The sequence below is a fragment of the Conger conger genome, chromosome 5 (genome assembly GCF_963514075.1).
Source record: "Conger conger chromosome 5, fConCon1.1, whole genome shotgun sequence".
In the NCBI taxonomy this organism is placed as follows: Eukaryota; Metazoa; Chordata; class Actinopteri; order Anguilliformes; family Congridae; genus Conger; species Conger conger.
In genome coordinates this window covers 29503265-29575353 of record NC_083764.1, presented here as the reverse complement: position 1 = coordinate 29575353, position 72089 = coordinate 29503265, and the positions used below count along the sequence as shown (strand labels likewise).

The 72089-nt window shown below is 41.7% G+C and overlaps 2 protein-coding genes across 4 annotated transcripts; both read left to right on the top strand.

The window, feature by feature from the left end:
- The first annotated feature begins 23348 nt into the window (after positions 1-23348).
- On the top strand, positions 23349-40630 carry LOC133129519 (galactocerebrosidase-like). 2 transcript variants are annotated; one of them, XM_061243675.1, is made up of 17 exons: positions 23349-23591; positions 23698-23766; positions 24110-24173; positions 30698-30811; positions 30943-31082; positions 31229-31267; positions 33840-33970; positions 34400-34555; positions 34953-35077; positions 36238-36365; positions 37640-37729; positions 37847-37936; positions 38223-38367; positions 38814-38994; positions 39156-39319; positions 39421-39497; positions 39860-40630. In XM_061243675.1, the coding sequence occupies exons 1-17, from the start codon at positions 23451-23453 to the stop codon at positions 40001-40003; spliced, it is 1998 nt and encodes a 665-aa protein (XP_061099659.1). In that variant the 5' UTR covers positions 23349-23450; the 3' UTR covers positions 40004-40630. The 2 variants fall into 2 exon arrangements, with proteins under 2 accessions (XP_061099659.1, XP_061099660.1); XM_061243676.1 differs by lacking the exon at positions 33840-33970 and adding an exon at positions 33193-33320.
- A 2443-nt stretch (positions 40631-43073) lies between these two features.
- LOC133129032 (adenylate kinase 7-like) lies at positions 43074-57308 on the top strand. 2 transcript variants are annotated; one of them, XM_061242837.1, is made up of 18 exons: positions 43074-43163; positions 43269-43409; positions 43500-43608; positions 43782-43876; positions 43990-44100; positions 44236-44319; positions 44409-44497; positions 44650-44740; positions 44832-44909; positions 48737-48886; positions 49142-49270; positions 49862-49964; positions 50295-50423; positions 53476-53541; positions 53740-53937; positions 54246-54463; positions 54615-54773; positions 56244-57308. In XM_061242837.1, exons 1-18 carry the CDS (start codon positions 43074-43076, stop codon positions 56280-56282), a joined length of 2079 nt encoding a protein of 692 aa, XP_061098821.1. In that variant the 3' UTR covers positions 56283-57308. The 2 variants fall into 2 exon arrangements, with proteins under 2 accessions (XP_061098821.1, XP_061098822.1); XM_061242838.1 differs by lacking the exon at positions 48737-48886.
- Positions 57309-72089: the final 14781 nt, after the last annotated feature.

The following is a 72089-nucleotide window of genomic DNA, read 5'->3' as shown; positions in this document are numbered from 1 at the left end:
TCAATTCACGTACATATATATGTAGCTAACCAAACACATTACAATGGTTGGATGGTAAATATTGAAACACAGATTCACAAAAACAGTTAAGACTAAACTAAACACTGGCTATGCCTGAATGTTTGTTTTCTTACTGAGTCCATACGCATTGCTGGATCCAAAAGACATGCTGTCCTTGTAGAAGCGGCGATGGTGCTGTGAATGGTGTCCGGGAGAGATGCGCAGGCTGGGGTGTTCCCGTCTTAGCAGCGCGTTGTCGTCTGATCCGCTGGTCCTTTTCCAGGTGTAAAAGTTCGTTGCTGTTTCGTTGTTGAGCTTTATTGGGGTAAACTGATGTAGCGTTCCGCGTACAACAATTTCCACTCACTATAGGCCACGTAGTTACCGCGAGGTAACTGGGTGTGTCCGTAGGCCTGGTAGTGCGCTGTGCAGCATTCAGCCTCTGTCCGAGTCTCGGAGCAGATGAGCTGAAGCGACTGGCCAAAAAGGGTGCGTCGAAGAGAAGAAGCAGAAGAACAGAAGAAGCAGAAGAGAGAAGAGAGATCCCAAGAACGTGTCTTGCTCTTATACGGGACCGTTTATTGCTCCCGCCATTACGGGATTGGCTGAACCAAGTTAGACGTCATTCGTGGTGGACGTCGCAGAATTTTCCTGTGGGAATGTGGAAGTTGTAGTCCCTACATCCCCCCTGTGGTCTCAGGATGCGGCTGAAGCCAGTGTTCCTCGAGAGCACAAAAGTCAGTTCACAGTCCACAGGTCAAGTACATTGGGTCAGTAACACAGTTCACAATTGACTGACAAACATCCAGGCATTTATCAACAATTAACTAAACTGGTCTAAAACACATGATACAAACAATGTGAAACACTAAGGTCGAACAGTGAATACATTGTCACAAAACATGAGAAACCTTGGTGAAAGGGTTAGTCGTTTTGTTAGTTCAGGTGTTTTGTTAGTTATTGGATGGTGTCCAGAAGGTGGAGCACCAACAGGAATGACCCAGCCATGAAAATGTTCAGATGATGTAGGGGTCTAGGATGGAGAGGCTGTAGCCTTTTTGGAAGTCTTGTTCAGACTGACCTTGTTCTAGTCCCTACAGTCAGGTTGCTGACGAGGGTTGTCATCTGAAATATGTGGGGACATTTTCAAATCAGGGCAGCTTTCTGTATCCAAGCTTAACCTTATGGCTGTGTCATCAGGAAGGAAATGGAGAGGTGGTCTCATTTCTAAATGATGTGGTAAGCTCACAAGTGGTCTTGTCTTGCTTGGGGAAGAGGTGGAGTAAGGCACACTGGGGTGTGGCAATATACTTGTAAAGATTACACTGTAGTTTCTACATGCAATACTTTACGATGGTTCAGTAGGTGTAGAAAGAAGCAATGAACGTTTACGAGTTATAACAGGTGTCGGATTTAACTCTACAGTACCTACTTACGATCTGCGTTTGCTGCTGCTACATGCAAATCTAAGTGGCTGCTATAAACTACCAGTTTATTTTGCCACCCCCCTTTGGTAGGAAAGGTGTGCAAAAGAAAGTGGTCAAAGCTTCAGCTGGGAGTCTGCCTGTGAGGAGACCACGGCTATAGATCAGTCTTATTCAACGTCTTTTGATGGAGGTTGAACAAGACCAGATAGCTCTTTGGAGTGGTTACTCAAGGCATACACACTACTGAACAAAGGTTAGAGGCTTTAGTTGTCCTCAGAGGAACTGAAGAAGCTCTCTTCAGACAAGGTATCTTCCCTATCAGAGTCATGCTGGTGACTCTGAGGCTTGGGCCTACCGGGTCGGTCTTCTCTCCAATTCCGGCTGGAATCAGAGTGTGAGAAGCGACCACGGTGGCTCTTAACCGGGAACTTACTCACATGCCGTTGTTTTGAGCCATTAGACTTTAATGGGGCAACTTGGGAAGTGCCGGCGGGCTTGGTTGGAACAACGTGCTTAGCTGTTTCCAATACCTCGTTCCTGGGCACAATCCTTAAAGTGTCCCAGACCATTTGGGCTTCATTTCTTAATTCAAGGGCTGAGTGTTGGCCCCTTGAAAACAGTGAAACATGAGTTCGGACGCAGGGGTGCAGGTTGTGCACAAAAAGGGATTTGAAGGCTTGATCTTCATCTAAGCCTGGTCCGTTTCTGCCCTGGAAAAATGCATGTTTAAGTCGTTGGTAAAAGTCTTTTGGTCGTTCTGTACGGCTATGTTTAACCTCCACAGATTTGATCATGGCTGTGGCCTGATCAAACCGTGGCAGGTACTCAGCTACCAACGCTTCACAAACCTTGGGATAGCTGGAACGAACCTGTGGTGGAAGTTGTTCCATAAATGTATGGATCTCTCTGGTAGAGGTTTTCCATACAAGTCGTACCTTTTCTCGATCGGTTGCCCTGGGCAGATCCGAGAGACAGTAGTCAACTTCTCTCAAGTAACTCTGAATGTTAAATTTGGAGTCCTTGGGGTCAAATGTGTGGACATACTTCGCCATGGCCTCTAGCTCCTCAAAGCGAAGACCATGTGAAGTTGCACTAGTCTGCCTGTTTGGAGAAGGAGAGACTGAAATCACATTTGAATGTGAATGCGTTTCATGCGGAGCTCGACGTCCTCGGTTTGGTTTAGGGGGCGGAGCTACAAAACAGTCATTCTCGCAATGGTTGGCAGAAGATGAATTGTCGCTGTCAGTGTACTGTACAGAGCTGTCACCTATCCTCTCAGTTATAAAGGGAAAGCTAGCGGGATTAGCGTTGCTTTTTGTGTGCCCAATTAATAACGTTAGATCTCCTCTACCGTGTCCACGGGAGGGTTCCCTGACCTCCTCACGAGAGGGGTGGGCATGGAAGGTGCAATCCTGTACTTGCCTGACTGTTTCTCCCTTGCGGAGATGGACCACCGTTGGGATGGAGTCCCCCCTTTCCCTCTCCAGGGAAGAGGTGGGCAAACCATTGCATGGGTGGTCAACAGCACTGCAATCTGAGGTAGACTGACGAGTCTCCATCAGAGCAAGCTGTGGAACCGGGATCTGACAAACCCGAATCAATTTGTGACCCCCCTTCCCCTGCCTTGTGGTGTAAGGAGGAAGCAGGAGAAGCTGGAGTTGGGCAAGCCTGAGAAAGCAGGCTTACAGAAGAGAGTGGATGCAGTAGCTTGTGGCATCTACTCTTCAACTGAAATAATTCCTCTCTGTAGGAACAAAGATCTGATTCGGCTGAATGCAGATCACGCAAGTATTGTACTGCTTTCTTGCCAACAGTTTGAAACTCAAGTAAAACACTGGTGTGTTGTCCTTTGAGGTATGCCATCTCTGATTCTAAGTTTTTGTTGCTCTGAAGAGCAAGACTAATCTGTCTGGCAAAATTCAAGACCAGACAACTTAGAATTGGGTCTTTTGACTGGGTGGGGGAGTGACCTTTCTCGTTGATTAAGGAGAACATTTCTTTCCTACAATCAGTGAGGTTCATCTGATTCAGGAAAGCTATGTAGCCAGGTGCTAAACCTTGGGCTAAAAAGGAAAGGTACTCATCAATAGATATGGGTTCCATATCTCAAGCCAAATAAAGCTAAAAGCTAAAATCAGTAACTTAAGAGGGTACTCTTGAAGTTAACAATTTGACAAGGGCCTTGAGCTCCTAACAGTTGGCAATGAATTGTTTCCCAATATCACAATCCAACATACAAGTTGTGATGAAGGATAAAGAATTTAAAACGCTCTTTGAATATTCTCTATAACTATAGTACAAGGTAGCTATAGCATCACACAGGGACTCGAGTTGCACTAGCGGTACTGCAATGCAACAACAGCAAAATGAACAAACATATGGCGGATATTCAGACCGTAAAATAGGAACTGTGATGCTGATCACATTAATCCTAAATACCAGAATGTGATTGGTTGAAATTACAATTAAATTTGGATTTAAATGTAAAATTCAATTAATTATTAAAATTACTTTGACCAAGTAATTATAATTAATAATACAGTGCGGCTAATAATACTATTATTGATAATACGTATTATACCGGAAGGTAAATGCCAATCAACAAACTACCGTGTAAGATTACGAATGTAATGCCACAATGTTACACGAGGGGGCAGTATATTGAGAAAGCGGCTCATGCAGGCTTTCAAAAATGGTACAAGGGTGACATCTAGCGGTATTTTCAAAAAATTGCACTGGTGGCAATTTAGCTGAGAAAGAATGCCGAGAATTCGTTCTGGAGGCACGTGACATGAGCCAAAGCTCGTCTTTCTCACGCAGAGCTCCAAATTAGGATGGGGAATTCGTTATGAAGTCACAAGACATGAAATTTGAGCCAAAGCTAGTCTTCCTCACACGGGGCACCAGAATATGTAGGGGTCCTCGCACGGGACTCCAAATTATGTAGGGTCCTCGCACGGGCCGCCAAATAACGCAGGGATTTTACTCTCTACGAAACCGGGGCGCCAGTTAAACGTTGTGTAGCAGTATAACTGCAAAAAGTAATCAGTCTCATAAAATTACTATTATCAGGAATATCTAACCACAAATTTAGTATTTTAATTAATAATTAAAATAACCAATACTAATGATTAAACATACCGATAACCTGAAGGTTGGAAGTTCTTCGAAAGACTGCTTTAACTCGGCTCTCATGTCTATGCGATTCCAAAACGGACACCGGGGTTTAATAAAATATATTTATTAAACAAACATACAAACACATAACAGATAGACTAACGGGAAGTTAGTAAGGAAATTTAGTTTGGTATGTGTGTGTGCGTGTGTGTGGCGCGCGCAAGCGCGCGTGTCGCTAGAGTTCTGGGTGTGGTAATGAGTTAGAGTTAGCTGTGAGAAGGGACTACTTGCGTAGTTTTACTCTATATATGCGCAAAAGACGGCGAATCAATTCACGTACATATATATGTAGCTAACCAAACACATTACAATGGTTGGATGGTAAATATTGAAACACAGATTCACAAAAACAGTTAAGACTAAACTAAACACTGGCTATGCCTGAATGTTTGTTTTCTTACTGAGTCCATACGCATTGCTGGATCCAAAAGACATGCTGTCCTTGTAGAAGCGGCGATGGTGCTGTGAATGGTGTCCGGGAGAGATGCGCAGGCTGGGGTGTTCCCGTCTTAGCAGCGCGTTGTCGTCTGATCCGCTGGTCCTTTTCCAGGTGTAAAAGTTCGTTGCTGTTTCGTTGTTGAGCTTTATTGGGGTAAACTGATGTAGCGTTCCGCGTACAACAATTTCCACTCACTATAGGCCACGTAGTTACCGCGAGGTAACTGGGTGTGTCCGTAGGCCTGGTAGTGCGCTGTGCAGCATTCAGCCTCTGTCCGAGTCTCGGAGCAGATGAGCTGAAGCGACTGGCCAAAAAGGGTGCGTCGAAGAGAAGAAGCAGAAGAACAGAAGAAGCAGAAGAGAGAAGAGAGATCCCAAGAACGTGTCTTGCTCTTATACGGGACCGTTTATTGCTCCCGCCATTACGGGATTGGCTGAACCAAGTTAGACGTCATTCGTGGTGGACGTCGCAGAATTTTCCTGTGGGAATGTGGAAGTTGTAGTCCCTACACAAGTTACATATACCCCTCTTAGCTCTTTCTAAATTACCTTTCCACCACGATGTTTAAAAATCAAGGTACACCCTTCCTATATCCATCCTCTTTGGCCTTAGCCTTATCCTATAGCTCCCCCTTCTTGACGTTTAAAAAGAAACTATTCCTATAATATTATATTTATCTAAATATGATAATTTCTCTACATTTTTCTACTTTATATAGTATCCTAATAAGAAATAAAAGATATATAAAAGTAAACTTATAATATGTTACTTTTCCTACTTCTACAAGTAATATAGATTATAATTACCACTCCAGCTTGGTTATAATTGTTCTGCGTGGATCTTTCTTCACCAGCTCGTAGATATCTTCTGAAGCCAAATTCTGGGATCCTGCTCTAAGGTCTAAAAACTTATCCCTTATATATCTTTTTTGCATACAAAAGTGTACCTTTTTTGATAAGAAATGCCCCCATTATGTCAAGCGGGAAGACATTTATCTTTTATATAACCTGTTTTTTAATGACCATATTAATTATTTCTGTTTTTCCAATTGTCATTTTCTCATACCTCCAAAGAACTGTCCCCAATATTTTATTTCATGGGCCCCTCTGGTTTGGGAATTTCCCCCAACTTAATATATGAGTGGAAAAACACTAGCCCTTATGTTGTTTTTAATGAACCTATTCATCACTGGTGTCTGTGTCAGTTTCATAATCTCTCCTTGACTTCCTCCAAACTTTGATTTCATGCAAGCCAGACGTTAAAGCCTGCCACCATCCCAACACCCTCTTCAGGTGCCCCTTTTTGTGGCGCCTTAAGGGGTCTACAAAGGTCATCCAGCTAATAGCTGAGTGTAATTCATCATTCAACTCCTCTATAGTCAGTCCTTTAAATCTATTCGATAAATTATTTGTGTTATCCTCAGAGAGGCCCGTGAAGCCTCTTAATTTTCTTTCGGTATTGACATCCCTTCCGTTTTCCTTATTTTTGTTTTTCTTTAGCCAGGCATTGTGCCCCTCCCCTGTAGGGTTGGGGTATTCTCAGTCAGAACTTTAACCTTGCTCCTTAAAACCCTAAATCTAAGTCCCCCGACTTCAGACTCCTCTACTGACAAGTATGGCTGCTCATTCTCTGAACCACATATTTTTCTTCTTACGGGCGTTCTTACTACCACCTCGATGGCGTTTGCGAGGGGTTAACAATGCATTCCTTTCTAACCCATCCCCCGTCAATCTCTCATCAGGGGGGCCTAGGGCCGGGTCCTCGACACTACGGTGAGCACAGGGGTTACAAGGAACGAAAACACTAAGAACTTAAACAAAAAACATACAGAAAAACACAGAACCTGACAGTGTTACTTATTTTCATTTACTTAAATACTTTCTGTTCCAATACTTTTTCTCACCTGACAATTGGGTGGTCTGATACCAAAAAATGCGATGTTCTAGGTAGGTTAACGGATCTAGATGTAAATACCAGGAAAAAGCTGATATTCTGACCTTTTTATCTCAACCCCAAATCTATTCAGTGTATTGCAAAGGAATTGGCCTTGCTGTTCAAATAGTTTTGGAGGGGATTGTATATTTACCTATAATGGTACATTTTTTCTAATTTTGTTAAGGAAGTAATGTTGTGTCTAGGAAACGACAGAGTCCAAATCTTCAATTTGTCGAAAAACATCTTCGCGAGGGAAAAGATGACACCAGGCAGTAAGATCTTCAGGAAAATCAGACTTTATTAGCACACGTGCATAAAGCCGGATCAGCTCCCCAGAACTGAACCCCGACTGTCATTTTTACACCCATTTTATACACAGTTACTCCACCTACAACTCCTCCTCAAACCTCATTCTGGCAAATCACCCACACTTTTCTTATCGTAACTCCTCCCAACGCTCCTCCCACAATATCATTGTGGCAAATTGCCAACGGTCCTTATGCTCTGCCAACTCTGTACAAAGTTCAGGGCATTCTGCCAACTACGTGTCCTCACTTCACCCCGCACCTGCTCTTGGCAAACTACCAGACCTCATAAAGTTCTGGATGCCCTCCCTTTAACACGTCATCCATACACGTCATTCTGTATCTTTCACTTTTATAAGACGAACTAAGCAGCAGTAATCATTGAAAATATACAGACAAACTAAACATTTCATTAATATTCACTTCTAATATACTTTTCTAATATACAGACATACTAAACATTTGATTCATTATTCTCTTCTAAGGGAGTAAATGTACGTAGCATTCTTTACTCTCATTTCAACAGTTTTCACTGTGGTTTCTTGCGTTTTCATAAGCTCAGCTATAATTAATGTTCTTGGTCAAATAGATACACTTCTGGCATAAAACATCGAGAGTCCCGGAGAAATCAGCTGTACAGTCATATCTTGCTCTGCCCGTGTCCTTGACTGTTTGGTCTACACAGGGTACATATCATACTTTAATACAGATATATTGATAAACTTTTATTGTCGAGAGTTTTGGAGGAACCAGCCTGCTCACTAAGGTGGAGTCTGATTTTGACTTGTGATTGTTTATCATGCTTTTAGGAGGCTGATCTTTTTTTCTGTGAATTTTCCCCTACAGTAACTGAAGACATAAGGAGTGAGAAGATGAGGAATATTTCAGGTTTCTGCTGCTGTCCAAGAGCAGTGGAACAATTCTGAGACAAATAATGCAAATATCCCACAGACAAGCATTTTCACCTGTGTCCTTGTTCTCCTCAGGTACCTCTCTCCATCAGTGAGACTCATTCTCCATCAGTGAGACTCATTCTAGCCCATCTCTCCTCTCACTGACCCTTGAGCCCTCAGACCCTGTGTCCCCATCATCACCAAAGTTCAAGACTTCAGATGGACAGACAGGAGCCCCCACCACCTCAAAAGAGGAATACGGGCAACCTTGATTTTGGCACTGATTTTGGCTTTACTCTGTCACTGTTTTTCTCTCCCACCTTTCCACTTAACCATGGCTGTGTCAGTCTGTTCTGAACCTTTCCCCCTAGTTATATAATTGTAGATCGCTTCTTCCCTTTTACTTCTCCCTGTCTCTTTTGTGAAGTATCACAATGTGCTCTATGGGCCTCATTTATCAAATGTGAGAAATCGGAAATGCATTTGCACAAATAATGTATCAAAGTTTTTGGATGACAGTTTTTTCATAGGAGCCTAAAGAACTTCACGAGTGGTCTCAGCTGTTTTGTATTGTGTGCGGAAATGAAAGCACATGGTTGTAAAACGTGCTTTGTGCGTTTATTATTCCATTAATTTATATTTTTTATATTTTTGATTTTGAGTGGCACATTTATTCTAATAAGCCAATTGAATATTATAATTATTCATATCATATAAAAATGCTACAGGATTCAACATGAAAATGGGGAACGTTTCAGTCCGCTAATCCTGATTAATTAATGCTGATTAAGTGGGGTTTAATATAAATTCCATAAAACGCATGAAAGGTTTGCTATGAATAGGGCGTAGCCTGCTTAGACCATCGTTTATATGTCTGGCCTCTCTTTACATTACTTTAGGCTATTAGAAGATTTGGGGCATGGTTTAGCCTACTTCGGAAAAAGCGCATATTCAAATATCATCTTGGTATAGAAGTGGCGTGGCATGGCATGTGGGCGTTTAATTTCCGAGGTTGAAATTAAAGAAGATTAAAGAATGGCTTACTTACAGAAAATGGTCAGGTGCTTTCCGTCCTTAGCATCTTCCGGACTGGCACAGGACAGTGAAAATATATCGCTCCTTGATAATCCCAGACAGTAACGTCTCTCCTATAATTGTATAACTTTGCCTCCAGTTTTATGTCAAACCAAGTTTGTTTTACCTGTTCCACATTTCACACAGTTATTATTCCAGTCATATATGGCGCATACGTAGATTATGTAGCCTATATAAACAAAAGTAGGTAAATTACTAATGTCTCGATGTTGGTTTGGATGAAAAGAACGAGGCCTGCACACTGATATGCTCCTTAAACACCTTTATTGTAGACAACTTTTTGATCCCAGTGGATCTTCGTCAGTTTTGACACATTGCTTTATGTTGCTTTATAGTGTTTGGATAGTTAACTTTGGTCACTTTTGCTCTGTTGTTTGTTTCTTTGTTCAAAAAAATTAAAAATTGGCCCTCGTCCTTATCTTTGTTGTACAGGTAGCAGTTGAAATTGTACTTCCCTCTAGGGTCTTTCAGCGAACTTATCCCTGGTTATGGGTATGCACTTTGTTGTACGTCGCTCTGGATAAGAGCGTCTGCCAAATGCCAATAATGTAATGTGATGTAATGTTTCTCTACGAGGACATTCAGCTTAATTTTCTCGTTTATCTTTATCAGAATAAAGAACGGACAATAGCAGCAAGTTCAAGTTTAAGTTTAAGTTTATTATAAGAAAACATCATGGCATAGATGATGTTAAGTCCTAAATACGTTTTCATATATATTTTAATGTTCGCAAAGACAAGTTACAAAGTAGCTGTAGCACGTGCAGTCATAATGAAAAAAAAAAAAAAAAAAAAAAAAATCAGATCATGTGACACATGCTAAACAGTATTTAAAAACAACTTTTCTCTGGCATCTATTTAACCTCCTAAGACCCGCACTCTTTTTTGGTATGCATTTTTAATTTCTCTTTGCTATTTGGGCTTATTGGGACCTGATAAGTATAAAAACTAAGCATCATCTTTTGACATGATGTAGTTTTTGAGAAAAATGATGTCCACATATGTGGACTCTTGGTCTTAAGAATTAAGTATTATGGTTGTACAGCCCAAAATGTGGAGTCCACGCATGTGTACGCCAGGTCTTAGGAGGTTAAGTGGCCTGGAATTGATTTCTGTGATCCTTATAAGGTATTTTATGGGCGTCAGTTTATGGTAATTATACTTTTTGTTTACGATTGATTGGTATTTATCAACATACACATGTGGATACGAAAAAAGGCTATGTTTACTCCTGTTTCTTAAATCTCACCCAAATGTTTTGTATGTTTCCGATCACACATAAATTTGCACACGGATTTCCGAAAATATTGATAAATGAGGCCCAATGTGTGCCAATGATTCAATAACGTATAACTTAACTTAATGCTCAAAGCCTCTCCCCATTCCCCCTCTATTACAGTGATATAATCCAATGTGGATAGCCTTTTTTCCCCCTCTCCTTTGTAGTGAGACAGTCAAATGTGGATCACCACTTCCTTTTCTCTCTCCATGTTCTCTGTAGTGGCACAGTCGTACATGTATGACCATTTCCCTTTATTACCCTCATTGTTATTTGTGGTGATACAGTCCCGTGTGGATAATGCATCCAATTTCTCCCCCTGTTCACCGTAGTGGTACAGTCCTGTGGCAATTCGGAGGAGACATGGGCCATGTTTCATCAAGAGTGTTTCCAGTACAGTTACTGCACAAACTACCTGTCAGGCTTCTGCTGCCACTCTGGCTACTATGGAAATGGGTGGCAATGTCTGCCTGAAGTTGAGTTTTGGTGATGCTGTTCTAGATCATCAGCATGTCAGAATAGGTAAGTAACTATAATCAGTTTGGCTGGAAGAAACACATGGCGGCCTACACTACAGGGCGGCCTGTAGCGTAGTGGTTAAGGTAAATGACACATGGCACAGCCGTTGGGCCCTTGAACAAGGCCCTTAACCCTGCATTGCTCCAGGGGAGGATTGTCTCCTGCTTAGTCTAATCAACTGTATGTCGCTCTGGATAAGAGAGTCTGCCAAATGCCAATAATGTAATGTAATGCAACACATGGCAGGACTTTTATTGTCTGGCTCCTGGACCTTCCACTTCAGGATGTTGATAACTGATAATATGGAAGGTTGTTGTTTAGTTTTACTAGCTGCTTTGTTAAATTAAGGTTGCAATCGATGCCGTGTATCAGACTGGATGTGAGTGTGCTAGAGTGGCTGTGAGTTTTAGCCTATTTTGGGGTGTGTGAGATTTAGCCTATCAGAGTGGATGTGTGTGTTAGTCTATCATTGTGAGTGTGAGTGTTAGTCAATCAGAGTCGATGTGTCTTTGAGCCAAACTGGATGTGATTGTCTGAGTGGATATGAGCATCACTGTATCAGAGTTGGTGCGCAGTTATGCAGTCCAAGTTTGTTGAAACATCAACGAGATGGCCCCAGATCTAGAAGTCCCAGACACCATGAGCTCTTTGTCCATTGTCCTTGATTGTATTGTGGCCTTTATGGCACCCAGTGCTTCTTTCTCCTGTAATTGGGGTGCTGTAAAGTTGGAAGTGGAGGAGCAGTTGTTTGGAGGGTTCTGGTTCTTGTGTCCCAGGTGTGTAGCCCTATACACCACGTGTCCCCCTGTGTGAGTGGAAAAGTGTGGGGTGTAGTGGCACTGGAGAACAGCCTGGTGGAGCTGGCCGATGTGAATATACATGGTGGCAGGTGATGAGTCCCGAGAATGCCGGACTGGCGCTGATTCCCCACGCCCCCATTGGAGGCACTGAAATGGCTCCACCATCGCTGGAAAAGCTTTTCGATATTGCTCATAGTTTTACACTCCAGATTGATTTGAAGAGCAAAAAGAGTGGTGGGATGGATGGCTTGTCCTTAATTGAACCCTGGGTTTTTCACTGTATTATTCATTTGCCCTGGTATCGAATCTTGACCTTGCTGCCTGTGTCAGCTGTGGCTGGCTGCCATTCAGAGTGGTGCCCAATAATGTAACAAGGAGGAAGGGTTGCAATTGACAGTGGTCACTTTGGTCATGTTCTACTAGCTCTGATATTAGTGGATTAGGTTCTGCCTGCATGTGACCTCTCTCTCAGGTGTTGAAGTAAATGCCACACAGAGATAATGTTCAGCCCAGGAAACCAGCATGTGTCCATCGTTCAGGAAGCCAGGGGCCTGGACTACCAAAATTGTGTGGATGCCCGTATCTATGGAGATCACTGTCCATACTGGTGAGGCATCTATGATTATCCTTGCCCTGACGTTGATCTTAACCTAATATAAAATTTGTGACCCATAGAGTATTGATCCTGTTTGCATGTCCTGGTACGGCTATCATGGGTGTTACATCCATAATGCATTCTGAGTGAAGCATTCAGAAGGGGGCGGCAAGCGACTGGTAGCTTGAGAGCAACGTGTTGGAGACCCATGGTGGAAGGACAACGACTTTTCATTGGCAACAGTATTAAACCAACCAACAATATAAAATATTAAGAAGAGCTCTTTTATTTCATTGAGTTAAATCGAAACAATGTCTTCTAGTGCTCATGGACTGATAGCCCTACTGGTAGGCAATATTACCCCGGCTTGTATTTGGGGGCCGGCCTTTATTTGTCCGAATCGGCCACGCCCCCGGCTATTATCCGAGGCCCAGCTTCAAATAGAATCCCGGACACAATTTGAGGATTTACTGTATATAAATATTGATGCAGTGGGTTGAATTGTTATTTGGTTTCTTCTCAAGTAGAAGATATTAGCTTGTTTTAAGTAACTGTTTGCTTGAAAAGTGAAATGTTCTTATTCCATTGGCAAATAATAAAATGACTTGATTTTAAATGTCAATATGAATACTAAAACAATTGCTTAGATATACTGATTTTTCAGTTTTTGCAAATGCCCTTTTTAACATTTCACAGGTGAGCATCGTCTGATGAAACAGATCCCAGTAAAAACAATGATAGCTATACTTGAGTTTAACTTTCGTATTTATTTGCAAAGAAATTAGACATTAAAGTCAAAGGCTGTCTGTCTGCTGGGAGAGAGACAGAGAGTAAGCACTTAATTCAGAAAGTGGTCTAATAGTAATAAGGATCACTGAAACGTTATTTGTAATTACGTGATTGTCTTTATGTTAACACACATTGTCAATTAAAAATTAATTAAGAAAATTACCCTTACACAGTGTTTTCACTAAACCCTTTTACCTTCTGCCCTTCCTCTCTGCCACCTTTCCCTCTCGCTCAGATGTTGATGAGTGTACCAAAGGCCTCAGTATCTGTGGTTCTCTCTCTCAGTGTGTGAAAGTCCCAGGCTGTCATCACTGCCTGTGTCACAGTAGCTACGAGACAGACTTAGATGGGTGGACCTGCATAGGTGGGCTTCACCTGTGGAGATGGAAGGGGTGCATGATATGGCCCCATTGTCAAGCTATCCCCACACATGGCTGGGCCTTGGATCCCCTACAATAGCACTATCTCCATCTGTTACCCATCTTTTTCCCTGTCTGAATAAAGCAATATACAAAATACAAAACATGCCAGAGATATTTGCATCAAACAGAACAGACAGAGTCACTAAAAATATAATAAAGAATAATAAAGTGTGGAAACAGTGACTTGTGTACACATATGAACATGCAGACCAACGGGCAGATAGACAAGAAGATGAACAGACAAACAGACAGGTGGACAAGTGGGTGGTTGTTGATTGGAGCCTTGAATGGATAGTATGGAAAAAGGGAGAGAAGAGGAGAAAAAGTAGTAATAATAAAAGTAACGATGGGGAAAAAATGAAATAAAATAAAAAGAACCTGGTGAATATGAATAACACTTTCTTAAATACAAAAGAAAAAGAAAAGAAATATATATTTAAAAAAAAGAAAAAAAAAGCTAAACGGAATAAAAGGAACACTAAAAGGAAAATATGCATGATTATGGATGGGTTGGATTAGGCATTGCATGGATAGTGTTTCTAGAGTATGTGAGTATATGTTGGTTAGGGTGGGGTTGGGGGGTTAGTCCACAGGCAAATTGAATGATTTTATGAAAGGACCCCAAATGTTTGCCACGTGTGAGCTTTGGCGCTGGTGTTCCATGGATATGTGTTCTTTGAGTAGATTAAACCATTGTGTTATGTTTAGTTTGTGTCTTGTTTTCCAGTTTAAGAGGATGGTTTTCTTGGTGATAGCTAGGGCAATGAGTATAGGTTTGGTATTTTGATTTGGTGGGTTGATTGTTGAGAGGTCTCCTGGTAGACAGAGGGATGGACAGAGTGGAATGCTACAGCTCATAATGAGAGATATTTGGTCTGTGGCTTGTTTCCAGAAATGGTGAGTTGGCGGACAGAGCCAGGTTGAGTGGAAGTAATTATCTGGGGTATTCAAAGAGCAGTGAGTGCAAGTGTCTGAGTCAACAAATCCCATTTTAAACATCTTTTGGTCGGTGATATGAGTTCTGTGAATTACCTTGTATTGTATTAGTTGCAGGTTAGTATTAGTGGTCATCGTGAAGGTGTTCCTACAGATTTGAGTCCAGAAGTCTGAATTGTAGCTGAGTCTTTTTCCAAGGCTTGGCTGGGAGGGATATTGTTAGGTCTGTGGTTGATATTAGTTTGTATAATTTGGAGATAATTTTTTTGGTGTTGATTATTTTATTAATTTCATCCCTTAGCGGAGGTGGTTGTAAGTAGTTGTTCATTATTTTAATTTTATATTTTAAAACAGATTTTAATTGAAAGTACTGGAGGTATTGCTCTTTCCCAATATTATACCAAATCCTGGAAGGTGATGAAGGTGCCATCCTGAAAGATGTGTTGAAGATGTGTGATACCTTTTTGTTTCCGTGAGGTGAAGGAGAGTGGTGTTTTGTTAATCAATAAGTCAGGATTGTGCCATATTGGACTGTATTTGCATGGGATCATTGTGAATTTAAAGATTTTGTTAATTTTCCACCAGGCATTCAGAGTTGTTGAAATGACAGTGTATTTGAAGCAGTTGTGGTGTTTTACAGCGGCACTGAGGAATGGTAGATTGGAGATGGAAATTTCTTTACATTCTGATTGTTCTATTTCTATCCATGGGTTGTCCTGTTGGTTGGGATGAATCCAGTTTGTGATGTAGTTTAGCTGGTTTGTATTGATAAAAGTTTGAGTTTTGAGTTTCTGTAAGGTAGAAAGTTTGATCCGGGGCATTTTATTTTTCTAATAGAATTTAGTTGTGATGGTGTTTAATGAACTAAACCATTTTGTGGTGGGCTGGGTTGGAATCATTCTGAAGAGGTAGTTAATTTTTGGTAGTATGGTCATTTTTACAGTTGTTATTCTGCCAATTAGAGATAGTGGTAAGTTTGTCCAACGGTTTAAATCATCTTCAATTGTATTTATTAACGGAATGAAATTAAGGAGGAACAACTCTGACAGCTTGGTGGAAATATTTATACCCAGATATTTGATATTGCTAGTGGAGGTGAGGGGTGAGTTCTGAGATGTAGCATTCCAGTCTGCACTATTTATGGGTAAAATGGTTGATTTTGTCCAATTTATAGCGTAGTCAGATATTTGAGAGAATTAATTAATGAGACTGATGACCTCATACAGGGAGTTTGCTGGGTCTTGTAGGTAGAGAAATATGTTGTCTGCGTAAAGGCTGATTCTGTGGTGTGTAGAGGGGGTATGGATTCCCTTTATTTTATCGTTTTGACGTATTGCAGCAGCTAGTGGTTCAATAAACAAGGCGAATAAAGCTGGTGAGAGTGGGCATCCTTGCCTGGTCCCTCTGTACAGTGTGAAACTCTGTGATGTTAGTCCATTAGTAGAAACTGTGGCCATTGGTGAATTATATAATATTTTTATCCAGTAAATTTCCCAGGTTCTTTCCAATCCCAATGCTGGCCCGGGTTCCAGGGAGATGGTTCCAGTGTCTGCCCCCTAGCAGTAGGCACCATACTGCAGTGAGGCTTCATGATCGATACCATTTAAATATCATGTTGGACACAGGCATAATGTAATAAAACAAATGTAATTATTTGAAGGGATGACTTTCACTGGTTTTCTCCTTTTTTATGGCCGGCCAAAGATGATGGAGGAATACACCAACATATGCTAAAAGGCAATTCAATGGAGAATAGTATCTGCAAGCTGTAGTATTTTTTTTCTGTTGCAGAATTTACTGGACATGCATTTACATCAGTGGAGGCTCCTCCATAGAGGTGGAGGAGGCCTGGCCTCCCCAATAATTTGAGAGAAGAGAGAGATTTAAAAAAAACAATAAATATATTTATTTTATTTATTTATTTTAACAAAAAACATATTTTTTATTTTTTATATTCATATTATTTTAGTTTTGTTCATAAATCTAAATTTTCCCATGGCTAAAACCCAAGGCCAGGCCTCCCCTAGGAAATTCGCTTTTCATAGAAGTCAATGTAATGCATTTTTTTTCATGCCAATATGTGATTGGCCAGATCACTGAAAATGGGTGGGCAACGGAGGCCTGGCCTCACCATGCATTGTGTCCAGGGCTGAAAGATTGACATTTTGTTCGTCCAATCACATGCTACTGGTTCATTTGGAATCAACTGTCCTTTCCTTTCCTATTCAACACAGAAGCCATTTTGAGAATTCGCTAGTCACTTCAGTCAAACAAACACTCGCCATAGTAGCTACGTGCTTGTGCTTTTCAGGAAATTTAGAGAACACCCCTGACTATCATCCCTGGAGTTTATAGCTCATTTGGCCAAACACTTTTGCTTAAAACTACCTCGGAAGTCGGCGAGATTCTAGCGCAATTTGAGATCTTGGGCTGGAGATATGCAGATTCCAGATACTAGGGAGTGAGAATGACATTCAATAGGTCATGTTAGACACCATTTGGGATTTATTGAACAGTTTTATTTTTAATGTAGTCCATTTCGTTTTATTACAAGTCAATTTAATAATCTTCCATATCAAATTACCGAATTGTTGCTCTGTGAGGAAATTCACTCTAAATACGAATAGAGTGCTGCCCTCTAGTGGATAACGTTAACGTTAGATAAAGCCAACTGGAACCATATTTTTACATATTTTATATTAAATATATTGAATAAAACTACATATGATAAAGAAAGTGTTATCTTATCTTTTTTATATGCTAAACTTGATTAAATTGGTGATTACATGTTGAAGCTGTAGAAGAATGAAAAATGTAAGCTAAACAAAATTGTTTTTAACTACATAATTAAAATTCCTGCCTTTTACACATGTTCACTTGGCATTTATATTACATCCAAATGTCATTTCTCAGCTTAATTATCAGGCAGGCTCATAGACTTACAGCAATGTCATTTCTTCAGGAAGGCACAAGGCTAAGCTCTGCACAATGAATTTCATCAGCCAGAACTTTCTGACTGTAGCTTACACTCCAAATAGTATGCCTTTGGCCAGCACAAAGACAGATAAGAGAACAGGGAACATTCCATCGCGAGTGAAGTGAGCAAGCGGAAAAAAATGGCCTCCTCAATTCTGGAAGTCACCAGCCTCCACTGATTTACATGAATATTAAAGTGTGCAGATTAAGCAAAACAATGATGTTGAGAGGTAGCTAGGAAGCCAGCTACCCAGATTGCTATCTTGTTTATTTGAATGGTTGTCTAAAACAAAATAGCTAAGCTATGACGGATAAATCCCATTAACTCCAGTTCCAAAGAGAATAGTACCTCTGCATAATGTTCACATGGTCTGAAAATCCCCTGCACACTTTCATGCAGTCCGAGCAGCATGGAGGCACCGTGCTAGGGAGACCTCTGTGGAGGGTGATCCGTAATGCAGGGGACCTTTGTGCCCAAGTGTGATGAGGATGATGGCTATAGACCCCTGCAGTGCTATGGACACAGCTGGTGTGTGGACAGCAGAGGACGGGAGCAAGCTGGGACCAGGACATTTTCACATACCCATTACCAGCCAGGTAAATCACCTGAAATCCTGCCTACAAATTGGATCCAGAAGGTAGAAACACATCACTGTCCCAAACGTAGACATTCCACTGGAAGACCAATGGAAGTCACATATAGAGTGCAGTCCTTATGTATTTGGACTGTTGGTACAATTTTTGTTCCTTTGGCTCTGTAAGTCCAGCACATTCAATTTGAAATGAAACAATAAATGTGAGGTTAAAGTGCAGACTTTCTCCTTTAATTTGAGTTACATCCATATCGGGTGATGCAGGAATCACATCCAAATTGTCCAAATACATATGGACAGCACTGTACATATCCCTTTGTCCTTTTTCAACCATACCTTTCACATTTTGTATGAACTCGGACTGAGGGATATTGATGTTGATTTGTATAAAGCAAGTGCAGCCAAGACTGGCTGTATTTGAGATAATTGTCCAGTGAGAGAGATCGGGGTGATAATCAGTCATTCCAAAGCCCTAACTTATGAAATTCTATAATAAAAGAGCAGGGACAACCACGTTACAACCACATGCATCACATATATTTACAAGCATTCTTACAGCATAAAGCCAATGCGGTTAGTCAGCTTTAAGATCATACACACCAAGTATTTTAGAGGAGAGGTAGATGCCTTCCTCGACCTGTCGGCCGCCTTCGATACAGTCAACCATGAGATTCTGCTCTCATCGCTGTCTGGGATGGGTGTCACAGGATCTGCACTCGCTTGGTTCCTCCCACCACTCTGGTCGCTCCTACCAGGTGACTTGGAGGGGCTCAGTCTCTGACCCTCACCCCCTACAAACTGGAGTCCTGCAGGGCTCAGTTCTTGGTCCTCTCCTCTTCTCGCTATACACCATGTCTCTTGGTTCTGTTATCTCTTCCCATAGCTTTTCTTACCACTCTTACGCCGATGACACCCAACTCTTTATTTCCTTCCCCCCCGATACCTAGGTCACCACACAGATCTCTGCCTGCTTGGCTGATATCTCTGCGTGGATGACTTCCCACCACCTGAAGCTTAACCTTGCCAAAACTGAGCTTCTCTACATCCCTGCTAAGTCCTCTTTGACAATCGACCTCTCACGGACTGTTGAGGACTTTGTAGTTTCCTCCTCCCATACGGCAAAGAATCTTGAGGTGACTCTTGATAACTGCCTCACCCTGGCTCCACAAATATCCTCCACTGCCAGAACCTGCAGGTTCTTCCTCTACAATATACGCCGTATCCGTCATCTCCTAACGGAGAAAGCCACCCAGCTCCTTGTCCAGGTGCTCATCATTTCCCGCCTGGATTACTGCAACTCCCTCCTAGCCGGTCTCGCAGCTTGTGCCATCAAGCCCCTCCAGCTGGTCCAGAATGCTGCAGCCCGCCTGATCACCAGTCAGCCCAGGTTGGCTCATGTCACCCCTCATTGGCCTCCACTGGCTTCCTATTGCCGCACGCATCCGATTTAAGGCCCTAGTGTTGGCATTTCAGGCTGCTAAGGGGACTGCCCCACCTTACATACAATCCTTAATCACTCCCTACTCCCCAGCTAGACCACTCCGGTCTGCCAGCTCTGGTCGCATTATGGTTCCCTCTCTACGAGCACCTGGTGGTCGAACTGCACGCTCACTCCTGTTTTCCGTTCTGGTTCCTCAGTGGTGGAATGACTTGCCTACCACTGTCAGGACAGCAGAATCCCTCCCCCTATTTCGATGCAGACTAAAAACACACCTTTGCGCTGAATCAGGAGGCCTATATTAGAAGGCTATGTTAAGTTAGCAAATGTTGCTAGGCTATCAGTATAGTCACATTTCTAAATTAATTTGCTGGCTGCTGCCAATTTAATATAAACTTGAGATCACAAAAGCTGAAATATTTGTGATGACAAACATTTGTTTTATATTGAATAACATAGTTATTTTACCACTGAGCTAGCAAAGCAGTTTGGTATCAATTCCTATTCTACAGAAGATTAGAAGATGGGCGGCCTGTAGCGTAGTGGTTAAGGTAAATGACTAGGACCCGCAAGGTCGGTGGTTCTAATCCTGGTGCAGCCACAATAAGATCTGCACAGCTGTTGGGCCCTTGAGCTCCTGCTTAGTCTAATCAACTGTATGTCGCTCTGGATAAGAGTGTCTGCCAAAATGCCAATAATGTAATGTAAATTATACTCAAGCATGACTGAATGTTGGCCTATCAAGCCAATTAGTAACATTAATGTTGCTTGGCTATCATTATGATCTTAGTATTGATAAACTCCATTGACCTCCATTTATTCTGTGAGTGCCTGTTGTCTGTCTAATAAAGTACCAGCTGCGGATGTTTCAGAACCTAATTGTGACTTCTCGCTCCACCTCTTCATATCTGCACACACCCTCTAGCCCAACCCATGCTACGCCCTGAGACGGTATGCAAATGCTGGAGATCCACCCTATTTGGCCATTGTGTCAGTTCCCAGGTGCATCCATGCATCCAAAAGCACAGTATTTGTTTAATTTGTTTTTTCCACTGCATATTTGGCTTCACCCTTGAGCGACTTTAGAATTAATCACAGGCATAGTGGTTATCTGTGACTGTCAGGCATTTCTTTCACAATATAGCTGCAACCAAGTCCCAATGTTGCTATACCCTAGGGATTTTGAAACCGGGGCACCAATTAATGTAGTGCATCAGTATAACTGCAAAAAGTAATCACTCAAAATTGTTACCGTTATCAGAAATATCTAACCACAAATTTAGTATTTTAATTAATGAAAATAACCAATATCAATGATTAAAACATACCGATAACCTGAAGTTTGGAAGTTCTTTGGAACTGCTTTAACTCGGCTCTCATGTCTATGTGACGCCAAGACAGACAGCAGGTTTAGTAAAATACATTTATTAACCAGACGTACAACTACAGAACATATGAACCAACAGAAAGTTAGAAGGGGAGTGATAACACCCTACTAAGTTCTTCTATTACTGATGGATTTATTTTCTTTAATTCATCTTTAATCCACCGTCAAACTGTTTAAAGCAGTAGGATAACACAATAGACAATCCAATCACATAATCAAAAGAGCAAATAAATCAAAGAAATAAAGCATCATAAATACACAAACATACCTCACTGGCTGCATACCAAATGAGTCCAGGATAAATAAGGACCTTTTTGTCTGTGTGAAACCTGACCCACATGACATCACTTCCAATTAAGCAATCAGCACATAATGAGTAAGACATAGAACACGATTCATATGCCGCAAATGTAAAAAAACAAATGTGTATCAAAGGAGAAAATAAACAAAAAAAAACCCATGGAATTTAAACAGCTAAAGGTGTGCATGTGTGGTGTGGGTGTGTGTGTGTGGTGTGTGTGTGTGGTGTGTGTGTGTGGTGTGTGCGTGTGTGTGGGTGGGTGTGCGCACGCGCGCCTGTCTCTTGGACAAAGGAAAGGTGGGAGTAGCTAGCTTGGGTAAGCTAGAGTTCTTGGTGTGTTAATGAGTATTAGTGTTAGCTGTGAGAAGAGCGACTACTTGTGTAGTTTACTCTATATGCGCGAAAGACGACGAATCAATTCACGAACATATACGGCTAACAGAATACATTCCAATAATACAAAGCAAATATAGAAACACAGATTCACAATAAAATTTAAGACTAAGCCAACACTGGCTATGCCTGCAAATGCTTGTTTAGTCTTACTGAGTCCATAAGCATTGCTGGATCCAAAAAACGTGCTGTCCTTGTAGAAGCGGCGATGATAATGTGAACCGTTGTCCAAGGCAGATGCGCAGAGCTGGGATGTTCTCGTGGGCTGCGCGTTGTCGTCTGGTCCGTTCGGTTGCTGAAAAGATCGCTGGTCCTTTTTCCGGGTGGAAAAGTTCGTTGCTGTGGTTTGCAGGAGTGAACTGATGTAGCGTTCCGCGTACGCCAGTTTACATTCACTATAGGGCACTAAATTACCGCGAGGTAACTAGGTGTGTCCGTAGGCCTGGTAGTGCGCTGTGTAGAATTCAGCCTCTGTCCGAGTATCGGAGCAGATGAGGTGAAGAAACGAGCGTCGAAAAAGCAAGTGAATAGAAAGGGGCAATCCTGAGAGCATGCTTTGCTTTTATACAGGGAAGTTTATCGCTCCCTCCATTACGGGATTGGCTGAACCGAGCTAGACGTCATGCGGGGTGGACGTTGCGGAATTGTCCTGAGGGATTGTGGGAAATGTGGTTCCTACAGGCCCCATCCTCCTATATGCTCAGGGGCAGCAAATTGGGGATTTGCCTTGGAATTAGGTTCTCATGGACAAAGAGAAAGCATGATTACTCCTAGAGTGCCCAGCCAATCCCTCCCCCTGCCCAGGCACCAGTGACTTCATGCCCAAAGCCTTGACATTCCAGCACCAATCTGTACATTTCATTATAAGCAAAAGGAAAGATCCTGACCTCATCGACCAGTGATTGTTGATTTAGTAAAAGTGATACCTCTTACCAGACGGACAGAGACTCAGGTCAATCTAAGACTGCAAAGGAGTATATGTGTACCTGTTTTGCCACTTGGAATCCCTATCCAGCCAATTCCACAGGGCCTAGACCCACAACTTCATTGCAGCTTTCCCATACAAATCCCCCCTGGCCACAATCCTCCCAGTGGCAGTGTGATTTCCAATACACCACATCAATAGATCACTACATGAGTGATCTGTAATGTGATCTCCCTCTCCTTATAATGCCTCATTTAAGCAGCTTTTGTGAAGCAGTATAATCGAGTGATATATAAAATGTAAGTAAGATGCTTTGACATCTACCAGGCAAATAAATACTGCAATGTATTTTACAGGATTGACTAGTCCTGAGGGTCTAGCTGTAGACACGTTACAGAGGACACTTTTCTGGGTAGACAGTGAGACCAACAGAATTGAAAGGTCAGAAACGCCTTGTCAAAGCTGACAGGAAGGTGACAGTAAAGCAAATAACCGCACATTACAGTGGTATGCAGAAGAGCATCTCTGAACACACATATCATAACTGTGATAGGCTACAGCAGTAGAAATCTAAAAAATAAGTCTAATGAGTACCTAATAAAATGCTCACTGAGTGTATCTGGCAAGTTAATGTAGTCTCTGATCCATACTCCGGAGCGGATGGTGGCGGTAATGCACCACAAAGTTGAAATGAAGCTTCCGAAAAGAAGAAGAAGAGAGAGAAAAAAAAAAGAAATCACATGACGGCAGAGTAGCTCATATGACCACAGCGAATTTACGCTGCAGTTGTGCTCAAGTGTAGTGGTTGTGCTGTGAAAGCGATTGCAATGGTCGATCGTAGTTTTTTCTCTAGAATTGTGTGGGTATTGTCGTATTCCTGGTGTTGTTACGCCGAGAGCTATGTCTTGGACGATAACATCGGATTGGGAAGAGAATTCGATGGCATCGGTGGACTAAGCGGCGGTGGAGTGAGTGCTTACTACATTTGTATGATTAGTTCTTCCTTGAATATTCTGCTATGTTCAGTTTACATGCTTGCAACTAAAGTACATTAATGTGATCTTTTCTTTATAGGCAACTTCTCGACTTCTTGTAAATTACGGAGAGCCGTATAGAAGCCAGATATTGGACTACCTGTTCAAGGTTTGGTTGCTTCTTTATCTCCAGCAACGTTAGTCACATGAGGTGGACGTTAAACTCGTTTGCTGAGAGAACATTATAGCACATTGTGCATTAATCCTTGTTAAGGTGTGTCTATGTACAGCTTTACAATTCCATACTTTGATTTGCTCAGTAAACACCAGAAGCAACACGTACTGAGTTAATTATTTACACAATTACATTACAGTCCTAACATACACAACTTGGCTATACATTTTTAAGTCTCGCTTTTGTCGTTGGAGTAGCATAACCCCGTTGATAAGTAGAAACGGTCTTTTGTGTTGAAACACTGACTGCTGTTCTGTTCATTTTCAATACTTTCTAGCCGAACTTTGGAGCATCCTTACAAATTCTGAAGGTGGAGATTGGAGGTGATGCACAGACAACAGGTAAATGACTGACATATAGAGCCTGGTCAAGGTCAAAAGTTTTAAAATTAAGACACGTAACTGATAATTAACAAGTTGAAACATGCCTTGAAACCGAAAAGTATATTAAAAAAATAGATTAATACAATTTGAACATAATGCCGGGAAAAAATATTTTACTTTGGACTTGTTTGATCATAACTTGTTTTCAGTTTTGAATAGTATCCTGTCATTTGTTTTTTGGGTGTTTAATTAAATGAATTAATTCATTAATTTTTCATCACCTTCCACTGGCTGCCTATTGCTACATTCCCCACCCTACATCCAAACTCTTAATTACTCCTAACACCCTAGCAAGACCACTCCAGTTTGCCAGCTCTGGTCACCTTGTGGTCCCCTCATTATGAACACCAGGTGGTTAGCCTGCACGTTCATGCCTGTTCTCTGTTCTGATTCCACAGTTGTGAAATAACCTGTTTACCACTATCAGAACGGTAGAATCCCTTGCCATATTTTGATGCAGACTTAAAAGGCACCTTTTCAGGCTACCTTAGTCCCCCTTCTATACCCTTAAAGGTAGACGATGCGGTCTGTGTGTGGGAGGCCTGTAGCATAGTGGTTAAGGTACATGACTGGGACACGCAAGGTCGGTGGTTCAATCCCCAGTGTAGCCACAATAAGATCCACACAACCGTTGGGCCTTTGAGTAAGGCCCTTAACCTTGCATTGCTCCAGGGGGGGATTGTCTCCTGCTTAGTGTAATCAATTGTACGTCGCTCTGGATGAGAGCGTCTGCCAAATGCCAATAATGTAATGTAATGTAATGATGCCGGATTTCTTTCCTTGCTTCACTCCTGTCTTTACACGCAAACATATATTCTCAACCTTGCCCACACTGCCAAGATCATTCTGTCTAGCTTTTTTGCAGCTTTGTGGCAAACTACTGTGTGCTGTGATACCAGTGTGCTAACAACATGGTCTAATATGATTCGTAAGACATCTGCTTTAGTAGTCCTTTCCACACAAGACATTTTGTTTGTTATTTAACCAATTTTACTCGCGGTTGTATTTAGTTTGATAACTACATTAGTGTAGCTTGAATGAACCAATGCTTGCCACTTTTCAGTCTGCCCTGGCCTGCCTGGAAGGAAGTATATCACAATTCATACATAACATAAAACATAAAAAATGCATGGGATCTATTCTGACATAAGTTTCACCACATGCAGTACCATGTGAAACTGATGTAGGATTAGATGCCAGGTGGTCTTTTATTTCTTGTTAAATATTCAAAATTCTATAGGTCCTGGAGCACGTCATCGTGAACACCAGGACGTACCAAGATATTGAAATAAAACAATGCCCCCCCCCCCCCTCCCAGTGAGTTTATAAGAATTCCATTTTCATTTAAAATTGTAATTCACTTATGATTATCTGCTTTATATAGGTATGCATATCATATAATTAGATATTAAGTGTTTATAGATGAGTGTATACAGTTTAAAGCATTTTTAATCATGAAAAACTGGTTTAACCAGGTGGTTGGCTGATTGGTGTATTTTATTTCCATCGGTGTATTTTATTTCCATAGTGTAAGCAGTGAATTGTCAGAGCTATGGAACACTAAAGCCTGGCAATATAGCCTAGCTGTTGAGAGAGTTTAACACGTAACACACCCTATTCAACTGGTAGAAAGAACATTGTTTCACATTTGGCACTTTCCTTACCACTGTGATGTCTGCAAGGCTGCAGTTTCAGCTCTGCCAACCATAGATTATGTACATATTACTTCTCTTGCAACTTGAAATGTATCTATTTATTTTATTGAGCTAGTTAGTTTGCTAGTTTATTTCTACAAGCTGCTGCCTTCTAGGCTTCACTGAGGGTGTATACACTGGGCTGGAGGAACGCATTGGCAAATCATAGGAGACATAGTTATCTGGAATCCCACCGGAGGGGGGCCGCAATAGCCTATAGCTACATTTTCCCCATCCTTGCAGAGAGCCAGTGGTGTCACAAGCCTGAAACAAAGTGATTATGAGGCCATTCTTCAAATCTTCTAATAAAGCTGTAAATGTAGTGTAAAGCCATAACAACGAAGCCTAATGCTGCGTTCATGTCATATTAGAATGAAGGAATTAGCACCTTCTGACTGGGAAAAACCATTCACGTCAACCTCTGACATTAAACGCGAGGCAAAAAACAAAACTGCCACATAACATGCCACTTCTATAGACTACCATGATGTTTGCAGGTGTAACTTGAACTAAACGTTATAGTTTGTTCTGTGGGTGTAATAGGCTACTCCTATATGTGTTTTATGGAATTTATACAGTACTGTGCAAAAGTTTTATGCAGGTGTGAAAAAAATGCTGTAAAATAAGAATGCGTTGAAAAAAATAAATGTTAATTTATTTTGAGCAATTAACAAAATGCACGAACGGAAGAAGTGAATGAACAGATGAAAAATCTAAATCAAATCAATATTTGGTGTGACTACCCTTTGCCTTCAAAACAGCATCAATTCTTCTAGGTATGTTTGCACACAGTTTTTGGAGGAACTCAAACCTACGCTGGTAGGTTGTTCCAAACATGAAAGCATTCTTACTTTACAGCATTTTTTGCACAGTACTGTATTCAACTCCACTTAAGCATTAATTCATCAGGATTACCAGAATGAAACATCACCCATTTTAATGTTGAATCCTGTTGCGTTTTTATATATGAATAATTATAATATCCAATTGGCATATTCAAATAATTTAGCCACTCTAAATAAAATAAATATAATATGTATTATATATTAATAAAATATTAATTTATGGAATAATAAAATAACAGAACATGCTTTACAGCCGTCCTCTTCCATTTCTGCGCACAATACGAACAGCTGAGACCACTTGTGAAGTTTGTTTGGCTCCTACGAAAAACTGACATCTGAAAACATTGATAAATCCCACATTATTTGTGGAAATGCATCTCTGATGGATTTACGGTGAATTTTTGTGAGGCCCATTGTTACAGTATGTTGGCTTCCCTCTGACCAGGAACATCTACTGTTGCTCTTTGTTCAATGATAAGGTAAGGTGTGTAGACATCTAACCTGGTACCTCAGTTTCTTTCCATGCTCCGAGTTTCTCTCAAAGGACCCTGAATGCAGCTGCTTTATCTTGACTTGGTATTTTCTCCGGAATGGCAGTCAAACTTTCATTTTGTAAATTTGCAAATGTGGTATTGAACACTGGAGTGGATAATTTGTGGTGAGAACATGATCCGACCCAATTACAGGAAGCATTGTGCATTTTGGGTTAAACTGGCTGCTGTAGGGAGCTGCACTGTGCAGTATGGGATAAGGTAAAGTTTAGTTTTTACGGTTTATCCTACTCAACGCCACAAATTTCTGTCTAATGAATGAACGACCTTAGCACACACGTGATTTTGTTTATCATGGTTCGCAAAAAAACAACATTGTATTTGGTTCTGACCAATACTACAGTGGTGTGACAAAGTGTTTGCCCCCTTCCTGATATCTTTTTTTTTTTTTTTTTGCATGTTTGTCACAATTTAATATTTCAGATCATCAAACAAATTTAAATATTAGTCAAAGACAACACAAGTAAACACAAAATGCAATTTTTAAATGAAGGTTTTTATTATTAAGGGAGAAAAAAAATCCAAACCTACATGGCCCCTAGTGATTGCCCCCTAAACCTAATAACTGGTTGGGCCACCCTTAGCAGCAACAACTGCAATCACTTTTTCACACAGGGCCATGTAGGTTTGAATTTTTTTTTTTTCTCCCTTAACAAAAACCTTCATTTAAAAACTGCATTTTGTGTTTACTTGTGTTGTCTTTGACTAATATTTAAATGTGTTTGATGTGAAACATTTAAGTGTGACAAACATGCAAAAAAAAAAAAAAAAAAGAAAGAAATAGAAATCAGGAAGGGGGGGAACACTTTTTCACACCACTGTATATCTATGAAAGTGCCCTTCGTAATGAATGTTTCTTTATAATATTTTCAAGGTGAAAATCCTGCATTGTATGCCTTAAATAAAAATCAAGAAATAAAATAAATCTGTACTTAATGATTATTGTAAAGGGTCCAAGGTATCAAATGAGCCTCAAACCGTCATGTTGCTGTCAGATATGCAGTAGATGTGGATGGATCCCTCCAAGGGTTGTTTCTCCTGAATGATTGTCCTGCTGAACCCAATGGAAAAATTACAACCAAAAATGTCTTAAATGCCTTAAATGTCAGCAATCAATTCAGAACCAAGAAACCAGACCCCATTTCATGTACATTTCTAACTTTGTTGATATTTTGAGACAGTCAGGACATTCGGTTTCATAAAGGGATTTCACAATTCTGTTCTAGGTTATTGCTCGGACAACAGTGTCTTAAGCACAAACCTGCAGGTTTGTTTGGGGGATAACATGTTATGTAGCCTATAAACCACCAGGTAAAATCGCACTAAGACAGCAGAAATGAGCTCAGTTTTTGTAAGCGAGGTTCTTGTTGATGAACTGAACCATTATGAAGAGCATTTTGAAGGGAACGCGTTTTTTCAGAATGACAAGACCTTTTTAGGCTGTCTTTGAGCACCTCCGATTTAGTTGTGAGGGAATCCTTTACCTCCAGCTATTAATACTAGAAGTGCACATTGCAAAGCGATGTAAACCCTGCAGATACTGTTTTGCACTCTCACAGGTACATTTTTACATGCTCTTGGCAATGCTGAAATAATAAAACTTGTTTTATACACATGCAACCTACAATGCATAATCACCAATTATATTTCCATAGCATTCCCAAATGTCATGTTAGGTTAGCCATTACAGTGTACAAGGTATTGGTTATTAATTTACGTTATTAATTTCAATACTATATAATTGAATGTTTCATTTGTTTCCATCATTAGAAAACGAATAAATGCGAAGTCTTATTTGTCAGCAAATACCTGCCAGTTCCTCTCATTTTGGCCACTTGCGCTATGTGTCATTTGCAAAAGACAACATAGATTACATTCTGAGAGTTCAAAATATTGTTCTTATGGAGCCCCTGAAGTAAAAAAAAAAAAAAAAAAAAAAAATTCATATTGTGCGCGCAATACTTTTTGGAACTTTGTGGGCTCCGTGGCCCTCATCAATTTTCACGTGGGCAGAGCCCTGCATTCCTTTCTCTGTAAGGAGTTTGATTTTGCCATGCGATTCATCCATCCTTTATAGCAGTGTGGGTGTGCGCAGTTGTGGTTATTCAATGGGTGTGCCGTGGTGGCGCACGGCTAAGGCATTGGACCTTGATGCAGGCATCAGTTTGATTCAGTTGCACACAGAGGTTCACCTGGGGGGCTTGCATGTTTGGACTTGCATGTTTGGACATGTTTGGACTCCTTAAAGGTACAATAGGTCATTTCAGACTGCTAATTGCAGCAACTAACACCCTTAAACCACAACATGCACTGTTTTGGAAAGTTGACCGTCACAAACACGACAGAGCCTGCCATCTTTTCGTACTGTTCTAGTAAGAAAATGTTCATCGAACAGGTGACTTTATGAAATGTTGACTTTAGTGTGCTGCACAACACTATATGTTTTGTCTTTTTAAGTTTTCACTTTCGCTAACCCAACTATATTATGAGCAAGCAACGTATTTGGCTGTGGAACTAGCTGGCGATATCACTAAGATATGATAGTGTACCACAAACGATACAATTGCAACTTAAAGTTTGCAATTTGAGACAAATAAAGGTTTATCTAAACACGCATGATTCAACACGTAAAGAGGTAAAAGGATCTTGTAGCTACCCAAGTTGCACTACAGACAGGCGATCACTGAAATTATGTATACTATTGCTTATTATCCAGGCAACAAATACATATCTAATTCTAAAACAATACCGGTTCGTTATCGGCAGCAACAAGGAAATTAGCTGTTAGTTAGCTTGCCAATTATTTGTAAATTCATCGAGCTAACAATGGCTAATTTGCTTGATGCTACAGATAGCGAAGTGGTATTGTTTTATAACTAGATCGTAGTCTTCGCTTGGATAATAAGTAATAGTTTCACTGATGGCTTGTCTGCAGTGCAATTTGGGCAGCTACATGCAAACAATCAGAATAAGCCCCCACGCCATTGGCTGTGGCAATTAGAACCATGAGCTTGAATTATTGTACAGCTGTGCAATGTTTTGGTACAGAGTGAAGGCCCGTCAAATGTATATTTTTAAAACAGAATTTAAGGGCTGTAGACACAGACAGATGGTGAGTCAACATGTCCGTGAGCCTTTTTCAATGATAGGAATGGATTTACGATGGTCTTGTAACAATGTTTTAACAAAAAAATCTTACCTATTGTCCCTTTAAGTGTTCCTAAATTGTGCACTCACTTTGCAAAACTGAAAATCCTTACTAACCCAAAATGTCAACAAAGTAATCAGGTTAACAGAGTTAGCCATGTAGACTTCATGAAACAGGCCCCAGAGCATTTTTTGTTTTTAAATGAGTTTTTTTTTTTTTTGTTTGTTCTTGTTTTTTTTGACAGATGGTACAGAACCCTCTCATATGCACTATGAGAATGATGAGAACTACTTCCGAGGCTACGAATGGTGGCTTATGAAAGAAGCTAAGCAAAGGAACCCAAACATCACACTTATTGGTGAGATCATAGCCTATGAATCAACTAAAATAACGGAATGTTTGCCTATTAAGGGAAGTTTTACTGTGTTGCAAAAAGGACACTGATTTCCTACAAGATTTAAAGTGATAAACCACTGTTGTTGCTTTAAGGTTTGCCCTGGGCTTTTCCTGGTTGGATTGGGCATGGAAAGAGCTGGCCATTTGATTACCCAGATATCACTGTCTATTATGTTGTATCTTGGATCATCGGGGCTAAACAATACCATGACCTGGACATCGATTATATTGGGGTAGGTTATTGGTTACATTTGAAATGGCTGTCTTGGTGCTTCTATTAATTTATGATGAAAATGTATGTAAAATGACAATGTATATAAAATGTCATGCATTAATGATATGAATTGAAGGTGTGCATCTATTCTTTTCCCCTATATAGATATGGAATGAAAAGAAATTTGACATCAAGTACATAAAGGTAATGGCTGTTTGTCATGCATGTCATTTTAAGTATAAATGAATAGCCTGAATTGGTTAAGCTCATTTAATTTGTGCATTCATGAAAGGGTAAGTTATGTGCATAATTATAAAAGCATAAGGAAAGTGGTTAACCTTTACTTGAAATGTAAAGGTTATACATTTATTGAAATGGCTATAAGTAGCAAAAGTGAATAAATTCAAGCAGCCACCAACATTTAGTTTCAAGTGCTTTGTTTTGCAGTTCTTTATAAAGCAGGCTTATTATTATTATTATTATTATTATTATTATTATTATTATTATTATTATTATTATATATAGCATAAGTTTTATTTAAAGCTGAGTGTGTATACAACAACATTTTCAAACTCCAGTCCAAGGTGAGCAACTCACAAGCACACGCTAGGGGAGAAACGGCAAAATTAAGATTTTTCACTTACTGAATTATTCAAAGATAATATGCTTAGTAGCTGTGAACAATTTAATGTAAACATTTGTAACAGAGGTGTGGTACAATTGTAACAACAAAATCATATTCTGCATGTATGTTTAAAACGCCAATCAATTAGAAATGTCATTTATTTTAGTTTATTTGAGAGACTGGATGAGTTATGCTTAATAGAGACATTGACATGACATAATTTAAAGGTCTGTGTTATTCATGTGTTCACAAACAAACTGCAAGTTAGCAAGTCTCATTCACTATACAGGAATGTGTTTCAGTAGCCTAGCGCATGCTAACATGCCGCACGGCGACAGACTTGCCGTTTCATTGCTTTTTGATTTATGTGTGTATGCAATGCAAGCCAAACGTATGCAGACTTTGAACCAGGGGATAAATGAGTCTTTTGGTTTAATGAGCACAAACATCAAAGAGCAAACAAAACACTACGGATTAATTCATTTACTTGACTAGGTTGGAAAAAAATGTGTATATATATATAGAGTTCAGACTTGCAGGCTAGTTAGCTGGATAGCACAGTGCACACTGTATATGAATACTTTTCACATCCATGCTGATAAAATGTTTCTTACAATTGTGAAACATTCCAATTGTGTCAGTTATCCCCAACACTATTTAGGAAAGACGGAGAATCAAAGTTTTCATGTCCTTGAGTTTTCACACAAAGTTGCCAAGGCTACAGTGTGGCTGGAGATGGAGGGCAGTCAAATAACCATGGCCAATAGGCAAAATGATTACCCATTTATTTTGTTGGCATTATTTGCATCAAACTTTGCAGGAAACTTAATGTGCTGGCTTATAGGAAAATTCTGCACAGTATGTTGATATGTCAGTATGCAATGCAAAGATTAAATGGTTTAAAGTTCATGAAATGGCACATTTTCATAAATTTGTTTTCTAGCCTGAATTGGCCCATGTATTTCATTTGACGGTGCGATACACATAGGCCAGCAAGAGGTTTTCCTCTTTAAATTTATGCTTTTCTTATGTTTAAATTGTCTCGACTAAATGAAGTGCTGTCTTAAAATTGCATTTGTGGTGAGAAGAATCGCTACAACGCGAGGTCATAGGCGACAATTCAGAGAGCTCTTTTTGTCCGTTCACATCATTGCCAAATTGTTTGTTTTGTTACATTTGAAAGATTCGTTACTTCACGTCAGACCCGACTCCCAACAAAATCAAACCAGTTTGATATTGTCTTGGGGTTCCCAGACAAATTCAAGACTGGTTTGGAATGTTAATAGTCGCCTCGATCTCACATCACGTGACTTTCAAGCTGACTGATTGACTTTTGCAGATTCTCATGACTGGAAAATTAGGACTAGAAATCCTAATTATAGCTCTCCGCTTAATCTTTGAAAAAAAGCATTAATTATTATTAATTATTAATCGCAGTCTGAAGTTGTTCAAGTCCTTCATTGTTGAGACTCTGCTTTCCTTAAATTTGCTATCTGTTGCTAAGGTCCTTCGAGATGTATTGGATAGAGTTGGTTTAACCGATGTTGGCATCATCGCAGCGGATGGTGACTGGAGCATCTCAAATGCCATGGCCATAGACCCTTATCTCAATGATGCTGTTAAAGTGATAGGGTAAGTATGGGAGAGTAGGGACTTGACAGACACCAAGCAAAAGTGAGAGGCCCAGGGCTTGCCTGCTGTTGTGACACTTTGTTTCCCCATGGTGCAATGTTTATGTCCTCATGTAACATACTAACAGCTAACTTTTTGTTAGTTCCATTGGTCCAGATGGTGAAATATATTACAGCTGTATTATCTGTGTCATGTCTGTGACAAGCTGTCATTTCCCCAAGCAGAGGAATCTATTTTTTGTTTTTAACCCTGATATTACAAATTAGGATAGTAAGCCTGATCCTTGCTAGTATAGCAATTTTTTTTTTTTTTTTTAAACTTTTTTTACTTTTTTTACTCCTGACACTAAATGTTGGTGGCTGTTTTTCTGGGTTTTCATTGCAATGCATTCATTACAAAGTGATATTTCGTACAATGAGGAGACACACATGCATGCGCACAGTAACTGCATTGCATGTGTAACACTTTGTATGTTATATCTTTGTCAACTCCACTTTTTTCCCTGCTTTCAATGGGAAGCTCCTGCGATACACCTTGGATAAGAGTGGTTTGGAAAGAGTTAAAATCATAGCCAGCGATAGCCTGTGGCAGCCCATATCCCGTTCCATCCTGCTTGATCCAGAACTTCGAAATGCAGTTGAAGTTATTGGGTATGTTTTTAGTTTTTTTTTTGCGCCATTTGCCACTGTTCTCTTAGGTGGGTGACATATTTATTTTGATAACAGAACCTTCTCTGGGAGACTGTGGGGGAACAAAGTGCTCATGAAAAGCTGTGCAAAGCTACATGTTTTATTGACTGGGGTTTCTTTCCCAGCTATCTTAGGAAAATGTAAAGTAAATTCTATTTTGGGCGATGCTATTCTGGGGAAATGACTAGCGTGTTCAAAAGTTATTGGAATTTGTTGCTTCTGCAGAAGAAGCACATCAGTCCTTGATTAAACTTGACTGAGTGAGATAGAGAATGAAGGTAAGCAGGTCTTGAGGACACTAAGGTCATGTCCTCAATTACAGGAAGTCAGAAAACATAAGTAAGACGGGAACTGCTGTTTTAAGAGTATCTTTATTGAATGGTGTTGCAGGGCGCATTACCCAGGGACCCACACAGTGGAAGATGCACTGAAGTCTGAGAAAAAGCTTTGGTCTTCAGAGGACTACAGCACATACAATAATGACATTGGTGGGGGCTGCTGGGCCCGCATTCTCAACCAGAACTATGTCAATGGCCGGATGACTGCGTAAGGGTCCAGTTTCTAACTAAATTTTAAATGTCAATTTCACTGTAATATAAAATGTAACGTATGTAGCAGACGCTTTTATCCAAGGTGACGTACAGTACAAAAACTGCAGACTAAAGTTATTAGAACAGACTAGATTGGATAAGGTACAATTCACATAAAATCAGTTGTACAGCCTGTTGGATTGTCTTGGGGGAATATCTCCCTCTGATATAATAGAAAAATGCTAATGTTTTTCTTTTTACCCTGATGAAACAGCCTTGCACTGCAGCAGTCATATATAATTATATGTTCTTAAACAGAATGATAGACAGTACATTCAAGTTTTTCCTGGACTGTGTATTTTTGTATACTTATGGTTTTGCTGTAAATTTGCCCTTCATGTTGTGTGATTCAGCACCATATCCTGGAACCTGATTGCCAGTTATTATGAGCAGCTTTCATTTGGAAGAGATGGACTGATGACGGCAGAGGAACCCTGGAGCGGAAACTATGTGGTGGAGTCCCCTATATGGATTACTGGTATTACAATTAGTACTATTAATACCATTCTATGGCAAACCCTGAAAAATATGTATAGATATGGAATGTCCTCCCAAACCGTAACTTAATGGTATACCTACCATTTCATCTGCTGTGATACTGATGTCCTCACTAGGCAGAAATCGGCAGGCATCACTTTTTGCAGAAATTGCACCCAGCTTTGCAATCGCACAAAAAAGGAAATGTTGTGGCAAAAGCAAATGTGGTCCAAAAAAACACTGATTATGATGGAATGTTGAATGGAATTTGTATTGTATTGAAAGCCTTTGCGTGTAAGGTCTGTTTCTAGAGTCACATGTCACATATGGATAAAGCTGTGAATTTGGCCAGAGCAGAAGACATCTGGCCCAAAAGCATTTCCTTTTTAATCAATCGGCTTCCTCGCTAGGCCCCATAGGAGGACTGTATGAACATGTGTTCCCGGATGAAGTATGATTCCCTCCAAAAACAGGGAACAAAACCAACCGCCACCTGCCAGAGACCGCTCTTATTCCGCTATAAAAACTATTTGATATACCGCGATAGCTATATTGCGCAGTCCTAGTATTGAGTGCTGCACGATATATCATAGATGAACATGCGAGATAAACACATCGCAAAAGACTGTTTGAACTGCAATGAATAGTATTTATTTAAATTGATTGGCTGCTCATGTGCAATTTCTTCAATAAAAGCATATTGGAAATAATGCATTTTATTTTAGTTATTTTAAAAAAATACAATTCAGTGGGCATAGGCCATTTATTGGCTCGGGTCTATGTTGGTAGTGTGCCTAAAGAAGAAAGACTACACACTTCAATATTTATCGCAAGTCATATTGTCATTGCAATATTTGACAACGCAAGTCACATATTTTCCTCATATTGTGCGGCCCTAGTATAGAGTAATTGTATTACTTTTAAAAATATCATTGAAATAGAACATACTCTGTTATTGTTATTATTATTCATATATACATACCAAGGGTGACTGGCATGGCTTACAGGTTTTTCTTTCTGCTCACACTGCTGAGTAATTACTGTAGTTCAGGTTAAATGCTTTGTTCAAGGGTATGCCAGCAGTTTCTGGTCTCATTCATTTTCCAAAATGCCCCACAGTTACCTTGTGCACCAGGAGTCCTAAAATTGTCTCTTCTGCAGCACACACCACCCAGTTTGCCCAGCCTGGATGGACCTATCTACAGACCATTGGGCACCTGTCCCAAGGAGGAAGCTACGTTGCCCTTACAGATGGAAAAGGAAATCTCACAGTCATAATAGAAACCATGGTACATGTTCTTTTTTTTCTGAAATTTTGTATTGCGTTGAGTTTTATCTTCAGTCCCCTCCAAAAATATTCAAGTTCAATTCCTTTGTTTTTGCTATACACTGAAGACAATTGAGTCAGATCCGAATATCACCTTTTGTTTCCTGGTATTTTTTTAAAATCTGGATTTTTTTAAACAACTTGGAACATATCACCTTTTGTATCAGATCACCCAATTTTTAGGTGAGCAAAAGTATTGGAACGTGAGACAGGTGTTTCTTGTTAGATTGATTAGTTGAGCAATAAATGGTTTTACCCTTGGGGTTTGCATTTGTGTTAGAAAAACTTGTAGAGTGACATTAAAAATGCAGTTTCTGAAGCAAAACTAAAAAATTCACTGGAACTGAGGAATGTAGTTTGTTCATCCTGGGCTCAAATACCTGTTTCTAGGTGCCTGAATTTGGTTGATGCAACACAGATACGCAGCAGTTAAACAATGGTTATGCAACTATATATTAGTTAAGTAATTTAAAGTTAAATCTTGAAACATTTCTTCTGCTTATACAGTTTGAAGAAAGTTTACAAATTAATATTCCTTTTCTTTGCTTCCTGTAAAAGAACAATCCAGACTTGATAAAATTTGCTTATGCTTATGTGTAATGTTTCCACTACATTTGAAATATTGGAACTAAAAGCTATTAAAATATATTTGCACTTTATTCACTTTTTTTAATGCACTGCTATTTGCTTGAACACAACACTATGTTCTACATAGTTTAACAGGTGTAAATACCAGGAATGAAAAGCTGAAATTCTGAAGACTTGTTTCATGTTCATCTCTTTATCTCAACCCCAAATGTATGCAGTGTATAGCAAAAACAAAGGAATTGGCCTTGCTGTTCCTATACTTTTGGAGGGGACTGTATGTTCAGCATACTCCTTGTGTGAACTATGATAATTCTGTTATTTTTCTGGGGTCTTGTGCATGCCATTCATTAATCTGTGAAACTTAAAAACGTTAGGCAAAGTACAGTAGATGTATTCTAGCAAAGATGTAACAACTGTAGTCTAGCTGTGAACTACAGATGACACAGGCCCTGCATAATGGGCAATCGTTGACATGTTAACAAAATCAACCAAAAAAAGGCTAGGGTCATTGTAAAATAAAATATTTGCTTCACCCTAGTTGTACTAAAGTACACTAGTCCCATCAGAGTGCTGTGTCATGACTGAAGTCAGAAGTCATATGAGCTTTATCCAATTCTAAATCCTTGTTTTATTTTTATTTCCCCCTAGACGCACGATCACTCAATCTGTGTAAGACCTCCTCTGCCACACTTCAATGTCTCTTCCGAGAATGCAACATTCCAGCTCAAGGGATCCTTTGTGCGTACTGTAAACGTCCTGAAATTTTGCTGCAGTATATTGACGGCTCAGCCACACACTAAAATGAAAACAGACATTCTGGTTTTCAGTAATATTTTTGCACTGGTTGTGTTCCAGGGATCCATGTCTATGCTCCAAGTGTGGCAGTCCAAGTTTGATTTCAAAACTAAAAATCCCACTTTCTTCAAGCAACTCAATCCTTTGAAGGTATGCCTCTTAGATAAAGATGCTGCAGATTCCTTGTAGAACTCTAGCTCTTGCACTGATGTTAATTGTTCAGAGTGATATCTGCAGTCATTTTTATTTTGTTTCACAATATCTGTATTGTGAATGGCCATATGAACATGAAATGAGCTTTCTATCAATGAGGTTTATTCTCATGCTGTGCATTGTTTCGGTTTCCAAAAAATGCTGCAGTACTTGTTTGATGTAATGATTTAAGCTTTAAGTTGAATGGCTTAGGGTGCGCCTGTTTACTTCATGTCTTTTATAGATTTCTGACGGGATCTTCACCTTGAACCTGGAACCAGATGAGGTCTACACATTAACTACCATAACTACAGGCCATAAAGGGAGCCATCCAGCACCACCAGCTTCCACCCCCTTTCCTAAAGCATATAAGGATGACTTCAATGTCCGTAGGTGTCTGGCCAAAAGGGGGCTATAATTATAATTTTCTTCTCCCCTCTCTTCCCACAAGTGTGTTCTTGATCGACTTTTGTTACTCATTTCCTAGTTACACTTTTCTTAGTCTTATAAATGTTTTTTCCTGATCTGTCACCTTTGATACATGATGCTGTGTCACTAAAGGTTTTTTTTTATTGAGATTAAATAAAGCATACATTAAACACACCTCATTGTTTTTACCAACTTTAGATTATACTTTTTTGTCACTCCTTGAAGGTGCCTGCTATGTCTTTCATTTTTTCTATGAAATGCACTCTGACATAGATTGTTGACACTGCACTGATGATTTGATTCTAGAGTTTGGCACAATATGTGAAGTAGCTCAAGAGGACATGCCTCTGTGGTCAAGTTCCTGACTTTAACTGTGCCTTTGCACCACTGCACTCCATTTCTGCAGGCAACCCCTTCTTCACGGAGGCGCCCAACTTTGCTGACCAGACAGGTGTGTTTGAGTACTACATGAACCTCACGGACCCAGGGCTGCATGTATTCACGCTGCGCCAGGTGGTCACGCAGCGCCCCGTCACCTGGGCCTCCGATGCTGACCAGACCATCAGCATTATTGGTGACCACAGCTGGTAGGCCACACCGTGACCCATCCACAGCTAGGCCTGAAAGTGCCATGGAACTATCTTTTCTTTCCGTGCTGTAGACACCTGAACTGTAGACACCTGACCCCCCCCACAATTATATACCTGAATAGAAGTAGTCCAGGGTGGTGAATGTTTTTGTTTTACAGGCAGAACCAGACTGTGACCTGTGATGTTTACATTGAAACTGAGAAGAGTGGAGGCCTTTTCATTGCAGCGCGAGTGGACAAAGCGGGAGAGTCTGTGAGGAATGCCAAAGGAGTCTTTTACTGGGTGTATGCAGATGGCACCTATAAGGTCACCAACGACATTAGTAAGTGCCCTACAAGTTACTCATGAGTCTAGTTCCTGACTGCAGCTGCCAGTTGTTTACGATTGTATCTGAGATGAGCTGTTTTTTTTTTTTTTAAATAGACGGGCAAACTGTGCTGGCCGAAGGCTTGTCTGGAACGAGAGCAGGTTCCTGGCACACGTTAACCCTCACCGTCAAGGTTGGTCAAGACAACTGGTAACACTTTACTTGCACCCCTTGCCATAAGGCTGACATAACCGATGTTGCAAGATTGCATAATTGATGATGTCATTCCCTAATGGTCACGCCCCTTTAGGCCTACATTTTCCTATGGTTATTTAGGTATATGTGAATCCCACATGATTCAAGAAATGACCTGAGCGTGAGCACATATGTCAGTTAACTGCCATCATCTGTTATGCCATCTTGGGACAGCTGTTATGTCATGTATGACAGTGTTGTTGGCCTTATGGTGAGGGGTTCAAGATAGCTTTCGCAAGATCTTATTTCATCCACACAATGATTTGAACCCATTTTCTGGTATTTTTTCTTGTTTGTTAGGGCCAATATGCCTCTGGAATGCTGAATGGATATCCCTTGTGGAAGAATGCAGTCATCCTAGGACCTCAGAATGGCTGGGCAGCCATTGGCACCCAATCATTTGAACTGGCTCAGTTTGATAATTTTGTAATTGATGCAGAGTGATTGAGGCCTGTCATGAAACTGTTAAGCAGAATGGGCATCCATCATATTTGAGGCCTCACGACCCTTGCTTGCACTTAATTATCAGCATCATACTATTCATTTGGTGTAGATGGTGTAGGTTTTTAATTAATGATTCTCTGGGAATTTTTCTGTCAAGTGCCTACATTTTTCTAAAGTTGATTATCAAACTAAAATTACTTTACGAAAAGGATCACCTGAGGTTATTGTTCTAAAATGGTAAACAGTATTGACATTCATGCTTGACCATACATTTAAAATAATTCTATTGTACCTCCTATTTGATTTATTTTAATTTTAAATTCCATTCCATTGTCTTGAAGAGCTGCCTTATATTTAATCTCTGAATGTGGTAGTAAGGGGGTGAAGGGAACTTGAATTACTCTGTTTTGTAATTTACCAAAGGGCTATTTCTTTTATTTTTAAACACATTGTGCACTTTGAAGTCATTTGGATACTCGTAAATGCAATACTGCACAGTTTGGGGTAAAATTACAACCAACAGTTTACAGGTTGAATGAAATATTAACTTTCTAAATGAGGTAATACATTTGATTGTGAGAGTAAGAGTGTGAGTATTGACAAACCATTAAAAGTGGGATAAACCAACTAACTAGTGCTAAACCATCACTTCTGTGTCTACATTTCATAATGTTGGTAGCACAGAAGACTCCTTCAATCATTCAGAATGCTGCTGTTCCTCTGATCTACCAAGGGGTCTGGTCATGTCTTTCCCTTTTTAATCTGCTTCCACTGGCTACCAAAATTGGCTTGAAAAAATTCAAACCTTGATTCTAGCCTATCTGGTAGCTAAAGAACTACTCTGTAGTCTTTAAAAGCTCATCGGATCCACCAGCCAGACCTACAGTGTATGGGTGGCCCTTCCCCTTCCCTGTGTGCCTGTGGGCCTACTTCCCAGGATGACCTGTCATGTGTCTCCCAGGGTCAGGACAGGAGTAGTCCTGCCCATCTTCCATTACTGCTGAAGTGCCACCAAACTGTCCTCCAACTATGTACTGTCCACTAAACATGCTACCTAGCCGAATACAGATCATTTCTGGTAACCACAAGGCCTACTCTGGATGAAAAAGTTAAGCCTGACAAATTTTCTCAAAATGTAGTGTACTTAAACAAGTACCCAAACTTTTTATCACTTGTTCTCGTAACAGAGTAGATGCACCTTAGAAACACACAGGGTATGGCTTGTATTTCTTAACCTTTGATGAAACGTATGACCTGGGTCATAATAAAACATTTTTTAAAACCATATCTTTGTGTGGCAAGAAGAAATATTTAACCTCCTAATATTTTAATATAATGCACAGAATTAGCATCAGTAAATGAGTGTAAGGATTTGCCCCGTTCTTAGGAGATTATTGCAATGTTATTCACTTAATCTGCGAGTGGTCATAATGTTTTGCCTCATCTGTGTATAGTGTGGGCCTTCTTGGTGATAGCATTTGATAGGAAGATCACTTTTTAGTAAGTCTGGATATGCATCTGCATTTCACAATCACAATCCTGCTCCTTAACAAATTTACCCACTTTAATAATAATAATAATAACAATAATAATAATAATAATAATAATAATACTGACTGTAGGGCAGCACCATTGCTAGTCACATGCCATAATTGTAAACTCATAATTGTAAACTGTAGTTTTTAACCAGTCCACTCTGATTATCCATACTTTTTTTCACTCACAAAATGTAATCTTACTTTGGAGAACATGATGCAATATGGTGTCATGTCAAGACCTTTTACTTAATGGTCGATTATTTAATGAAGTGGCCAGCCCTGCAGTTACCTGTTCTTTCTTGCGCGCAGTGAAATTATGAATTTGATGTCAGATCTATCCTATACTATCCTATACAACATACGGAGAATCCGCCCCTTTCTCACCCCCTACTCGACCCAGCTCCTGGTCCAAGCGATGGTTCTGTCCCGCCTGGACTACTGCAATTCCCTCTTGGCTGGCCTCCCAGCGTCTGCCATCAGACCCCTCCAACTCATCCAGAATGCAGCAGGTCGTCTGGTCTTCAACCTTCCCAAATACTCACACGTCACCCCCCTGCTTACTTCCCTCCACTGGCTGCCTGTCATGGCTCGCATTAAATTCAAAACATTGGTGCTAGCCTTCCAAGCAGTTAAAGGGTCTTCCCCAGCTTATCTACAAAAAATCATCAGACCCTACACCCCTGCCAGACCTCTTTGTTCAGCCTCCACAGGCCGCTTGGCACCTCCCCCTCTCCGAACCTCCACATCACGCTCACGACTACTGTCTGTTCTGGCTCCACGGTGGTGGAACGAACTCCCCGTTGAGGTCAGAACTGTAGAATCTCTCCCCACCTTCAAGCACAAGCTGAAGACACACCTCTTCAAGCAGCACCACTCCCCATCCCTCCCTACCTCCCTGTGAACCTTAATTGTTGTCTCTGTGACTTGCTTTGCGGTATTTTTAGTTGGCTAGGTAAGCAGTGTTTGGATAGTTAACTTTGGTCACTTTTGCTCTGTTTGTTTGTTTCTTTGTTCCCAAAAAAAAAAAAAAAAAAAAAAAGGCCCTCGTCCTTATCTTTGTTGTACAGGTAGCAGTTGAAATTGTACTTCCCTCTAGGGGCTTTCACTTTCAGCGAACTTATCCCTGGTTATGGGTATGCACTTACTTTGTTGTACGTCGCTCTGGATAAGAGCGTCTGCCAAATGCCAATAATGTAATGTAATGTAATCTAAAAACAGTACGTATAACCTCATGAGTGTAGAGAGGTAACCAGAACAAAAGAACTAAAACAGAACATTAATCAACAGGAACATGCACGGGCTATCCTCCCTCCCTTGCTAAGCACCGGTATGCTTTGCGTGTTGCACGTCACAATTGTATTTTTTTTAAATAAATGGAGATGAGAAAGCAATAGTTTTAGTTGGTGCCGGTAATACGCTACTATTTTTTCCAACCGCAATAAAAAAAAAAAAAAAATGCTTCTCACCATAGCAACAGATCGTGTTCTCGGTTGCTGAGCAGCACATGCAGTGCAGTCTCAACATACAACAGAATGGCGGATGAACAAAAAACATTAAGTCCTCGAACTAAAAAGGTTTTTGTCAACCTCATCGACTCATATTCTTCCAAATGCATCGGGAAGGTAAGTTGGATAGTTCAGACTTACAATTAGGCAACGTAGAGTGGTGTGCTTCAACTTCTGTTTCAGAACAGTACTGTATGCTTGTTTTTCCTGCCCATGCTACAGTTCCTGTCAAACTGTATTCCTGGAGCGTCTTTGGAGGACGATGAGGGCGAGGAAGAAAACGCAATAACTTTTCAGATAGTGGGAACAGTCGAAACCACGACGGATAAACGAGGGTCTCGTTTTTCATCGGATGAGTATTGTGTGCGTGAAATAACAAATTCAAATTGCTACATGAACGACATGTGAGTTTGTAGTTCACTTAAAGTTTAAGTACTAACCTTGGACTTCTAGGGTGTTGGCCGTGAAGACCTCCTACAACGTCTGATGGAATGCGATGTTATCGTTTATAACATCAGCGAAAACTCTGCGCAATTGGATGAGGCGTCTTGGGCGATATCTGGTATGGACTGCAGGTCATTTGATTATTACTGGTTCGCTTTGATAGAAGTTACTATTTGTATACATGTGATTCATAGGCCTATAATGCTTCATTGTTGATGGCTGGATGTATGATTCGTATACACATTTTAGACAAGCGAGTGTTTTATTGCCGATACTGGGATTGCTTTTCAGCACTGCATAGTGAAATAAATAATTTTGGTGGTCCGAAGATGTTTATCTTGATATCAACCGTGATGACGTGGGCCCTGACCAAACCAATTGACCCAGTGAGTATTTCCAGTGTTGCCACTTATGTAAAATTTAGGCATACTTGTAGCTGACTACACACCGCACACCCTCATAACAGTTGAGAATACTGACTTTTTTTTTTCCTCCCCAGGATGACCTGGACATCCCTTTCACAGAGGAAGACTACAGAAGAAGACGACCCCATCCAAATTTTAAAGAACACATTAGTATAGAAAGACTTGTGCTTAAAATGGGCAAAATGGTGAGAATGGCAGTTGTGGACCCTTGTGTAGGGATTGGGCATAGGGCATTATTTTATTTTAATCTCATTATTGGAACTGGTTAATTTTCTATGTTTTTGTATCATTTAGTTTTTCACTCTTTCATATTTTTTCAGAAAAAGTCCAGATTGTCTACCTATGTTGTGGCTGCTGGTCTACAATATGGAATGGGAGAGAACATATTTCACTACTTCTTCAGGGTGAGCAATATCATATCATTATTACTGCTGTTGCTGCATATTTCAGCTTCTTTCCTTGAAAACATTGCATTGTTCTTTTCTTTTTATAGGCCTCTTGGTTGGGTGAGGTTTCCAGAGTTCCTGTTTTTGGATCAGGCAGTAATGTCATTCCAACAATACATGTCAATGACCTAGCAGGGTGTGTTCCATTATTAATTACACACACTGTTCCATCCAAATGGGTATTGCATGACCCAAATACACCAAAATTAATTTAATTAAAAAAATGATGTTTCATCTAGCTGTAAGAGTATTTGTGTTTTTACACTTAATTTTATTTTTTTCCGTCAGCTTGATCCAGAATATTATTGACCACAAACCAAAGACGCACTACTTAATGGCTGTGGATGACTCCGATAATACATTTGAAGACATTGTCAAGGTAATTGTTAACAAGATGGGTTGTTCATTCCTCCTAACCCATATTTTGTCTGCAAGATATATTTGGAACATTATCTTTCTGTGTTCCCCAGACAATCAGCAGTGTTCTTGGTCCAGGCAAAATAGAAAAAGTACCAAAAGAAGAGGCATTCCTCATCAAAGATTTCACGGTATGTGACATTGTTGTGACAGTAGTATGGTGTTTATCATGATGTGAATGAGATCATATACTCACATTTCACATGATAATTGGATATTTGATCAACCTTTGATCATACTTTAGGTAAATCATCTCTATAACTAAAGGGATTTGAATACAATAAATCCTCAAATTGTGTCCGGGATTCTATTTGAAGCCGGGCCTCGGATAATAGCCGGGGGCGTGGTCAATTCGGACAAATAAAGGCCGGCCCCCAAATACAAGCCGGGGTAATATTGCCTACCAGTAGGGCTATCAGTCCATGAGCACTAGAAGACATTGTTTCGATTTAACTCAATGAAATAAAAGAGCTCTTCTTAATATTTTATATTGTTGGTTGGTTTAATACTGTTGCCAATGAAAAGTCGTTGTCCTACACCATGGGTCTCCAACATGCTCTCAAGCTACCAGTCGCTTGCCGCCCCCTTCTGAGTAGCTTGCCAAAGGCTGAAGCAGTATACATTTAAACACAATTGTTGCCACGAGGCATTCCAGCCTACGAATTTAATAAAAATTAAATCAGGCAAAATTAAAAATTAACTCAATTTTGGCTACTTGGCTACGCAATAAGGTTTCCATGTATTTACAGCATAGCGCACGTTCAATGAATGAATGAAAGCGGCTGCCTTGGCTCGCAATAAACAGACGGGTGGAAATCCTGACACTCTTTCAACTACATAAAACTTAACAGTGAACCATCAAATACCCCCCAGATTTCAGTGCCCATCAGTCCCAACATTTAGCAATAGAATCAAACAGTCCAAAAGTAAATTAAATCCCAAACCAAAGCGAAAATCTTTTGATAGCCTACCGGTATGCTGCTCCAAACCGAACGCATGTCTCACAATAAAACGCACTTTAGGAAAAAAAGATCCTTAACTTGCTGTTATCTACGCTAATTTGTTATTGTTCATGAAGGCGTGTCTGGCAAGTTGTTATTTTATGGATTCTGGACTTGCATGTGATTTATTGTGTTTGAGAATATTTGCAATAAACTAAGTCTGTTAAGACTGACACTATGACTTACCAAACGGTGTTCCTGATTAGCCTACACTAATTGATTTCTGAACGGTTACAGGAAGTGTTGAACAGTGTTGGCCCACTTTAAGTGTAGCCTTTTACTTTATTTCTAAGAATAAAATTCTGCAACAGAAGCCTAATAAGAAATAAAGGCCTGCCTCGAATACAAGCCTGCCCCAAATAAAGGCCTGAGCTTTGTGCAGCCTAAGTAAATCAAAGACCCCAGACACAATTTGAGGATTTATGGTAAGGATTTAACATTTGTAAAATGGATTGAAAAGTGAGATACAAAAGATATTTCAGGTGTAATTCTGAACAATCACTAGTTGTAAATGGGCAAAAGGTCATTTCTGCATGGATATCAAATTGCATTTATTTGCCCACAGAGTTGCCAACACCAAATAGCTTGCTCGGCCATGTAAAGGACAGAGACCTTTGGGGTTTTGGACTCCAGGCTTGATGCTGTGCTGGATATGCTTGTAGTCTGTTGTCTGTAGGTAAATTACAATTCTAGATGGACTGACTGGGGAGTTCCACCCGGGGAACGAGAGGGTCGCCTCTCTGCGACTACGTGTTGCTGGGGGGAAAGCTCTGACTGTCGTTTCTGCTTATGCACCAAACGGCAGTTCAGAGTATCCGGCCTTCATGGAGTCACTGGGCGGCATCCTAGAAAGAGTGCCACCCGGAGACTCCATAGTTCTGCTGGGCGACTTCAACGCTCACGTGGGCAATGACGGAGAAATCTGGAAGGGGGTGATTGGGAGGAATGGCCTGCCCGATCTTAACCCGAGCGGTGTCTTGTTACTGGACTTCTGTGCTGGTCATGGATTGTCGATAACAAACACCATGTTCGAGCATAGGGTAGCTCATAAGTGTACTTGGTACCAGAGCACCTTAGGCCAAAGATCGATGATCGACTTTCGTATCATCAGACCTTCGGCAGTCACTGAAGCAAAAACCCGGGTACGGGAGGAGTTCGGGGAGGCTATGGAGAAGGACTTTCGGTTGGCCTCGAGGAAGTTCTGGCAAACCATCCGACGAATCAGAAAGGGAAAGCAGGGCTTGTGTCAGGCTGTTTTCAGCAGGGGAGGAGAACTGCTGACTGGGAATGTTGTCGGGCGGTGGAAAGAGCACTCCGAGGAGCCCCTTGAACCCGAACAACACGTCCTCTGTGGAAGAGGCAGAGCCCGAAGACTCGGGGGAATCTGCACCTATATCCCTTGCGGAAGTTGCTGAGGTAATCAAAAAGCTCCTCAGCGGCAAGTCGCCGGGTGTGGATGAGATTTGCCCTGAGATACTGAAGGCTCTGGACATTGTTGGGCTGTCTTGGCTGACACGCCTCTTCAGTGTCGCGTGGAGGTCGGGGACAGTACCTGCAGAGTGGCAGACTGGGGTGGTGGTCCCTATTTTCAAGAAGGGGGACTGGAGGGTGTGCTCCAATTATCGGGGTATCACACTCCTCAGCCTCCCCGGGAAAGCTTTACTCTAGGGTGCTGGAAAGGAGGCTCCGACCGACGGTCGAACCTTGGATTCAGGAGGAGCAATGTGGCTTCCGTCCTGGTCGGAAGCCACATTGGACCAGCTCTTTACCTTGGTGGGGTTGCTGGCGGAGTCATGGGAGTTTGCCCATCCAGTCCACATGTGCTTTGTGGACTTGGAGAAGGCTTTTGACCGTGTCCCCCGGGGAACCCTGCGGGGGGTACTGCGGGAGTATGGGGTACCGAGGCTGTTGTTACGAGCCATCCGGTCCCTGTATAACCAAAGTGAGAGCTGGGTCCGCATCCTCGGCACAAAGTCAAGCACGTTTCCAATGGGTGTTGGACTCCACCAAGGTTGCCCCTTGTCACCGGTCCTGTTTGTGATATTCATGGACAGGATCTCAAGGCACAGCCGAGGCGAGTGTCCGGTTTGGTGACCTCAGAATTGCGTCTCTGCTTTTTGCGGACCTTTTTACGTGACCTTCAGCATGCACTGGAGCGGTTTGCAGCCGAGTGAGAAGCAGCCGGGATGAGAGTCAGCACCTCCAAGTCTGAGTCCATGGTTCTCTGCCGGAAAACTGTGGATTGCTCCCTCCGGGTTGGTAACGAGTCATTGCCCCAAATGAAGGATTTCAAGTATCTCAGGGTCTTGTTCGCAAGTGAGGGTAGAAGGGAGCAGATCAGTGCAGCGTCAGCAGTAATGCGGGCGTTGCACCGGACTGTTGTGTAGAAGGGAGCTGAGCCGGAAAGCGAAGCTCTCGATTTAGCGGTTGATCTACGTCCCAACCCTCACCTATAGTCACGAGCTTTGGGTAGTGACCGAAAGAACGAGATTGTGTATACAAGCAGCCGAAATGAGCTTAGGGTGGCGGGCTCAGCCTTAGAGATAGGGTGAGGAGCTCGGACATCCGGAAGGAGCTCGGAGTAGAGCCGCTACTCCTTTGCGTCGAAAGGAGCCAATTGCGGTGGTTTGGGCATCTGAGCAGGATGCTTCCCGGGCGCCTCCCTTTGGAGGTTTTCCGGGCTCGTCCAACTGGGCGGAGACCCCGAGGTAGACCCAGAACCTGCTGGTGAGATAATATATCTCTCCTGGTCTGGGAACGCCTCAGGATCCCCCAGGAGGAGCTGAAATGCGTTTCTGGGGAGAGGGACGCCTGGAATACCCAGCTTAGTTTACTGCCACTGCGACCCGACTCCGGATAAGCGGGTGATAATGGATGGATGGATGGATAGATGGACTGAATGGCATGTAGTCATCATTATGCATTGTTACATTCTTGTGTGTCTGCTGTCTCCACAGCAAGGGCAAATTGACTCCCTGTCCATCAGCCTGCACACAGAAGCTGTCTTTTTGAAGAACCGTTTTAATATCCACTGGGTGTGCGAGTCAGGGATGGTCGCAAGCATTGACCATGTGGTAAAAGAATACAGACAAAACAGACAATTGCTGGTAAATTCATATATTGGACATAATTTACACACACTAGTAGAGCAAAGTCAAGTGCAATATTCTCAATTTCAGAACATAAACCGTCATGTCCAAGAGAATAATAATAATAATAATAATAATAATAATAATAATAATAATGCTAATAATGATTAATGATTGAGGAATTTGCAGTAAAATGGGTTGGACATTCAAGTTGTGATTGGGAATTCCTGGTCTGAGGAGCACAAATGTTTTTTGTTTTTTTTCCCCCTTTAGCCAATCCGTGTCTGCATCCTAGGACCACCTGCAGTGGGTAAAACCACAGTGGCGGCAAAGATATGCAAGCATTACAAAATCCATCATGTCACAGTCAAGGATGCCATCGCTGAGAAAATTACACAGCTGGTCAGTGAAATGTCCCAGAATCCTCTATCCCTCTTTAGTTTTATATACAGATGTTCATTTTATATAGCCCAACTTTTAAGTTAATAATATAAGTATAAGGACTGAGAATGCAGTTGCAATAAAGTTTATATTCCACAGTCATAGTAACTGCTGTATTTTACTGAACACTGCTGTTACTTTCTGTTGGCTGAGATATTGTGCAGATAGTGGAAATGTAATCCTCAAATGTAATCCTGGGCCGGCCTGTAGTGCAGTGGTTAAGGTTCATGACTAGGACCCGCAAGGTTGTCGGTTTGATCCCTGGTGTAGCCACAATAAGATCCAAAGTAGGGCTAAGCCCTTGAGCAGGGCATTGCTCCAGGGGAGGATTGTCTCCTGCTTAGTCTAAATGAACTATAAGTCACTTTGGATAAAAGCGTCAGCCAAATCACATGTAACCTAACCTAACCTCAGATAACTATCCACTGATTACGAAGTAGCAATCTGAAGATACGACCTGGTCTTTTGAGATTCTGTTAATTAATTTTTTCTGTTATATGCATGGTTGGTGGTGGTGGTGTTTGTAGATAATTGATTTCAATTTTAATCCAGGAGGAAGTGCTTCAGATGGACAGTCAAGAGGATGAGAGTTTTGACGCCTTAGCTGCACAGGAACTGTTGGATTCTCTGAAGGACAACATGAATCAGAATGGAGGTATTACACAGGCCTAGTAAAGTGGAAAATTGTGTGGGTGCTGCTGTTGTAAGGCTACTCATCAGTAAAATGTATGGATAACTGGATGAGATTCATAAATGTAAGAAATCAAGAGGGTTCATAAATGATAAGAAATCTAGCAGAGGCCCATTTCCAAACGATCTATTTTGTACTCAGCGAGACTTTATTACACCCAGTTTAATTGCCATCTGGTAACTGCAGTTTACTGCTATATTTATACCATATCTCCTTCCTCATTTGATGGTAGAACAAATTAAATCAAAATGTAATGTGAGTGTAAATATTTATAGGAGTCATCTGTTTTTTTAGGTCGATTGGATGACCAGCTTGTTTTTCAAATTCTGAGAGAGAAGCTGAATTCAAAACCATGCAGAAACCAAGGGTTTGTTCTGGATGGCTATCCTAAGACATATGATCAAGCCAAGGAGATGTTTTATGGTATGGATCTTGGTTTCATCCAGTGTTAAAAATGCACAAACATAATGTACGTACATTTAACTGTCTTTTCTTTTTTTTTCTTTTTTTAAAGAATATTTTTATTGCTTTTTTTCATATAGAACACAAAACACAGCTCAGACATGACAAATCAGATGAGTAGATAGTAAAAAAAAAAAAAAAAATAGGTTTCAAAAAGTTAACATTCTATTCTTTCCTTTCCCCCCTACCCCCCACAGCCAATGGGAAAAACAAAAACAAAAATAATACAGGCAGCATCACAAGAATGGATACTTCGATATAAGAACCACAAGGTTATTACAAAGTTACATGTAGACTGGCTTCCCTCAAATGAAGTACCAGAATAGGTTATAGGTAATAAGGTTCCCAGACTTTATGAAAGGTACCTACAGAGGAGTGCAACATGCATGATATGTATTCATTTGGAATACACTCCATTACCAATTTTTTGGTCGGGGCAGTATCTTTGATCCAGAATAACAGAATATTCTTCCTGGCAGCAAAGGACAGTAAATTGAATAACCTCTTGAGATTGTTATTTGTTATATGACAATCTGGAAGGCCGAGTAGAAGGCATATAGGGTCTAATTCAATTCGAACACTGAGACATAATTAATCTACAATACCAGACCAGTACCGTTTCAACTTTACACATGACCACAAACAATGAATATAATTACCAGTCTCCGTGTCACACTTCCAGCAAAGCAGAGATGTATTTGCATTAATTTTGTTTTTAAGAACAGGTGTTATATGTGTACAGTGTAAAATTCTATGCTGTGTGGATTTAGTTCTGTTACAAATGGAAATTTTACCCGCACTCTCTGCCAGACCACATCGCTAATGGAGATGCCCCGGTCTCTCTCCCAGGCTTGCTTAGTGTCACTGGAGGTTAGAGATAAATTGGAATTCAGGGCTCTATAGAATACACTAATACGCTTCTTAGTTATCTGTAAAGACAAGACTCTTTCCATATGAGAAATGGTATTATTGGTCATTAATGTAGTGTCTTTAGTAATGAAATGTCTAATCTGTAGATATCTAAAAAACTCAAGATTTGTGTAGGCCAAAGTGCTGCTGTATCTCCTGAAAGGATAATAAAACCTGGCCCTCAAGTAGATCTCCTAGCTTTGTTATCCCCTGTCTGTGCCATTTTTTAAAGCCCTAGTCTTGACAGTCTGAGAGAAAGTCTGGGTTGTGCAAAATGGGAGTAAGAGGAGATGTAAATTGAGCACAGCCCTCTATATTACGAACAGACCTCCAAACCTTAACTGCGCTTAAGGTGATAGGGTTACTGCAGAGGTCTTTAACAGACCTTTATAGTTCTTTACAAACAGCAGGTTCCACAGGGGACATTTGGACTGAACGGATTCAATATCAAGCCAGATCGAGGCCGGGTCGGATTTGAGCCAGTCAGCCAACACCCGAAGATGGGCATCTCACATTTGGCACAGTTTTGCCATCTTTAGTCAGGGCTTCCTTTTGCTCCAGATAAAGGTACTCAGCCAGCCCTCAAGAATCTTAATAACCTTGTTTGAAAGTTAAATTGGGGATCATTTGCAGTGGGTAGAGTAGTCATCATTTTTATGACAGCAATTCTGCCCAACCAGGAAAGAGGCAGGGGGCCCAACGCTCCAAGTCCGCCTTTAAAGCCTCCAAAAGGGGAGGATAATTGGTCTTAAACAGCTGACCAAATGTAGGTGTTATATGTATTCCCAAGTAAATAAAACCAGCGGGTGACCAATGGAAAGGAAAGGGTTGAGACAGGCCTGGAACAGACAATAAAGATCCCAGTGGCATGGCCTCAGATTTTACCAGATTGATCTTATAGCCTGAGAAGGTACCGAATGTAGAGATACAAAGGGCCTTTGTCGCAAAGCAGCTTTACAGAATTAGAAACCGGGCCCCAAGAGTACGCCTAGGGCAACGGTGGCAAGGAAAAACTCCCTGGAAACAGAAAGAAACCTTGAGCAGAATCTGAAAACCAGAAAACCAGATTAAATAAAAGTACATAAATGTCCACAGATGAGGTTGAGGGATGGCAGGAACACCAATGGGTGGCACTGTCAGGCATCAGGACAGCCTTGGTGCTACAGCTGAATCAGCAGTGGCAGGAGGGAGTTGTACGGCTGGTCTTGGGCTGGAGTTCTGGGCCAGGAGGGGATGCGCAGGAAAGTTGGGCTAGTGCTCCGGGCAGGTGCCCAGAGCGGGGAGAAGAGGAAAGTAACAGTGTTAGGGGGTCCAGATAGTAATTGGTCAATCACAGCAGGATGGAGAGGTACCTGCATGCGATAAGGAGAACCCCGGCAGAATAAGGCTATGGCAGCGTAGCTAAGGGAAGCAGAGGCAGTGGCCAACACAGCCATGAGGGCAGGCTTGAGACGGTCACCACCAGACCAAGACTGGTTATACTTAACACAGCACTACCAACAATGATCCACTGACAGCACTGACCGCCAAGTCCACCAGAGACTCTATAGCTTATGCCAGCCACCCACTCCTGCCCCTCAACTATAGGACAGAATAATAATAAGTTTTTAGCCTAGCTTTAAATAAGGTGAAAATGTCTGCACCCCAAACATGAGCAGGCAATTTGTTCCACAGGAAAGGAGCACGATAGGAAAAGCCTCTGCCACCTATGGAACATTTAGTTATTCTAGGAATAACAAGGAGGCCTGCACCCTGCGAACGGAGTATTCGTGAGGGAGTATAAGGATGAAGTCAATTGTTTAAATACAGAGGGGCAAGCCCATGTAAGGCTTTAAAAGTCAGAAGTAGTATTTTGTTATCTATTCGGAATTTAACAGGCAGCCAGTGAAGTGAAGCTAACACTGGGCTGATGTGCTCAAATCAGACAGATTTAAAGAGATAGTTTGAATCAGACAGGGTTTGTGGTTTTGATAAAAATATTAGCATGTCATCGGCATATAGAGTAATTTTGTGCTCCCTCTCACCAATGGAGATACCAGATATCAAGGCATTCTGTCTTATGGTCTGGGCCAAAAGCTCAATAGTTCTTTTCTTTTTTTTTTAGGTGAAGAGGAAACTGAAGAGGACACCAAATCCAAAATGCCTCCATTTAACCAGAACATCATCCCAGGTGAGTCGATGATATGTTTGTACAATTTTCTACCATAACTTGTGCAATTTCTCTTATTTGATGAGGTTAAGTTTTAAATTAATTACAAATTATTATTTTAGACATTTTAATTACTGACTGGTCACAGCGTTTATTTGTATCATTCTTGAATGTCACCCTGTTATGGTAGTAGTTTCTTTGTCCCTGTCTCTGTTGCAGACTATGTTTTCTCTCTGGATGCCACGGATGAATTCCTGAAAATACGTGTGCAGAACCTTCCAGAGAGTATGGTAGAGGATACGCACTATGCTCGGGACCAGTTCCTCCGCCACCTGGCTGAATTCAGGGACTGTAGTTTGCAGGATGAAACTGTGCTGGACTACTTTGATGAGCTGGAGATTCATCCCGAACACATGGGTAACAAAGAAACTAGTCCTCTATGAATAGAGTTACAGTTTTCCTGATGTTCCCAACAAAGGACCACACACAAAGATTATTTAAAGAGTCAACAAATATCTGAAACATCATAGAAGCTAGATGTTTGTGTCAAAACTCTGGTAACTGGATCCAGGTAGATGCCTGTTTTCTTCATCTCAACCTGAGAATTAAAACAATGCATTTATCATTATGGTCTTGGTATAAAAGTTAGTGATGATGTTATAAAGAGAACTGTGAACTGCTGAATTTTCAAGTGGTGAATGGTCTTTTCTTGGTTATTCTTTTAGAAGTTACCGGGGAGGATTCTGAATACTTGGCTGTGACTGAGAAAATCATCAGGGCTGTGGGGAAAGCCAAAAACTATGGCCCCTCGGCTGAGGAGCAGGAGGAGGAGGTGCATAGGAATGATGAAGAGAAGATAAAGCTGCTGGCAGAAGAGAGGGAAGAGAGAGTGAGAAGGGATGCAGAGGAGGCAGTTTGGCGGGCAGCTCAGTTAGAGGAATGGGTAAGCAGAGGTTTGTTGGATATGTGTTCATCTTGTTGGGCCAAATGTTAAACTGCAATACTGTGCGTACCCTATGTAAGGTGGTAAACTATTAGATGTGTTAAGTGCTGAACTGCACTGTTGTGTTTTGTGTGAATCTGTCCATTCAAAGAGTAAAAATCGAAAGGAGGTGAAAAGACAGGAGCAAGAGTTGCTGGAGGCTCGTTCCATCCCCTTAAGGAACTATCTGATGAAGAATGTGATGCCCACCGTCACCCATGCACTAATTGAATGTTATAAAATCAAACCAGATGACCCAGTTGACTTTCTGGTAATGTTTTCTCTTCAATACTGGACACACAAATCCCCTCAAAATGAAATGAATTATGAAATGTGTGCTGTAAATAAGAAATTGAGAATGATTTATGAAAAATGTAGCATTTAATTTTGTTTTATGCTAGGGGCCAGATGTACTAAGCGTTTTGTGACCATTTTCAGGCGCACATGACACATTCTGCCCAGGAAACATGCATATGTATCAAACTGGCGCAGATCGCGCAAATAAAGGGCGGCGATATTATAAGTGTTCCGTTGAATTGAGTAAAGTTACAATTAACAAGCGTCAAATTGTGTGTGAAACAATGAAACAGATCTAGGCTTCAATGATGCACAGAAATAATATTTGCCACAAGAATCACATTATTTTAACCCCCAGAGCAAGAAATAATCAAACTGATTATTAATAATAAATATTAATTAATGATTGCAGCCAAGCAATAATTAAGGCTGGGTGTTTGTCACGGAAAATATTTACAAAATAATTTGTTAAAGGTACAAAAGGTCATATTTTTGAGTGAAAACATTGTTATTCCTATCATTGGAAAAGTGTTTATAGTCCTTAAATTTGGGTATCAAAATATGTAGTTGACCGACCGACACTGTATAGCTGTACAATCGTTTTAAAGCTCATTGGTTGAAAATTGGTTCTAATTGCCACAATGGCTTTTCAACATCAGTGCGTTTACAGGAAGGAAGGAGAATTAATAAACAGTCTTGTGGTTTGAAGGCGTTTGTTGCTGCGTTTCCTCTCTTGACTGTTAGAAGTCCAAAGTAATTTTTTCAAATTAACCAATAGGTTATCTCATGCGAAGCAATGGTAAGTGACAGAAATTACGTGCTCAACCGTAGTGCAGTTCAAAAAATCAGTGTTTCCGCTAGTAAAAAAAATAAAAATAAAAAAGTAGGCTAAATGCAATTTTGGTGCTTTTAAACGCAACATGTACAACATGTAAACTGTACATCTTTCCACGATGTACAGAAGCGAGTGTTTGTTTTGTTTTGTTATCCTTCAAAACATTCTGTCTCGGCAATAGTGAAGCTTATTGCAACGTTACATCTTGCATTTAATTTAAACGAAAATAGCCGCCGCAGCTGGAATATGTGCACATTTTGTCGTACACTGGATACGCTTTTACGTGCCAGCCGATGCTTGAATATCGCCACATGCAGTGTAGATTTTCAATGCACTAAACACCTGTTTTAACTGCACTGTTTAAAATCGGTCTCTTTTGCCAAATGTGGTTTGTAGGTAGTCCCATTCTCTGATTGCCTTCGTAAATAAGATGTTAATTTCAAGCAGACTGCAACCGCACCAACACACTCTTGTCAGGACGCATTTTGCGCGACAAGCTTTGTACGTAAAAATGGCCCTATGTGTTCTAGTACTCCGTTTTGCTGTTATTCTTTTATGTTTTCTTCTTCTTTTGAGTAAAATTTTGCTGTGTTTTTTTTCATTTTTCAGGCTGAATATCTCCTAAGGAACAGTGCTCTTGTTGACTGAATCTCGAAAATGGCTAACCATGGACGTAATATGTTCTATAAATGTCTACTTGTCAACTATTTTAAATCCCTTTATAATATGTGCAGCTTGTCTTTCATTGTTAAGAAAACATTCCACACACCATTACACAGCCACCTGATCTGTTGACAGAAGACAGGATGGATCCATGGATTCACGTTTTGGTGCACCTGTGCACACTGTGGCCTCCGTTTCCTGTTCTTACCTGACAGGAATTGAACCCGGTGTGGTCTTCTGCTACTGTAGGCTGTAGCCCATCCACTTCAAGGTTTGATGTGTTGTGTGATCACAGGTGCTTTTTGCATACCACTGTTGTAAAACTTTTTTGTTATTCTTGCCTCCCTGTCAACTTGAACCAGTCTGGCCATTCTTTGACCTCTCTCATTTACAAGGCTTTTCACCCACAGAACTGCTTATTTGGTGTTCTTTGTTTTTGCACCTGTCTCTCTAAACTGTTGTACATGAACATCCCAGGAGATATGAGATACTCAAACAAACAATCCAGCGAACCGACAATCATTCCATGGTCGAAGCCACTTGGATCCCATTCTGATCCCATCATCATCATCAACAACAACTGAACCTCTTGACCATGCATGTTTTTATGCGTTGAGTTGCTGCCGCATGATTGGCTGATTAGTTGTTTGCATTAACAAGATGGTGTAGGTATCATCCTTATGCAGTGGTCAATGAGTGTGTATGTATGACAGAAATGTTATGATACTTGCTGTACAAAAACCCCTAGACTAGCCGATTAAAACTCTTAATAGCATAACCCCAGTTAAACAGCAAGCCAATAAATGTTTTATGTACTAATAATAATTCACAAATGAGTATTAACAATATTACGTTTTGATGGATTTTTATTGAAAACAATTATGATGCATAATTATAATTATATTCGTTGGATATACAATTATGACTGACATTGGTAATAAACAATAATTGTCCTGTTTTTGAACAATCAACATAAATGACATTACCTGTATTGTTGGGCTATGTGACAAACTTGTGCAAGCTGTGACGTTTTCTTAAAATGTTTGTACTTACAGGAAAGTATTTGGGAAATGTAAACACCCTACTTCCTATATAATTGCTTTATAATCGAATGTAACATTCCGAATAGTTTTTTTAATCAATTGAGCGCCATTTACGTTTGATGTTAAACTTAAAGGTACAATAGGTAGCTAATTTCGGACTTGTCGGAACTCATCCATTTCTGCAATGAACTAACTCAGAACCAAGCTACAGGAAACTTTTCAAGGTTTGCCTACCCAGAAATGTGAGGTAGGACTATAGCTGCAGAAGCTGGTGACGTGTTTGTCTTTCAAAGTTTTGCCCCATATTTAGGTAACGGCTACACTGACGGTGATTTTTTAAAAATGCCTACACACAGAATTTAAGCATTTAATCCAAATAATCTCGATTGCGTGACAGTCTTCCTTCAAATTCTTACAAACGACACAATTTATAAAACATTTCGTGAATATGAGAAAAGCGTAAAAGAAATCATTACTTGATTATTTGATGTATGCATAGATGACATGAGTTAAAAGGATATATGATACTTTGGGAGTTGGTAACATAATTTGGAGAAAAGTGAGTTGAACAAAAGACCTACTGCTTAAATGGTTATACAAATAAGTATTTAAATCCAACATTACAGGAAATTAACTAGTAAAGGTGACATGCATGGAACGCCCCTTCCCAACTCAGCCCCAAATTACTTTGGTGTATTCAAACCTTTGCCGATAGCTGCAACTGATTAGCCGGCATCGACAAGTGAGGAGGCGGCAGTGGCGATTGAAATACAGCGCAAGCGCCTGGCAACTCACTTGCCTTGACTAGCTACCCACCATCCTCAACTAGCAACTTACTCACCTACACTAGCCACCCACTTTCATAGGCTAGCAACCAAGCCTCCTACGCTGGCGATTGACTTGTTTGACTACTGATTTACCACAATGCTGAATTTAAACTAGGGGTTTAACTAATATTTTTAGCATTAGCCCTCAAGTTTGCATTGAACTAGCACATAGGGTTAGCCTTTGACATCCTCTTCATATTGTTCATGTACATATGCTCACCTAGATGACTGTCGTTGGAAAGGCCGCATCTGTGCGCATGCGCCAATTAGAACTTTCCAGCAGGCCTCCGAAGTTGGATGCAGCAGCAGAGTGAGAGGAAGAACCTTTATGTATCTCGTGTGCGTACTTGAGCATTAAGCGAGTCATTATGTGTGAATACTGTATGTTCATAATGTTTAGATAAATGTTGGTTAGTTTTACTAAGAGTATTGTGCTGGAAGATGCCTTAAATGACGTTTAAAACTGAGAATTGGATGTTCGGAGATCCGTGAGCCACCTGCCATGTTACATTTATATCTCAGAATGAATGCTACTAAAACCTACGTAACGTAACCTGTTATGTATCTAGTTTATGATAGCATGTGGGTGTGATGCTATTTTGACCTATATGATGCAGATTTAGCGATTTATTTAATGTGACAGATATCGCGAATTTATAATTATATTAGCAGCCACGTTGGTGGAAGATTCCATTGTGCCTTGTGTTTATCCTGCTGTTACGCTTTTGGACCACTAGGTGGCACTTCTGTATTAAGACCTGTTGATACTGTTACAGCCTTAGTATTAGAATGGCAACACAGCAATGTCAGTTTGCCTAATATTAATGCAGATAATGTAAGTTAAACCTGCAACTATGGGAGATATGGTGATGTGCAGGTTATTCATATAATTTATGATTATTTAGGCCAATACTGATAATATTATTCGTTTATTCTCATTTTAGACCACACACTGTATACACGCGAATAGCCATATTGTAACCCTAAGTTGATATTGGGACCTGTACCCTGTGCTTTGCTGTGCTGTATTACCTGCATATTCAACTAAACATTCTGGAACGGATTTCAGCGACTCTTTGATGTTCTGACCGACATCCCAGGGAGACACCCATTTTAATACATCCTTCCTGATACAGTCCTTTCCTTTACCACCCAAACTACAACCATTTAACAACTGTTATTGTTTAAAAGCACTGATTTTGTTAGCCTACGTGTGTAACTTCCTGGGAAGAAGTCAGTAGAAAGTTTGCATGGCTCCGGTGTTGACGTTTCATTTAATATTAATCACAAAAAAACAATGTTTTAAGTGAAATGTTAGAATTTGCTGTAAAGCTCAAATGACAGGAAATCTACCCTAATGCTAACATCAGCCATGTACAATGTCTACGTCAAACAACATGTGCTCACCACTGGGAAGATTGTTTAAGATTCAAACTTCTCAAAGAATTTACAATCTTAGACTGCACTGTAAAATGTAATGGCAATTTTGCATATTTAAGTTGGAGGCAATCTATTTATTTTGCTCTAAATGCTCTAAAGCATGCTTTATTTGTCCAATGTGTACCAAATATCTTGTATCACTCATTTCTCTTTAAGGAACCTGAGATATGACCAGAATGAACACTCCGTAAGTTTTGCCAACCTTGGGAACAAAGTTTTTCAAACAGTGCATTTCTTGAAAACAGTTTGCACAAATTGCTTCCAAATATAAAATGTATGATGGTGGAAGGTTCCCTTTCATATACATGCACCGTAGCCATAAAAACCAATCGGATATTGAGATATTGTGATGTCGGGAATGGGCGGAGAGCAAGAGGCAACAAAGGGTAAAACCCTTAACTTGTTCCCAGGAGGTAAAGGAACAGGGATACATAAATGCGAATAAGAACTTCTCCCGGAACGGGGAGGAACATAAAATAACTCGGGAGAAATTTCGAACCAAAACGGAAAGAAAGCCCAAAATGGCTATTAGAACTTAAAACAACCCTTTGAAAAACAGGACGAACTACCCAACCAAAATAAGTGCTTATAGCTGAGCACTGAAGGTCTCAGACCGGGGATCAAAATAAAAGTACAACTTAGCCAAAATTCTAGGCACGAAAATAAAACTTGAGGCGCAGCTCAGGAAAAAACACAAACCAAAATACATTTACCGGGGACAACGTCCCTCAACCACCGGCTCACACAAGCCCGAAAATAAAAGAAACCAAGAACCTTTAGGAAGGCGTCAGTGTACACAACACTAACAAGCTGAACGCCTTCCTTACCTTTTAACTTTCAAACAAATTTGGAAACACACACCAGCACACTCTCCTCACCTCAGCTGCGCCTTGAGATTCTGTCCATGAATACCACAAACAGGACCGGTGACAAGGGGCAACCTTGGCGGAGTCCAACACCCACCGGAAACGTGCTTGACTTTGTGCCGAGAATGCGGACACAGCTCTCACTTTGGTTATACAGGGACCTGATGGCTCGTAACAACGGCCCCGGTACCCCATACTCCCGCAGTACACCCCACAGGGTTCCCCGGGGGACACGGTTGAAAGCCTTCTCCAAGTCCACAAAGCACATGTGGACTGGATGGGCAAACTCCCATGACCCCGCCAGCAACCCTGCCAAGGTAAAGAGCTGGTCCACTGTTCCACGGCCAGGACGGAAGCCACATTGCTCCTCCTGAATCCGAGGTTCGACCGTCGGTCGGAGCCTCCTTTCCAGTACCCTAGAGTAAGCTTTCCCAGGGAGGCTGAGGAGTGTGATACCCCGATAATTGGAGCACACCCTCCAGTCCCCCTTCTTGAAAATAGGGACCACCACCCCAGTCTGCCACTCTGCAGGTACTGTCCCCGACCTCCACGCGACACTGAAGAGGCGTGTCAGCCAAGACAGCCCAACAATGTCCAGAGCCTTCAGCATCTCAGGGCGAATCTCATCTACACCCGGCGACTTGCCACTGAGGAGTTTTTGACTACCTCAGCAACTTCCGCCAGGGATATAGGTGCAGATTCCCCCGAGTCTTCAGGCTCTGCCTCTTCCACAGAGGACGTGTTGTTCGGGTTCAGGAGTTCCTCGAAGTGCTCTTTCCACCGCCCAACAATATCCCCAGTCCGGGTCAGCAGTTCTCCTCCCCTGCTGAAAACAGCCTGAGACAAGCCCTGCTTTCCCTTTCTGAGTCGTCGGATGGTTTGCCAGAACTTCCTCGAGGCCAACCGAAAGTCCTTCTCCATAGCCTCCCCGAACTCCTCCCATACCCGGGTTTTTGCTTCAGCGACTGCCTAAGCCGCAGCCCTTCTGGCCACCCGGTACCTGTCTGCTGCTTCAGGGGACCCCCGGGCCAGCCAATCCCGAAAGGCCTCCTTCTTCAGCTTGACAGTCTCCCTCACCGCTGGTGTCCACCGGCGGGTTCTTGGGTTGCCGCCCCAACAGGCACCGATGAACTTCTGGCCACAGCTCCTGCTTGCCGCCTCTGCAATGGAGGCTTTGAACATGGCCCACTCGGACTCCATGTCCCCAGCTTCCCCCGGGATGCGTGAGAAGTTCTTCCGGAGGTGGGAGTTGAAGACCTCGCGAACAGGGGCCTCCGCCAGACGTTCCCAGTTCACCCTCACTACACGTTTGGGTTTACCGGGTCTGTCCGGCAGCCTCCCCGGCCACTTGATCCAACTCACCACCAGGTGGTGATCAGTTGACAGCTCTGCTCCTCTCTTCACCCGAGTGTCCAAGACATACGGCCGCAGGTCTGATGATACGACCACAAAGTCGATCATCGATCTTTGGCCTAAGGTGCTCTGGTACCAAGTACACTTATGAGCTACCCTATGCTCGAACATGGTGTTTGTTATCGACAATCCATGACCAGCACAGAAGTCCAATAACAAAACACCGCTTGGGTTCAGATCAGGCAGGCCGTTCCTCCCAATCACCCCCCTCCAGGTTTCTCCGTCATTGCCCACGTGAGCGTTGAAGTCGCCCAGCAGAACTATGGAGTCTCCGGGTGGCACCCTTTCCAGGATGCCGCCCAGTGACTCCAAGAAGGCCGGATACTCTGAACTGCCATTTGGTGCATAAGCACAAATGACAGTCAGAGCCTTCCCCCCAGCGACACGTAGTCGCAGAGAGGCGACCCTCTCGTTCCCCGGGTGGAACTCCAACACAGTGGCGCTCAGCCGGTGGCTTGTGAGTATCCCCACACCCGCGCCTCTCACCTTCAGCAACTCCAGAAAAGAACAGAGTCCAGCCCCTCTCCAGGAGTTTGGTTCCGGAACCAGTACTGTGCGTGGAGGTGAGCCCAACTATATCTAGTTGGTACCGCTCCGCCTCCCGCACTAGCTCCGGTTCCTTCCCCACCAGAGAGGTGACGTTCCACGTCCCCAGAACCAGTCTGCGACGCCGAGGATCAGCACGCCCGGATCCCCGCCTTTGCGCACTGCCCGTTGGACAAAGCACCCGACTCCGATGCCGACCCCTGCAGGTGGTGAGCCCACAGGGCGGCGACCCCACGTGACCAGTTCGGGCTGTGCCCGGCCGGGCCCCATGGGATAAGGCCCGGCCACCAGATGCTCGCCGACGAGCTCCCCTCCCGGGTCTGGCTCCAGCAGGGGGCCCCGGTTTCCCTTTTCCGGGCGAGGTAACTGGGTCTTTATGTGGCCGTATCATGGGAGTCTTTGAATCGCTCTTAGTCCGGCCCCTCCCCCGGGACCAATTTGCCTTGGGAGACCCTACTGGGGGCTAACAGTGCCCCCAACAACCTAGCTCCCAGGATCACCGGGACACACAAACCCCTCCACCACGTTAAGGTGGCGATTCCTCGGAGGGGCTTTTTGCGGATGATGTGGTTCTGCTGGCTTCATCGGACCGTGACCTTCAGCACGCACTGGAGCGGTTTGCAGCCGAGTGTGAAGTGGCCGGGATGAGAGTCAGCACCTCCAAGTCCGAGGCCATGGTTCTCTGCCGGAAAACGGTGGATTGCTCCCTCCGGGTTGGGAACGAGTCTTTGCCCCAAGTGAAGGAGTTCAAGTATCTCGGGGTCTTGTTCACGAGTGAGGGTAGAAGGGAGCGTGAGATCGACAGGCGGATCGGTGCAGCGTCAGCAGTAATGCAGGCGTTACACCGGACCGTTGTGGTGAAGAAGGAGCTGAGCCGGAAGGCGAAGCTCTCGATTTACTGGTCGATCTACGTCCCAACCCTCACCTATGGTCACGAGCTTTGGGTAGTGACCGAAAGAACGAGATCGCGTATACAAGCGGCCGAAATGAGCTTCCTCCGTAGGGTGGCTGGGCTCAGCCTTAGAGATAGGGTGAGGAGCTCGGACATCCGGAGGGAGCTCGGAGTAGAGCCGCTGCTCCTTCGCGTCGAAAGGAGCCAATTGAGGTGGTTCGGGCATCTGATCAGGATGCCTCCCAGGCGCCTCCCTTTGGAGGTTTTCCGGGCTCGTCCAACTGTGCGGAGACCCCGAGGGAGACCCAGAGCCCGCTGGAGAGATTATATATCTCTCCTGGCTAGGGAACGCCTCGGGATCCCCCAGGAGGAGCTAGAATGCGTTGCTGGGGAGAGGGACGCCTGGAATACCCAGAGTAACTCTGACTCCTGTTGAGTAACTGTGACTTGCGTTGAGTAACTCTGACTCGCCTTGAGTAGCCCTAGCAGTCGTTGTGCTTGGATCGGTGCGTCTCTGACCTGGAGAAGCCTTTAGCACAGTGAGGGCAGAGGTAGGGCTTTTCCACCCCGCCCTGGTGCGACCGCACGTGGTAGCTCATCCGGTCTTTCCTCTTGAAGCGCTGCTGGCAGATGGGGCAGGAGTAGGGCTTCTCGTCCGAGTGGGACAGCCAGTGGCGGTTCAGGTGGTACACGTCTCTGAAGACCTTCCTGCAGGCTTCGCACGCGTGGTTCTTGCGCACCGGGTTCGGGTTTAGGCTCACTGGCCGCTGCCACATAGAGAGGCATCCGTCAGTGCTGGCTTTAAACCACTCTGTGCACCATCACAAAACTGCTCGGCAACAAATCCACTTATAGTTTCACGTGAAGTATGGAGTACGGATTTAGGCATTTTAGCGGATGCTCTAATCCAGAATCACTGCCTATGTAATTTACATACAACCCATGTGTACAGCTGGACACTGAGTGAAACATTTCAAGTTCAAGTGCAGCTTCTTACGCATTACTGCACTGTTCTACATGCATAAACCAACCTGTACCATCGCCCCGGCAACCACAACAGCAGCGGGAAGAGGAGGAGGAATAGCCATGGTGACGGTAGCGGTGGCAGTGGACACGGCAACGGACTGACTCTCCTCGTTGCCAAGCGAGGCGGGGTGAGGCGCAGATTCCTGCGGAGGGGGAAGTGGGGGGATAGAGAGCTGGAGTAAGGAGAGGGGAACCATCTGCCTCTCCAGTCTCCCTGCCTTTGAGCCCTCCTCCCTCTCTTCAGCTGCCCTGCCCTTCATCCGGATCCCGGTGCGCACCGACTGGTGCACCAATGCTCTAATTGCTTCTAAATAACAAATGTATGATGGTTGACAGTTCCCTATGGCACATTAGCCATTAACATTTTTAGAAGCTTGAGATATGACTATATTAGGAATTTAAAGCTACATCACTTTCAGGATGTAGCTTATCAAAATGAGCATATCTTAAAGAGAGACTACTGTAGTTGCTTCCAAACATTTATGTATGGTGGTGGAAGGTTCCCTATCATAGATATACATATTATCCATAAATACCTTTAGGATATTTTGATATGACCATCATGGTCGTTTCAAGCTTAGCCAGGTTCAGGATCTTAAATTGTGTAAATGAGCATATCTTGAAATGATAATACACATGTCTCTTCCAATTTAAATATGTATTATGGTGGAAGGTCTCATGTCATATATTCTAAATATAGCCATGTTCTCTGACCAGAAGCAACTGCTGGACCTCACAAAAGCCTCAGGCGCGAATTTAACGGTCTCTTTCTAACCTACGGCTATCCCGTGCTGTTCGTTCCAAAAGAGACTCCCACCTAATTAATTTTAAGAACACTCCCTTTGTGTCTGAACCCTTGATCACGGTTCTATTCATTGGGCCTGCTAGTTCTAAAATTATATTTCCGAATACTTGCAAGGACCCGATATTTTATTGGAGATCGCACATACATTGTGCGGTTTTAATCAACTTTGGAGCCAGAAGACGACGACCTCTCTTCCAACTCCACCCACGCGTGAGTCGACGACACCTTCCCCTGGTCATGACAGAGACGGATTTCCCTGGTCCCGCCAGAGACGCCCTTCCCCCGGGACAACGGTACCTGGGCTGCGTTCATTCCCTGGAGCATCCCAGATTCTCTACTGAATCTACTGAAAATTTGCCTACTGACGACAGTCAGCTATTTGAGACTGGTTAAATATCATCGGATATTTGCCACCAAGTAAGGCTGCGCATCTGGCATTAGTCTTGTTCATTTTCTAATACATTGTGTCTTCTAGATTAATTATTTGTGTAACTTTGTTTAAATAATTTTTCTTGTTTACAACTGACGCATTATCATCCATTACATTGTACTCTCTCTCTTCCGTACAAATAACCCTTAGAGAATGGCCTACGGCTCTCCGGGCTTATAGTCAGTGGACTGTTAAATTAGGTGAACTAAGTTTCTAAATTAATTTAATCAAGCACCGCAAACTCGCAGAAACGCTTCCCAAAGCGTAATTACCCTTATTGCGGTAATTACATTAATTTGTCTCTTGACCACCCAAATTTAAACTAGGTGTACGCGCCATTACGCGCTATAACCATAGTCCACCATTATAAGGCCCAAGCTATATTCTCTACCGATTCCTTCCCCCATCCTCTTCGCCTGCTATGTGCACGCGCTCTTTCTCTCTTCCTTTGTCTCCTTCCCTCGCTTTCTCGTCGCGGGCATACGTGTACGCGCATTCCTTTGTCCTCCATCTTTCTTCCCTCTTCAATACATTACTTTTCCATCACGCCATTTTCATTTAGCTGTGTTTATGATTAAAATTTGTGTTCAATAAATACTCTTTATTGTAACCGGTTGTCTGTCTCAATGTTTTTCCAACACTGAACTAAGCCAACTAGCTATTTAAGAATGATATTTTAGGCTACTTATATAAAATCGAACTCATATAAGTTGTTGTTGAATTCATAATATTAATTCAACTGTATGACTTGAATGATTTATTCAATCATTAATATTGAGTCTGTTATTAATAACGGAGCTAAATTGAAATAATTAATTGAGACTGATTTGAAATAGGATATTACCCTTCGGAACCTACAATGGTGGGAAATATATGTACATTACCCATACACATCTTTAGGAGCTTGAGAGATGACCATAATGAGCATTTCCAGGTTTGCCACTTTCATGATCCTAGTTTGTCAAAATGAGCATATCTGAAGAGAGAATAGACTAGTTACTTCCAAATGACATATATATATATATTAAGGTGGAAGGTTCCATGTCATATATTCTAAATATAGCCATGTACTCTTTTTGGTGCTTGAGCTAGACCAGAATGACCACTTTAACTTTAACCGCCTTCCAGGACTACGTTTTTCAAACTATTTTTATGGAAAATGCCCTTTTTACATATCACAGGTAAGCATCGTCTGAAGGAACAGATTCACAGTAAAACAACCATATACTTGAGTTTAATGTTCTCCAGATAATCTCTATGGATTTGAATGGATCTCTATGGGAACTGGGGGGTGGGACTAGATTCAGCTGTAAATTACGCCAAAACAGTATGGAACACATTTGTTGGCTAAATGGTTTTATGTCATCAAGGGTCCAAGGTAACCATCCTGCCGCTGCCAGATATGCCGTAGATACTACAAAGGACATTTATCCTAACTAATTTTCCTGTTGAATTCAATGGAAGAATTATTCTGGAGAAACAACCCTTGAAGTATCTACTGTATCAGTAGCAGCACGGTTGTTTGAGGCTGTTTTGATACCTTGGACCCTTGATGACTAAAAACCATGTAGCCAACAAATGTGTTCTATACTGTATCAGCATAATTTACAGCCAAATCTAGTCCCACCCCCAATTCCTATAGAGATCCATTCAAATGCAAAGAGTTATAGTATTGCTTGTAGTACAGCCTGAGAACAGATATCCAGACTCTGGTCATGTTGATAGGTCACAGACATCAGGAAGTCATGGTATGCAATGGATATGCAACCAAATACAAAACATGAATAGTTCATTTGACATTAATATTAATTTGTCTCAAACATTGAAATGGGGGGCTATGTATAAAAAGTACAGTAATTACTACATGGTGCAACCAAAATGTATAAAAACATGGTTTAATAAAATATGAGAATCTGCACTTCTGACCACATATGAATTGCTTGATTACAAACTGTGGAAATAAAACATAAAAAGCCAGAAAAAGGCAAGTGTGTCAAAACTTTTGACTGGTACTGTACATATTGCAATAGACGTTGGCAAAAGAATGGCCTCCAGGAGGCTTTGCACCAAATGCCATCCATCCATCATCTTAACCCGCGTATCGTGAACAGGATTGCAGGGGGAGCTTGAGCCTATCCCAGCATACATTGGGCAAAAGGCAGAAACCAGTCCATCGCAATCGCCAGTCCATCGTAGGGCACACACACCATTACTCACACACTCATACCCACGGGCAATTTAGACTCTCCAATCAGCCTAACCTGCATGTCTTTGGACTGTGGGAGGAAACTGGAGTACCCAGAGGAAACCCACGCAAACACAGGGAGAACATGCAAACTCCACACAGAGAGGCCCCGGCCGACGGGGATTCAAACCCAGGACCTCCTTGCTGTGGGGCGGCAGTGCTACCCACTGGACCGTCTGTGCCACTCCACAACAAAACATTAGTTCAGTAATTTAAAATGAAGTTAAATCTTGAAAAATGTATTCAGTTTATAGTGTTTGAGTTTGAAGAGAAAAATGTCGACACTGTCATTTTTTTGAACAGATTAATATTCCTTTTCTTTGCTTCCTGTAAAAGCCTTGATAAAATTTGTTCATGCTTTGATTTGGAATTGAATGTGTAATGTTTCCACTACACTTGAACTATGGAACTAAAAGCTATTAAAAAAAGTGAATTAAGTGCAAATATTTTTAACACACTGTTATTTATTTGAACACAATTGTATATGATCAAATTCCAACTGGGATTAAAATGAAATTTTCAATTTCTACCAAACATTCCATGTCAGGTAGATGAGGACCTCCCACTGAGCATATTTCAGCAAGTAGCATATTTGTGAAATATTCCACTTCAGAGTAAAAGCTCTTCAAAAATCATATACAGTTATTAAATGACCACATTCTAACTGGAATTAAAATGAAATTCTGCATTTCCACCCAAGAGGACCTCCCTCATAACATAACGTACGAAGTAGCATGTTTATGAAATATTCAATTTCAGAATGTTCCTAAAAACACGTTTGCTCAAAACAAACCAGGAAAACAGCATTGCGGAACTTCATGGTCAATTTTGAGGTATGCTTTGGATCATTGTCTTGCTGGAATACCCAACCTCTCTTCAACTTCAATGTCTAAGTGCCAATCCATTGGGGGAATCATTACACCAGTATGAGGCCAATTTGTGCACTTGGTCATATTCTTATATAAACCTGTGGCTGCATACCATATACAGTGATATGGGCAGGTCGGGAGCTTCCCATCACATTTACAGTGCATCCGATTAAATTCATTTTTTTCCACACACAATACCCCATAATGACAACATGAAAAAAGTTTTTGAGATTTTTGCAAATTTATTCAAAATAAGAAATTACATGTACAAAAGTATTCACAGCCTTTGCCATGAAGCTTAAAATAGAGCTCAGGTGCATCCTGTTTCCACTGATCAACCTTGAGATGTTTCTACAGCTTAATTGGAGTCCACCTGTGGTAAATCCAGTTGATTGGACATGATTTGGAAAGGCACACACCTGTCCGTATAAGGTCCCACAGTTGACAGTTGGAGCACAAACCAAGCATGAAGTCAAAGGAATTGTCTGTAGACCTCCGAGGCAGGATTGTCTCGAGGCACAAATCTGGGGAAAGGTACAGAAAAATCTCTGCTGCTTTGAAGGTCCCAATGAGCACAGTGGCCTCCATCATCCGTAAATGGAAGAAGTTTGGAACCACCAGGACTCTTCCTAGAGCTGGCTACCCGTCTAAACTGAGCAATCGGGGGAAAAGGGCCTTTGTCAGGGAGGTGACCAAGAACCCGATGGTCACTCCTGTCAGAGCTCCAGCGTTCCTCTGTGGAGAGAGGAGAACCTTCCAGAAGGACAACCATCTCTGCAGCAATCCATCAATCAGGCCTGTATGGTAGAGTGGCCAGACGGAAGCCACTCCTTAGTAAAAGACACATGGCAGCTGGAGTTTGCCAAAAAGGCACCTGAAGGACTCTCAGACCATGAGAAACAAAATTCTCTGGTCTGATGAGACAAAGATTGAACTCTTTGGCATGAATGCCAGGCGTCATGTTTGGAGGAAACCAGGCACCGCTCATCACCTGGCCAATACCATCCCTACAGTGAAGCATGGTGGTGGCAGCATCATGCTGTGGGGATGTTTTTCAGCAGCAGGAACTGGGAGACTAGTCAGGATTGAGGGAAAGATGAATGCAGCAATGTACAGAGACATCCTGGATGAAAACCTGCTCCAGAGCGCTCTTGACCTCAGACTGGGGCGACGTTTCATCTTTCAGCAGGACAACGACCCTAAGCACACAGTCAAGATATCAAAGGAGTGGCTTCAGGACAACTCTGTGAATGTCCTTGAGTGGCCCAGCCAGAGCCCAGACTTGAATCCGATTGAACATCTCTGGAGAGATCTGAAAATGGCTGTGCACCGACGCTCCACATCCAACTTGATGGAGCTTGAGAGGTGCTGCAAAGAGGAATGGGCGAAACTGCCCAAAGATAGGTGTGCCAAGCTTGTGGCATCATATTCAAAAGGACTTGAGGCTGTAATTGCTGCCAAAGGTGCATCAACAAAGTATTGAGCAAAGGCTGTGAATACTTATGTACATGTGATTTCTTAGTTTTTTATTTTTAATAAATTATCAAAAATTTCCAAAAAAAACCTCTTTCATGTTGTCATTATGGGATGTTGTGTGTAGAATTTTGAGGAAACAAATTAATTTATTCCATTTTGGAATAAGGCTGTGAATACTTTCCGGATGCACTGTATAAAACGTACAATCCCTGTGTGGGAAAGTGCCATTTTTGCGGGTTCCCCAACAATGCAGGGAGCAATGCAGGGATAAGGGCCTTGCTCAAGGGCCCAACGGCTGTGCGGATCTTATTGTGGCTACAATAAGACCTTCCATGTCCCAGTCATTTACCTTAACCACTACGCTACAGGTTGTCCCCTGTTTGCAATAGTGTTTGCAATACCTTTTTCAAAACGTTATTGATAAAAGCGGACCCTGAGGGTATTCCAAATCTAGGAATAACTTCTTTGGACAAGAACTTTACCACTGTTCCTGCCCCCAAATCTTTTGATGGAACCACCTCCACCCATCTGCTGAATGTCAATGATTGCCAACATGCACCACGCACTGTTTTCCCCATATCTACGTAGTCCATTACCAGATGCTTAAATGGGCCTTCTGTTACTGGAATATGCCCTAATGGAGTAGTTATTCCTTTTCTTACATTATTTTGTGTTCAGTTTTCACATTGTCCCAATTGGTAATCTACTGACGCTTGGAGATAAGGAGACCAAAACCCCTCTTGTTTTATTTTTATCATTACCTCCCCCCTTGCCCATGCGCTTCCCCAATTAGTATTGTTAGGAGTGGACTCGGAGCTACAAGCAAACCCTGAGTTTCTCCATATTCCATCATCTCCTTCTTTGGCTTCCCTTTGTCCCACAGCATATTTTTTCTTTTTTTCTTTTTTCTTTTCTTTTTCTTCCTGAAATGCCACTCTTTGCATTTCCTTTATGCCATCCAATGCTGGCTGAGCCACAACTGTTATCTGTGGGGCTATTACCATCGCTGAACATCCTGAGGCCTGTTTAGCCAACTCATCTGCTGCTTTGTTTCCCTCAGTTACCATGTCATTTCCATTTTTGTGTACCTGACATGTAATAGTAGCCAATGACTTTGGTTTTAGCATCGCCATTAATAAATCCAATATCTGCTCTTTATGTTGAATTGGTTATCCATTGCTTTTCTTACATACTTTTTCTTAAAGTGTTCATTCTTGTCATGTTTGAGGTTCCTTGAAGAGAAATCGGCTGTCTTCATATTATATAACATGGGACCATGCGCCATAATACATATGTCATTTTAAAGCAACTAGCATATTCTAATTTCAAGATATGACCATTTTCACAACCTAGGATACAGAATGTGGCAAAGCTTGAAAAGACCATTTTGGCCATATCTCGATACCGATTGGTGTTTATGGCTACTGTGCATGTAGGCATGAAAGGGAACCTTCCACCATCATACATTTTATATTTGGAAGCAATTTATGCAAACTGTTTTCAAGATATGCACTGTTTGAAAAACTTCATTCCCGAGGTTGGCAAACTTAAAGTTTTCATTCTGGTCATATCTCAGGTTCCTTAAAGAGACATGGGCTGTCTTCATAATATATTACATGGGACCATGCACCATAATACATATGTCATTTTAAAGAAACTGGCATATTCTAATTTCAAGATATGATCATTTTCACAAACGAGGATACAGAAAGTGGCAAAGCTTGAAAAGACCATTTTGGCCATATCTAAATATCCGATTGGTGTTCATGGCTACTGTGCATGTATCTGAAAGGGAACCTTGCACCATCATACATGTTACATTTGGAAGCAATTTGAGAACTGTTTTCAAGATATGCACTGTTTGAAAAACTTCGTTCCCAAGGTTGGCAAAACTTAAAGTTTTCATTCTGGTCA

What these genes read in the sequence shown, in the direction of transcription:
- LOC133129519 (XM_061243675.1), top strand. Translation starts at nt 23,451, where the DNA reads ATGGTCGATCGTAGTTTTTTCTCTAGAATTGTGTGGGTATTGTCGTAT. An exon ending in CCCAAACATCACACTTATTG is followed by an intron (nt 30,812 to 30,942) that starts GTGAGATCATAG and finishes TGTTGCTTTAAG; the next exon opens with GTTTGCCCTGGGCTTTTCCT. An exon ending in TCCAGCTCAAGGGATCCTTT is followed by an intron (nt 37,730 to 37,846) that starts GTGCGTACTGTA and finishes GTTGTGTTCCAG; the next exon opens with GGATCCATGTCTATGCTCCA.
- LOC133129032 (XM_061242837.1), top strand. Translation starts at nt 43,074, where the DNA reads ATGGCGGATGAACAAAAAACATTAAGTCCTCGAACTAAAAAGGTTTTT. An exon ending in TCCTCATCAAAGATTTCACG is followed by an intron (nt 44,910 to 48,736) that starts GTATGTGACATT and finishes CTGTCTCCACAG; the next exon opens with CAAGGGCAAATTGACTCCCT. An exon ending in GATTCATCCCGAACACATGG is followed by an intron (nt 53,938 to 54,245) that starts GTAACAAAGAAA and finishes TTATTCTTTTAG; the next exon opens with AAGTTACCGGGGAGGATTCT.